General features: G+C 37.5%; 5 protein-coding genes across 7 annotated transcripts; 4 read left to right on the top strand and 1 right to left on the bottom strand.

The window, feature by feature from the left end:
* The first annotated feature begins 34,368 nt into the window (after nt 1-34,368).
* Nucleotides 34,369-38,261, top strand: LOC113338366. The gene is made up of 11 exons (XM_026583798.1): nt 34,369-34,668; nt 34,899-34,941; nt 35,359-35,412; nt 35,747-35,810; nt 36,231-36,287; nt 36,897-37,003; nt 37,083-37,121; nt 37,213-37,301; nt 37,417-37,495; nt 37,648-37,695; nt 37,873-38,261. Exons 1-11 carry the CDS (start codon nt 34,490-34,492, stop codon nt 37,951-37,953), a joined length of 840 nt encoding a protein of 279 aa, XP_026439583.1. The 5' UTR covers nt 34,369-34,489; the 3' UTR covers nt 37,954-38,261.
* Nucleotides 38,262-41,372: 3,111 nt separating this feature from the next.
* Nucleotides 41,373-42,830, top strand: LOC113338913 (protein FAR1-RELATED SEQUENCE 5-like). Its single transcript, XM_026584308.1, has one exon. It carries the CDS (start codon nt 41,373-41,375, stop codon nt 42,828-42,830), a length of 1,458 nt encoding a protein of 485 aa, XP_026440093.1.
* A 717-nt stretch (nt 42,831-43,547) lies between these two features.
* On the top strand, nt 43,548-46,336 carry LOC113338708 (scarecrow-like protein 14). The gene has a single exon (XM_026584081.1). It carries the CDS (start codon nt 43,842-43,844, stop codon nt 46,110-46,112), a length of 2,271 nt encoding a protein of 756 aa, XP_026439866.1. The 5' UTR covers nt 43,548-43,841; the 3' UTR covers nt 46,113-46,336.
* Nucleotides 46,337-51,025: 4,689 nt separating this feature from the next.
* Nucleotides 51,026-53,630, top strand: LOC113338861 (mitoferrin-like). Its single transcript, XM_026584258.1, has 2 exons — nt 51,026-52,121; nt 53,077-53,630. The coding sequence occupies exons 1-2, from the start codon at nt 51,309-51,311 to the stop codon at nt 53,272-53,274; spliced, it is 1,011 nt and encodes a 336-aa protein (XP_026440043.1). The 5' UTR covers nt 51,026-51,308; the 3' UTR covers nt 53,275-53,630.
* Nucleotides 53,631-53,883: 253 nt separating this feature from the next.
* LOC113338972 (probable protein phosphatase 2C 26) lies at nt 53,884-56,449 on the bottom strand. 3 transcript variants are annotated; one of them, XM_026584369.1, is made up of 11 exons: nt 56,271-56,449; nt 56,052-56,103; nt 55,878-55,957; nt 55,550-55,631; nt 55,324-55,394; nt 55,145-55,224; nt 54,940-55,037; nt 54,685-54,808; nt 54,526-54,608; nt 54,386-54,434; nt 53,884-54,289 (listed from the first exon to the last, which is right to left on the bottom strand). In XM_026584369.1, the coding sequence occupies exons 1-11, from the start codon at nt 56,414-56,416 to the stop codon at nt 54,237-54,239; spliced, it is 918 nt and encodes a 305-aa protein (XP_026440154.1). In that variant the 5' UTR covers nt 56,417-56,449; the 3' UTR covers nt 53,884-54,236. The 3 variants fall into 3 exon arrangements, with proteins under 3 accessions (XP_026440154.1, XP_026440155.1, XP_026440156.1); XM_026584370.1 differs by having other exon boundaries at nt 55,878-55,987; nt 56,097-56,103; XM_026584371.1 differs by lacking the exons at nt 55,878-55,957; nt 56,052-56,103; nt 56,271-56,449 and having other exon boundaries at nt 55,320-55,394; nt 55,550-55,608.
* Between the last annotated feature and the right edge of the window lie 15,447 nt (nt 56,450-71,896).

The raw sequence follows: 71,896 nt of genomic DNA, 5'->3' as shown, positions 1-71,896 counted from the left end.
ATGATTCGGATCCCACCTATGAAGAAACGCAACCAATGAAAATATTTTATTTAGACCCTTTCTTAGAACCTGAACCTGAACCACAATTAGATATAAATATCTTAATCAGGAAACTAGATAAGGGCATGCTATCCTTGTTCACTTTCTTGGGTTATTGTAGTTTTCTTTGGTCAGCTCTTTTTGGTTTTGAAGACCCACAGTTATTTCGGCTGTTACTTTTTGATTCTATGAGGTGACTAATTACTTCCGATGTCTGGCTGAAGACTTTAAACTTAGCACTTCTTGGGAGGTAACCCAATCTCATGCGACACGGTAATATCTTTCCTTAACTCTTTTGCTTCAAATGGTAACAGTTTCTCCTTGTTCATATGCTTTTAATTTTATCTTTAGAACATTAAGGACAATGTTAGATTTAAGTTTGGGGGTATGGGAGAAACTTTTTAGTTGCACTTTTGAAACTTCTAGCGTCACATGGTATCCGGTTAGCTAAGTTTACATACTGTTTCTCACCGAAAATATAGAAATTGGAATGCTAGAGATAACAACTTATTGAGACATTAGAGAAAAAGACATTGAGATCCTTGAAATTCAGGAGAGAACTTGTTCCTTTTATAGGGTAACCGTGATGGACCTATCCATACATGATGGAAAGGCAAGTAGGTCAGGGAAATGCCAGAAAGACAAAGCAACCTCACAATGTAGTCTTAGTTACTGGATTGCGACTCTCTCTCAGTAGAAACTTATCATCATCAACAAGCGGAGCGACATCAAAATCTATGAAGAAAGTTGAAGACGTTTTAGGTTTAGAAGCAACAATAGAAGAGAATAATTCAAAAATCAAAGTTGAAGTTATAAGAGCAAATGATATAAGTTGTTAGAATCCATGATACCAAGACATCACAAGTTGCGAAGATCCAAGTTTTGAAAGTCCTTCTCTCATGGTCATGTAAATTTTTGTCTTGTAATTTTTTGTTATCAAAAAAAAAAATGAAAAATGAAAAATAAAAATAAAAAAAATGAATCATCATTACGTTCTTTTTGTTCAATAAGGCCATAGGGAAGAAGAAATTTATAAGTCAAGCAAGAAATCGAAGAGAAGAGTTAATTGTCAAGGTTCTATGAGGTTCGAGAGTTTATCATCAACAGTTGAAGACCGAAGAAGGCGTTGTTTCTACTGAGCACTGTGAGAGAGTCGAAGAAAGATGCATTTTGGTTGCTTTGTTAGTCTGAATATGGCACAAAATCTTTCTAGCACTGGATTAACTCATCACACGTAATTAGTCCAGCTGTGTAGCAGATGTCCCTCTCATTTTTATCTCTCTCCTAATCTTATCCAGCTGTAAAGCAGCTGACGCATCTTACAATGTTTATCTAGCTGTGTAGCGGATATCTCTTTATCTAGCAGTGGTGTGGATGTGTCTCCTCTTTTCTTTAGTTAGCTTTAGGGCTGATACCTTTAATTTCTCTGGCATTCTACTTACTTGGAGATAGGTTGAGAATATGTATGTCCTCATAGCTCTTTGGATCTTGTGACCAATTAGGAGTAAAGGTTTTGTGGGTACACCTTTGGTAAACCCTCCGGAGACAACACTCCGCCTCTAGGGCCACCTAGCGGTTTAACGGCCTGCTGCACGTGCTAAGTGTAGTCTTTTTATCTTTTCAAAAATAAATTTTGCTCGAGGACTAGCAAATAATAAGTTTGGGGGTATTTGATAGACACATTTTTGTGTTTAATTTGATCTCAATACTATATATTGTTGGCACTCGAGTTTGTACTAATTTTGGTGTTTTATGTGTTTGTAGGCACCTTTGGAAAATAAACATTTTTTGGAAAATTCGGCTCGAAAAGTTGTAAAAGCCCCGGAGGACACGTGTTATTCGGACTCTCACCGTTGGATAAGGGGCACCTCAATTACTAAGGGGCACCCCAGGTCACCCCAAAAGGCATCTGCTATTCGCACCCCAGTACAGGATTCGGGGGAGAATCTTCTCCATTTGAATTTTGTTTTTGGCGGGAAAATGGAGAACACTTCTGCAGATTTTTGATCGAATTGTTGAACGTGTTCTAGGGAGATTCAATGGCTGATTTTTGGTAGATAGTTGTGATATGGCCTATTAAATACACTGTGGGCGTTTGGTTCGACCAGAATTGGCTAGAATCAGCTAAACAATTCACGGGTTGAAAACAGGGCAGTTCGTGTATATCACGGGTTTCACGTGATTTGGAGAAGATTCAACGTGTTTTGTGCATGCATGGAAGACCCTCACAGCCTGTTGGAGCGTGAAGGAGTTAAATATGGTAATTTGGAGGCTTGAAAACGTGTGAGAAGATGAAACAGGAAAGAAAATATTCCCAGAAATATTTTCTTTACTGCCGAGTTAAAGAGAATTATATGGAGTGAATGAGCGAGATTCGATGGGTCTGTTGGCTATAAATAGGTTGTTGGGGTTGAATATAAAGGGGTGTCGAGAGTTTGGGGTCGATAGGAGAGCTCAGGAGCGAGAAATCAAGAGTTGATGAAACTTTATTTCTTCTGCTGATGATGATGAAGAACACCAAGAACACGAAGAACAGACTCGCAGGGACAGTCGTTTATCAACAGTGAAACAGACTCACAGGCGTGGGTCGTAGGGGTGGGTCTTAGAACCACAACGATAATAGCACTTCTCTTTTATCGTTCTTTTGTGATGCTTCCTGTGGGTCGCACATTAGCTGTTTACACCATTTTCTCTTCTTCTCTTCATTGTAAACACCATTTGAGCAATAAATAAATATTTTGAGCGTGTTTTTATCATGATGAGCTAAACCCAACACTGGGACAACGGAGGAGGGTGAATTTCATACACGGGTAAATTTATTTTATTCTTTTTTATGACTTTTGCATTAATTTAAAATTGAAATATGATTTGAATTAATTGGTTGTTATTTAATTTGATGATGTATGCTTAGCTTAGGTGTTTTGATACATCATGCTTAGGACTTAGAATCGATGTTTTGAGAATCTATCTTGGCAAAATCGGAGTCCATGTTAATTTTATTGAGTTTTAAATTGTCAAAGAATATATGAATGAACCATGTGTAGTGAATTCGGCCAAATCCTTAGTCCCAGTACCTCTCGCCCATTGTTAATATTTTTGTATATATATATATTTTTTTTAAATCTAAAAATTCCTTTTCCTTCACAAGTATGAAATGAATCTTTTTACCACTATCACTACAACAACTTTTGGAAAACCATCAGGGACATCTAGCAAATCTGCAAAACTAATCCCCACACCTTACGTGTGATACTAGTTTGCGTGCTAGAGGCGATTCTCATTTAACCTTTGCTTTTCTTCTTCTAAAACCATGTTAACGACTTAAAGACTTTATTGCAATTGTAAAGCCAGACCGATACTACTTTTATCGTAGTTGTGTGATCTGATCTTGCATTTTCTATCGTACGAGTACAATCAGATTGATTGGCTTGAGATTGATATCTCCGATAGGCAAGATATAAAAAGTAATCACAAACATCTTCATCTCGTTGTTTGTAATTCCGCAACATCTTGTTTCGCTACCATACGATTAAGATTGTTGTGAGGTGATTGATAACTCTAGGCTGTTCTTCGAGAATATAAGACCGGATTATCAATTGGCTCCTGTTCACCTTGATTATTATCAAAAGACGGAACAAAACCTTTAGGGTTTATCTGTGGGTAGCAGATTGATCCTTTGATAGACTTTTCTGTGGGAGACAGATTTGTTTATTGTCAAACCCTGTGATTTTGGGTCGTAGAAACTCTTAGTTGTGGGTGAGATTATCTAAGGGAATCAAGTGCGCAGTATCCTGCTGGGATCAGAGGCGTAGGGAGTACAACTGTACCTTGGATCAGTGGGAGACTGATTGGGATTCAACTACAATCCAGTACGAAGTTAGCTTGGAGTAGGCTAGTGTCTGTAGCGGCTTAATACAGTGTGTGTTCAATCTGGACTAGGTCCCGAGGTTTTTCTGCATTTGCGGTTTCCTCGTTAACAAAATTCTGGTGTATGTGTTATTTCTATTTCCGCACTATATTGTTTTATCTTTATAATTGAAATAATACAGGTTCTGCGTTTAGATCATCAATTCGAGTAATCCAACCTTTGGTTGTTGATTACCATTCATTGATCCTTGGATATTGGTCTTTGGTACCATCCAAGTTATTCCTTATGTTTGATTAAAGACTCGCTGATTTCTATTAGCTAAAACAAGAGAGAGATATTAACTCCTTGAGATATTTTTACCTAGATTGAGTCTGACTGTCTAGTTGATTCTCTAGAAAGTATTTCGGAGTTAGTCCATACAGATTGCTAAGCGAAATATTGGGTGGTGTTGTTAGACCCCCGCTTTTTTAATTGGTATCAGATCAGGCAAACACGTTAAAGACCTTATAAGTCTGTGTTTGTAGTGATCTGATTATGGATGAGTTTATCTCTAATAACGTACCAGTTCAGAAATTACCAGATGATTCTAAAAGCTTGGATTCACCTGAGAGAACTATCACATCTAAGTCAATATCTAAACATTCTCTTGATGTAAAAACTGTTGATTGGGAAACTCTCCTAAAAGAACAGTTGGATGAACTTTCTGATGAAGGTGATTCAGATATTGATAGAGATGTTGATGAGGAAGTCTCATAGTATGTTAAGTTTTTGGATTCGTGGAAGATGAAGAAGATTAAAAATTCTCATGTCTCACCTCTTCTGACACCTCTCTGTCGAGAAAACAAGAAATTGAGAAGATGTTACGAGGTGTTTATTTTTCGAATCGTTCTAACGAATCGATCCTCAAGAATTCTGAGGAAAACCTACGTATGAAGTCACTTGAATGTGATAATGTTTATCAAAAGTACTTTTTGTTGGAAGAGAAACTTGAAGAATCTGAAGCAAGGTTTAACTCTCAACAAATTAGTTTTGATGACAGAGAAAGTGCTTGTCTCGCTCGAGAAAAACGCCTTAAGGCTGATTTAGCTGCTACTCTTGATAAAATCAAGATGTTGGAAGATGACTTGAAAAAGTTCAATACTAGTTCAAGCAAATTAACCACTATGCTAGGAGCAAGTAAAAATCATCGTGATACACGAGGATTGGGCTATAAGGGAATAGATGCTCCAAGTATTAGCAAAGAGGTAAAATTTGTCAAGGCTGGTGATCCTTCTCAACAAAAGATTTCCATTTATGGCAAAAGTGAAATACCTTCACCGACAATTAAGGTTCGAAAAAGAAAAGAATATCAACCTCCAAAGTCAGCACATACGGATCGAGGTAAGAACATTCTTATGTTTTCCACTATTGCGAAAATAAAGGTCACCTGGAAAGGAGATGTTGTTTTCGTATAAGGAATAAGAAACTTCATGATGTTCTTGTTTGGGGATCACAAGAATTTGTGAAACCAAGATCATATGCTAAGGCTAATCCCCTTAACATTACAGGTTGTAACTTTCCAACCTTTAGGCAAAGGAATCGTTGATGTGATAAACCTAGATTTGCCTATAAACGTTATACGGAGCCTTTTAACAATCGTAATGGTTATCAAAAGGATAACTTCGTAAACATGAACAAGATTCGATGCTCCCAATTGGATAAAGACTAACTTGCAAAAGAATAGTCAATCCAATTCTCTTCCGAGAAATCTTGAAGAGAGTAATGGGAAGAAGGTTCCGGTTGTTCCTAAACGCACTCAGAAGTGGGTACCAAAGAAAGCTAATGATGCTTTGAGTGTGAAAAAGAATGATCTTCCAGAAAATTCCATGACTATGGAGAAGGCAGTATCCATGATGTTGGAACTTAACAAGTTTTTTGGAAAAATAGAATTGGATGTGAAAGGCTCTAAAAGTGATCCCTTTCATGATCATCCAAAGGTCAATTGTGGTGAACAAGACACTGTTCACCCCAACACAACTTGATTGTGTTGTAAGTGCATCCTCACCAAGGAATGCCCTGCTATGTATACGGTGAGGGAAGCACGAAAATTGGGGCGCACAGATTATGTTCGGTAAGGCTGTAGAATTCAATTGGATTCATCTAAAAAGGTATGTCTATAAACTTGAGCAAGATTTTTGCTTTTATTTGTTTAGAGAAATTATAATGATTCACGTACCTTTCTTATCGTTCTTTTCTATCTAACTTGATCTGTGTTTAAGGTTCTTAAACGTTTAGGTTTGAAAATAATAGTTCGGGATGTTTGGGCTTCATGGTACACCTACCAGGTATGCATAACATCTTTTAAAATCAAAATCTAGGGTTTTAAGTTTGCGGACTTGAAAATTCATTTGCAAACCCGTATGCATACCTTACGTCGATATTCGGTAAACTTGTTTTGGCCGTAACTTCTTCGTCCGAACTCGGAATGACCTCATTCTTTTTGCATTCTTTTACTATTTGAATTCTCTTCAAAATGAATATGATAATTATTGTATTTATATGAGTTAAGATTGGTATTTATCCTGTCTCTTTTTTTTGAGTGTTTTGCTCAGTTTCGTTGCACTTGTTCCACTTCTCTTGGACTTGGCATTTGTGTTCTTGGAGTACTACTCTTATAAGCTCATTGTAGCTTTTACAAGAATATTTTTGGTGCATCACAAAGAAGGAAGTTAAAAAACAGGCAGTAGTATGCATTACTATGGGATTCTTGAATGTTCACAATCATCTTATGTGAACTATAATGCATGGTCGTTAATGACTTTGTATGTTCTTATTTGTTAAGAAAATCTGTTTATACACCTTTGGTAGCTATTCTTGGTGTAAATCCGGGCGAAAAAGATTGATTCTACCCTCAAAGGACAAATCATCTTATATGTGCATTACGAGTTTGTCCTGATGCCTAAGAAACTTCTTATGAGAATTTATTCTTCTTTTGAGAAGGATTATTAGAGTTTGGAATAGCCATTATTGTGATTACACATAGCTATTTCCAAAGTTTTCATCTTCATGTTTTTAGGTTTAATTGGTTTAAATTCTAAAAATATTTGGAGGATGATGATTTTGCAGTATTAATCTTTATGGTTTGGTATATTGCAATGGATTATGGGATTGGTGTTTACGTCCGTGAACTATATTTGTCCCATACTTTGTCAAAAGTAAAGTCGTTCGTGTTCGGTATTCACGTACTGGTAAAAGAATGAATGGACTTTTGACAAATACAAAAGTTAAGCCTATATTGTCAATTATTTGATAGAAGATTGGTTAAAATCTTTTGTTTTCAAGGATTATGTCTATTATTGTCGTTATGCAAATAGTGATTAAAGATAGAATGAATCCTTGTGTATTCCGCAGTATTGATCATCCATAATACATATTTTATGTATTACTGTGAGGCTCCGTAATGTATCTTATGTTGAGCATTATACAACCAAGTTGATTTTCTTAGCTTAGTTGTTTTTCCGTGAGATACGTTATGTCGAGCGTATTGAACTAAATTAATAATCTTGTTTGGTTATTTAGTTATTGCTCCGTAAGTATTCTTATGTCGAGCAAAACAAGTGGCAATTAAATTGATTACTTTTGTAATTAGTTTGGTTGTGTATTCCAACTAGATTAATTATGGGTTCTCTTGTAATTAATCTAGTTGAGTATTTTCGTGACTCCATAAGGTTTTCCTGTGTTGAGTATATGAACGGTTAAGCTAATCATTTTCTCATGGTTAACTTATTCGTAGATCTGTAAGGTTATCTTATATTGAGCACAATCAATTGAATTGATCACTTCTTGTGTTTAATTTGGTTGTGTATTCCGATTAAATTAATCATTGGTTTACTTGTGATTAATTTGATTGAGTTTTTGGATATAGAAAATCATTCTCATGGTTTTTGGTGTCCAATAAAAATCTTTTTTTTCTTTTGAAATTAAGGTCGCTCTTGTTGTTCTTTCGGGAATGACATCAAATGGGGGAGAGTTCTTTTGAACTTGTGCTTAATGGTCATATATTGAGGGGTGTGCGGCTGTGGAATTTTAAAGGGGTTATCTTGTATCTTTAAACTCCTTGATGAATGCTATTAGCTTCGGCTATATGATTGCATCTAAATTAGATGGTATGTATTTTCTTTTAGTCATGAAATGTCTCTTACGGAAATTTCATTATGATCCCGTTCTTGTACCTTTGTCAATTTTATTGACAAAAAGGGGGAGAATTAATATGTAGTTCACACTACAAATACATATGGTTTTCGGATCATTGTGTAAGGGGGAGTGGTTTCCATGTGAGATGGAGTATTTACTAAAGGGGAGTGATACATATCACCATAGTATTATTGTTGAAGTTGTGATACAATTGGACTTTGACACTGTGTAATAATACTATGACACTGTATAACAATGATTGAGAACTATGTTTTCTCATTGTTATAACTACGGATCTTCAACAACGGTGATGCTAAACTTACAACCTTTGGGATCATTGGAGTACTTGGAAGTGACGAAGATTTCGAGGAATGTTGAAGATTAGACATGTGGGATAGGATCTACTAAAGTTTCTTTATCTTTTTTGTATTTCATATGTATTGATAGTTTTGTCACTAAAATTGACAAAGGGGGAGATTGTTAGAGCATTGGTCGGTCGAACTCGCATGCATTGCTATCTCAAGCATGTTTGTCAATGTTAGTGATCAAAACTATAAGTCTTGATTTTCTAGTCTATTATAGCTAAGTCTCAGACTAGGATAGAAAGTGTAGTTGAGCTCAAGGACTTCATGGCGATTCATCATACAAGAAGAATAACTACTCAAGGAACCGGTGGAACTTCTCGACAAAAAGTTATGTGAAGACTTGAACTTATCTGTCACTCAAAATTCTATCTACTCTATCTCCTACTTCTAGAGACAAAATGTCGCACGCTATATATAGACTTAGATTATACACATTTGGTATTTCGAGCCGAGTATACCTTGCCTATCTATATCTCGAAATATGTGTTGGTAAGCGTTTCGCTTCGACCATGTTTATCTTTACCTAGTGACGTAAGTCATGATATGTTTCAATCACTTTGAAAATTGCTTTGACGAGAAATTGTGTAACAACTATATAACGTCCTCTAAGAATGTTTCAATGGTTGTAATGATATTTTAGATTACATTACCAATGATAGACATAAGTATTGTTGTGGAAACACATATGTGCATAAGTCCTATCCCTTGAATCAAAGTTTGCGAACTTTGTTGATCAAGAGAAACCGGAAGAATGGCTTGTTGCCAAGTCCGCAAACTGCCGAACTTCTCATCCCGAGAAATTCTGCTGGAGTTGACAAACTTGTTGCTGAGTACCAGAGCGAACCCAGTCTGCGAACCGATGGAAAGTTTTTGCCAAGATTTTCTGCTGGAGTTTGTAAAATCTGCCCGGTTTCTTAAGTCCGAGAACCTAGTGTGCGAACTTAAGAAGGTTATATATCTGAAGATGATTTCTGAACTTAAACTTATAAAGACGAAGGAATGCAATTTTCAAACCGTGGCTATAAAGTTCATGAACCGATTCGAGTGAATCAAATCATCTTTGCTTCAATTGTGTCTTGTGTAGTATATAAGATTTCCTTGTAATTGAACAACTCTCTAACTAGTTCATTTGAGTCATTTGAACTAGTTATGGTGAAGAAGAATATGGTTGGTATGAAATGCTCATATGGCTAACATTTTGGTTGACTATTGTTGAACCAACAATGTACACGTTTGGGTACGGTTAACAAACCTAGAAGTGTGCATTTCATTTGTGTATAACAAGCTAAGTTTTCGATCTAACGGTTGAGAAATATTAGCTTGAATCTCAATCAGGTTTTCATCTAACGGTGGATATTGTTTGCTTTGTGACCAAGGCGAAACCCTGATTTGAAAGACTATATAAGGAGACATCTAGCAACTCTGCAAAAATAATCCCCACACCTTACGTGTGATACTAGTTTGCGTGCTAGAGTCTATTCTCCTTTAACCTTTGGTTTTCTTCTTCTAAAACCAGGTTAACGACTTAAAGACTTCATTGGGATTGTGAAGCCAGACCGATACTACTTTTATCATAATTATGTGATCTGATCTTGCCTCTTCTATCGTACGAGTACAATCATATTGATTGGCTTGAGATTGATATCTCCGATAGGCAAGATATAAAAAGTAATCACAAACATCTTCGTCTCATTGTTTGTGATTCCGCAACATCTTGTTTCGCTACCATATGATTAAGATTGTTGTGAGGTGATTGATAACTCTAAGATGTTCTTTGGGAATATAAGACCGGATTATCAATTGGTTCCTGTTCACCTTGATTATTATCAAAAGACGGAACAAAACCTTTAGGGTTTATCTGTGGGAGACAGATTGATCCTTTGATAGACTTGTCTGTGGGTGACAGATTTGTTTATTGTCAAAGCCTGTGATTTTGGGTCGTAGCAACTCTTAGTTGTGGGTGAGATCATCTAAGGGAATCAAGTGCGCAGGATCCTGCTGGGATCAGAGGCGTGGGGAGTACAACTGTACCTTGGATCAGTAGGAGACTGATTGTGTTTCAACTACAGTCCAGTCCGAAGTTAGCTTGGAGTTGGCTAGTGTCTGTAGCGGCTTAATACAGTGTGTGTTCAATTTGGATTAGGTTCTGGGGGTTTTCTGCATTTTAGGTTTCCTCGTTAACAAAATTCTGGTGTCTGTGTTATTTCTATTTCCGCATTATATTGTTTTATCTTTATAATTGAAATAATACAGGTTGTGTAGATCATCAATCAGAGTAATCCATCCTTTGGTTGTTGATTTTCATTGATTGATCCTTGGATATTGGTCTTTGGTACCATCCAAGTTATTCCTTGTGTTTGATTAAAGACTCGCTGATTTCTATTAGCTCGAGTAAATCAAAACAAGAGAGAGATATTAACTCCTTGAGATACTTTTACCTAGATTGAGTCTTACTGTCTTGTTGATTCTCTAGAAGTATTTCGGAGTTAGTCCATACAGATTGCTAAGCGAAATATTGGGTGGTGTTGTTAGACCCCCGCTTTTTCACATAATTCATTAACGGTAGGACTAGCAACTGAATCTAACTTATGTTGCAAGTCCAAATTCAAGCAAAGCCTAGTATGTATAGGCCAATTGGTCTTTCACTTTTGTGCATCACTGATCTTTCCTTCGAAATACAGCATTATTGTGCATTACTGGTTTAGCAACGCATCAACAATGATGCTTAAGCATCATAAAGCTTTTTCGAATAAGCGACACGGTATAATGATGTTTTTGCATCATATATGCTTCACCAGCTAAGCTTTATAGATTAAGGATGCATCTCCTCTTAATGCTCCTTCAACAAACACCTCTTCCCTATATACAATCTAAACTCCATATATTAATAAAATTCATAGTCCCAACTCAGGCTAGTTACAAATAGTAATAACCTCCAAATTTTAATACTAATAGATTTTTTCGGGACTTTATAAGAAAATTTACATCCATATGTTAATTATCAAGATTATATCAAAATAATTATAGATCTTGTTACATCAAAATTTAAGAAGAATATTATATATGTATAAAGTTGTCTGAGGAAAAGTATGTAATATTTTAGGTTAATAACTGTAGGTAAAAATCGGTGAGAGGCTAGAGATGGGATTCTAGGGTTTTTGAAAGTGAGTTACGGGAGGTCGAGCACAAACAGTCTTCCCCTAAACCACGTACAGTGACCGTTAAAAGGCTGCTTCAGTCACAAGGAAGAAGGATTAGGGCTGGTCTTAGGGAGGGAAGCAGATAAAGAGAGAGATCAGAGAACAAGTTATTGCTCTGAGAGGTTATCAGAAAGATGATCGTAGCTTGGAAAATAGATGACCTATTTATAGCTGGATTCTCTAATCTCAAGTCAGTGAAGATAAGGATTGCTTCTCGTGCCGTGCAGAACAATTTTCCCGTCTCTTCAAGAATAAGGCTAAACTAGGTTGAGTTTATCTCATTATTCCACCGCCTTTATTCTCTTCTACGGTGAGAAATGAGCCGGATATTTCTCACACGTGCCGTATACCGCAAGACCAAAACCATAATTGATATCCCCCCATTTGTGTGAAGCTGAATCAGCCTTTATGATGACGTACTTGAGAGAGAAATATTCTCTTTAGCCGAGTTGGCCAAGATAGAGAGATATTCTCTGATTTGTGAGGATGATTAGGATGAGTCACGTGAAAAGGAATGAAATTCATTAGGAATCGTGTGCAGAGTATGAGAGGAGCTGAGGTTGATCCCCTTCTCTCCGTGTCCGGTCACACATGTCATGTGAAAACCATATTATTGTTTATAGGTCCCTTTGTTAAGCATGCGGTGCTCAAGAGATGCTATCCACGTTTTTGGATAGCCATATATAATTCAAGCTCAATTTACTAGCCGTGAGCGTATTTGAGAGGCTGAGAAATAGGCTTTGAGCGCTAGGGAAGGCGTGCGCCTCTCAAAATATCTCTCTGTAATTTTTGCAGAGAGATTTTGAATCTCCCAGAGGTTTTTGCGGAAAGCTCAAAAATCTCTCTGTGATTTTTGCAGAGAGATTTTGAATCTCTCAGAGATTTTTGCTGACAGCTCAAAAATCCCTCTGTGATTTTTGCAAGGAGATTTGAATCTCTTTGAGATTTTTGCGGACGGCTCAAAAATCCATCAAAATATTTTCTTAATGGATCCGTATCTCTTTGCGGTCAGCTGGCACTCGGCCTAGAGAGAGAAAAAGCTTTGTACGCCCGATTTAATGTCTCTGCGAGACTTTGGCTCACTCGTCTTTGACCATCGTATCTTGCAGAAATGTGCTAGGAATCAACTGTGTTTCCATATGATGAGCCAACAAGACCATTGTATCTCGAAAGGATGTTCTAGGAGTCTGTCAAAAAGGCTCACAGGTAGAATAACCAGCGTATCTCGCGGGGATGTCCTAGGAGTTATCCGGAAACCTCAGTAAGTCGAGTTAGAGACTAGAGCAGACATGACCAGTGTATCTCGCGATGATGTACTAGGAATCAGTCTTTGATCTCAAATAGGGTGAGTCGTGCTTACAGAAGATATGCAAATCTCCGCTCTGGGTCATAAGTCCATCGGGGACGTATTTACGCATCTACAGAGCCTACATGACCAGCATCATCTCGTTGAGGACGTATACTAGGAATCATGGCATCACAATCAGCTGCATCTCGCAAAAACATGCTGGAATTGTGGCTGTTCTGGTTCATAAGTCTGTCGGGGACGTTTTACGCTCTACAGAACCTACGTGACCAGCAGTTTCTCATTGAGGATATGCGCTAGGAATCACGACATCACGACCAGCAGTGTCTCGCGAGGACGTATATTAGAAATTGTGGCTAAGGATGCCTTGAGGACCAAGGGCTTAATATCTCACGTGAGAGTTGAATTCTATCTATAGGGTTGAAATGATACTTTTGCCCTTTATCCAAATTTCACCATCTACAATAACATTTTTCAATTTTTGGATGGGTAAGACCTTCCGCACCATGGACACCCTCTTATTTAAGTCAAAGTATTTCCAACTTGTCGAGCATGTTTAAGCTTTTTTGGAATGAAACTTTTGGTGTCTCCGTACAAGTTCATAGATATATACATATATTTGTGTATTGGAACTTTTGAAGTATAAATATTATGCATATTTATTCAATAACATTTATAGACATTGAACTAGTACAAAGATTATTTTTTTTCTATCTATGTTAATAATTTTGTGAGTTCCCCGAGCTATTAATATATGGAGTTTTTAGTGCACGTCTTATTGACATTTATTCTACATTTGATAAAACAAAGATGGTTATCATAGGCCAAGTCCACATACTTCTGCGACAACGAATTATGAATGATGCATCATATATTTGGGCAATTTTCCAACTTTGTATGCACCATGTGATGCATTTTAGCTCTTGGTCAGATCCCCACTAGCGTGATACACCATGATGGTGCAATGTGAGTCCTAGGCTAACATGTACCTCAAGCACAACACGAGTTTGATATGAAACTTCATCTCATTCAAATAGCCCATCTTTGAGGAAACCTAGAGATTTCAATAATCACGTGAATGAGGCCTTTTTAATGATTATATGAGATCTTGGTTGGTCTCTAGCTGCGTTAAAACTTCCTCCTTTGAAAATACTCAAAACTACAATATAAGGGTATTTTGGTCAAAATCCCTTATGAGCTCATTTTTGTTGAAGAGAAATGAACTAAAAAGGATTGATATAGGCTTATAGAATTGTCTAAAATAATTGGAGAGGCTCGGTATCCTCTCTTTTAGAATAAATCCCTTTTTTCACAAAATTCTTGAAATTAGGGCTTTTCGTCAAAACCCTAATTCTCTTCGACTTTCGATCCCTCTGAAAATTTCCGAGAGAATAAATCACGTCCCACTGGACTAGGATATCCTATTCTCACGCATAGGGAGGGATTGTACACTGCTTGGAGGAATTTTGGAAGGAGAAAAGACCCTGATTTCCTCTTTTAACTCTAATTGCTTTTCTCTTTTGCTTCAAGGCTCCCATTTTTGGAATCAAATTGAAAAGAGGAGTATTTTGGACGTGTTCTAGGGTTAGACACTGGTCCAGTATATTCCACGAATTTTATTCATAGTAGAATTCCTTGTTTAAGTTGAATTCCTTTGTCTTTTCTTAAAACTCCTTTCCTTGCTTGGCTTGAAATATAGTTGGACACATTGGAAGCTGAGGTAACTTGAAAACTGTGTGCATGGGTCTGGTTCCACGATTGGATAAGAACTTGATCACTTATCTTGGCCAAATCCCCTTTTCTTCAAAATAGCCAAAATATCGAACTAGGAGCACTTCTATGTTTACTTCTGCCTTTTTTCTTGATAAGTCTGCGTTCAAGGATGTGGATAAACTTCAACATGAATTGTGATTTACTTTGGTAAGTATAGAAACAAGTAGAACACGTCCTGGGCTCTTTTGATAAAATCCTCCTTTTAGGAATATTAAGAAAAGTCTCAAATCAGGATTATGTTTGTCAAAACCCTAATTCTGTCTGCTCTTGTGCTCATGAGGGAGAGAAAAGATCCGAGTGGAACCATCATGTGAGGCTGACCACACATGAAGAGAGAGTAAAAAACGTTTTTGGCTTAATTTGGACAACTAGATGGCTTGGGTTTCTTTGTTGGAGTCATATTCCTCTTTCTGCTTGAAGTAGAACTAGTTTTACAAGAAACACGCTCGTTATACTTAATGCTTGCAATTAATTCTTGATCCCAAAATTCCAAACATGACATGAATATTTCCGAATGATCACATCTTCTTTTTTGCTTCGATGGTAGGTTTGTTCTTCTTTCAAAACGATATTGCTCTTCAAACTGATGACATAAAAGTTAACATGAGTACTTATCATCTTGAGTTTGCTCATGTAGATACCCATCCTTCGTTCCCCATTGAGTCATATTCGGTAAGTCTTGATATTTATACCTCCTTGATAATATATTCATATTCCTTTGACCATTGAATGAATATAAGTAGTCTTATTTGTCAAGGATTCTCTTCGTTTAGGTGTTCGTCATAAAACTTCAGATTTGAGACACTTAGAGAGAATTGATGTAAAATATTTATATGGACTTCGATTTGAGTCCCCAAACCCAACTTTGAAATAGAATGATATATGCTTTCTAACACAAAAAGAATGGCTCGATTCCGAGTTCGTTTGGCCAATCAAATCCATGCATACTTTTGACTTCAGAAATCTCGTATAAAAAATTCAGGAGTTTTCAGATTGCACTTACTTCGGTGTTGGGACCACATATCCTAGATCGTTTGTCGGTTTGAAGCGCCCTTTTGGTATGTTGTTGGGAAGATATAGAGGAACACATTTGCTTCAGAAAGTAACCCAAAATTCCTTATGAATTGTCATCAGTTTTCAAGTCTTTGCGCTGGAACGTGCGGATATCTGCTTTCGAAAGGAATCCTTGTTGCGTTTGAACTCTTGATGTATTGAGACTCTTAGGAAATGGACTCTTGGAGTTTATGACCTAATTAACCTTCCCTAGCTTGTTATAGGTCGTGAATTTGATCCCCTTGAGCCAAAACGCGTATGTGGCGTGCTTATACGTTTTTACCCTTAGCTACGAAAAAGCATGTTTTCTCTTGATTCTTCATGGAAAGTGTGGACCCAAACAAGTATGTGAGCATCCCATGAGATGTGAGATGGATTCCTTGATAAGTATAAGACTCTAGGTATGAGGTTAGGGTTGAAGGGATTAGGAGAATACAATGCTTGAAGAGATTAGGAGAGGAAAAGGTTTGAAGGGATTGGATGAACAAAACTTGAAGGGATTGTATGAGGACAAGGTTTTAGGCGGGAAGGCTGGTTCTTATATAAAGAAACTCCTAGTCATGTGTTGTTGTTTCCTTAGTTTACTTCTTATAATTCCTCTCTCGTTTGTAGCGCACTCTTCATGATGAGAACGAGTTCGACCTTGGTAGAGTGGGGATAAGCGGCCTTCAACAACTTCATAGGACCTTCAGAAAGAGAATAATGGTATAGAGAGACAACTGACCGGCCTGAGTTGATTTCAAGGGACTCATGTCTTCTATAACTTCAGATGAGACACTTGTTTGAACATACTTTCTTCTGAAGATCTTGTAAATATTTATGACCATCGTGAGAATCTTCGCTTCAATATGAGGTGGTCGCGAGAATGACCCAATTCTGTCAGGGTCTGTCGGGGTGAGTTGAGTTCAGAGAGGTTCTTAATCTGGAGATGCATATGGTAGATGAAGAGCTGGGACATGCCAAGAAAGTATCTTGAGATGAAGAGGCCAAAGTGAAGCAGCATAACATGAAGAAAGAGATTTTCTCTCGGGGGTTCTGTCGGATGATTTTCTTCGGGGTTGATATTTTCTCTCTCTGAACCTTACCAATATGCATCTGGTAAAGGAGTCGGACCCTTATGAGTTCGAACTTGATGCAAACCCTAGATTGCTCTTGTCGGGTATGCGAGTAGGTGAAAACCCAAAGTTAAATTCGTAATAGAAGTTCCTCCCTTGTGCGGCCTTCACTCTAGAGGCTGTAGAAACTTCGTTTGACGTCCGATTACAGTGGTTAACCCTAACTATCGAATAGAACATACTTTCCTTTCATCTATTGTAGTTAATTTAGGATTTGGAGCTTGTTTTCCGGTGATATATCCATACGAAGTTGAACTCGTAATCCAGATCTATTTAGCAACAATTACTTTAAGTGTTTTGATGATATCTCTTGGATCGTGCATTGAACCATCATGCACTTTTAACACATGGTAGGAGAGACATGGAAGGATAATTTTATCAATGGTGAGTTTTCAAATTTTCTGCCCATTTTTTTTAGTTCTTCGAGTTATGTGACTAAAGTATGAGTCGCATCTGAGTAGACTGTAAACTGTATATTTATATTCAAACCGATTGCAAACCCTAGTTCGTCTCCTGCATGCATTCATTTTTGAAAAATAATTTGAATGCTTATTTTACTTGATATAGTCATGTTGCACGCATATAAAACCCTAAAACATCTTATAGGGACGAAACTATCCAGATTTGAACCGTCACATCTTCAGTGAGGACCCGAGACATAGTTGTGATTGTTGAATATAAAGAAGATGTTGGGGAAGGAGAATTCGATGATACTAAAGAGAGGTGCAATATTTATCGAGTCACGGATGATTTCCTTTCACGATTTTGAAGGCCGAACTCTAGTCTCATAGTCCCCAAGTAATAACATGTTGTAATGTGGGTTTGAGGAGTTGAATGGTCTCGATATGTCCCAATCTTTAGAGACTCTTGCATTGATTGTTTATAAATATTCAGTCTGGAAACTGGATGTCAGGGTCACCTTTTGTTGTCATGCAAAGGTGTATAGCACGGTTTTCCGTTAGTCCCCAGTTTGATATATGACTACGAGATTCTTATCGACTCGAGACGCTTGGAAAAATGAAGTAAAACCCTCATAGCATAATAGATTGAGTCTTAAAGGAGAGAAAGCGATACTTTGCGGGTTGGAGATGTCTGTGGAGAGTCGTATAGAGTGTCTGGCCGCATGAGACTTCTTGGACAAGATGAATTTGTTTTTCCGACTCTACTAGGTGTCTTGACAGGGATTCATGTGAACTTGTTTAGTGAAATCATATACCGAGATCTATCTTTCCTTTGGGAGATGGTAAACCAAAATTGAGAACAGTGTACGCCTTCTAGGACTAGCAGAACTATGGAAGTAGCTGAATAATCAATTTGTGGTGACTTATGGGATAGTTCTTTGGAAATCTTCTAGGAATTTTCACGCGGTAGAATTGTGTTTTCACCTGAGAAAGTTGTAAGTGATCATCTTATCTTGTCCTTCGCTCATCACGTATGACTTTGACTTATGGGATAGCCTGCCGAGCATATATATTTAAGAGAGGAGGCTTTTACTGACAGCACTTTGATCAGCGTGTGGGTTGGATCTACGGTCTATGGTCCATACCATGTTTACTTCAGTGATAATAGTTGGTTACAGATGTATGTCGATTAATGAAGTTCTATTTGAATTATTGTCACTTCATATTTCTTTTCCCTTGGTAGGTTCAGGTGCGAAGATATTCTCCTTCTTGGATGAACTCAGGTTCCATCGGAAAATGATACTGGATAATCGTTGGTGTAGCCGAGATGGAGGCTCATCGAGACTTAGTCGTACAATCGCTAGGACTCCTTTTCTTTCCGACGAGACGAGTGTTGAGATAGCATATCAATCAGCGGCTTTCAATATTCAGATAAGTATGATCATTGGTCGAGCAATGTTTTGGAATCTAGTCTCATCTTATACTTTGTCGCGTTCTGGTCATGATCCTCTAAAACACGAAAACGACAAGATGCATCTCGGCTGGTGATTTATGACCTTATACGGATCTGCAAAGCTTTTGTCTAGGTCACGAAATTTTCCAACCTTTCCAAGTTTTCGCGAAGTTTATCATGTAAGCGATGAAAAGACAAATCCAACAGAAAAAGAACTAGGTCAATCTGATACAGAATGAAAGAGTTATAAGTAAAATAGTAAAGCGAAGTAAACTTCCTGAGTCCCCTGTGATCAGGTTGAGGGACCTTGACCTAAACGAATTTTAGAGCAAATATTCGCCAGAATCTCCAAGTTTAGAGCGTCATCTGGTCCTTGAGGTCTTTGAGAGTGATAAGGTCGGCTGGATGGTTGCTCCTTTGCTATGTCGCGTTCGTAATGAGCTTTATCTTCTCCAGTGAGGTCGAGTGCAGTCAAGATACCGTCAGTGCTATTCCCAGCAGTTTTAGTACTCCTTCTTTAGGAAACGTGTACTCGATCTAGATTTTTTGGATCTATCCCTACTGGTAACTCTAAAGGAATTTTCAGATAAGTCTGGATGTCGATCTGAGATTTTGCAAGATTCTGTAGAGTCTCCGGGAGTTTTCCTTGGCGTGTGTCTAACGTTTTCAGGGATTAACAATAGATTTTTATGAAAATAGGATACTAGGGCGTTTTGTTATGCAGGAAGAGATACATGTGATTCGGGACGCACTAACCTATTCATTAAGGTCAAACTCGAAAGAGAGAGAAAATGCTGGTAGAGATAACTCTCTCGGTTAAGTATGTAATGGATTTACAAAGATTGAATCAATAGAACGTTTTTGTGTTTGGATTGGTGGAATCTTCTTCCTTCCTAAGAAATCATGATTGATATCTGTAACTGAGTGACAACCTCCCACCGTGGTCGCCAAAATGTAGTTACCTAAAATCGGTGAGAGGCTAGAGATGGGATTCTAGGGTTTTTTAAAGTGAGTTACGGGAGGTTGAGCGCGAACAGTCTTCGCCTAAACCATGCACAGTGGCCTTTCAAAAGCTGCTTCAGTCACAGGGAAGAAGGATTATGGCTGGTCTTAGGGAGGAAATCAGATGAAAAGAGATATCAGAGAACAAGTTATTGCTCTGAGAGGTTATCATAAATATGATCATAGCTTGGAAAATAGATGACCTATTTATAGATGGATTCTCTAATCTCAAGTCGGTGAAGATAAGGATTGCTTTCCGTGCCGTGCGGAACAATTCTCCCATCTCTTCAGGAACAAGGATAAACTAGGTTGAGTTTATCTCATTATTCTACCGCCTTTATTCTCTTCTGTGGTGAGAAATAAGCCGGATATTTCTCACACGTGTCGTAGACTGCCAGACCAAAACCCTAATTGATGTCCCCCCATTTGTGTGAAGCTGAATCAGCCTTTGGGATGACGTATTTGAGAGAGAAATATTATCTTTAGCCGATTTGGCCAAGATAGAGAGATATTCTCTGATTTGTGAGGATGACTAGGATGAGTCACGTGAAAAGGAATGAAATTCCTTAGGAATCGTGTGCAGAGTGTGAGAGGAGATGAGGCTGATCCCCCTCTCTCCGTGGCCGGTCACACATGTCATCTGAAAACCATATTATTGTTTATAGGTCCCTTTGTTAAGCATGCGGTGCTCAAGAGATGCTATCCACGTTTTTGGATAGCCATATATAATTCAGGCTCAATTTACTAGCCGTGAGCGTATTTGAGAGGCTGAGAAATAGGCTTTGAGCGCTAGGGAAGGCGTGCGCCTCTCAAAATATCTCTCTGTAATTTTTGCAGAGAGATTTTGAATCTCCCAGAGGTTTTTGCGGAAAGCTCAAAAATCTCTCTGTGATTTTTGCAGAGAGATTTTGAATCTCTCAGAGATTTTTGCTGACAGCTCAAAAATCCCTCTGTGATTTTTGCAAGGAGATTTGAATCTCTTTGAGATTTTTGCGGACGGCTCAAAAATCCATCAAAATATTTTCTTAATGGATCCGTATCTCTTTGCGGTCAGCTGGCACTCGGCCTAGAGAGAGAAAAAGCTTTGTACGCCCGATTTAATGTCTCTGCGAGACTTTGGCTCACTCGTCTTTGACCATCGTATCTTGCAGAAATGTGCTAGGAATCAACTGTGTTTCCATATGATGAGCCAACAAGACCATTGTATCTCGAAAGGATGTTCTAGGAGTCTGTCAAAAAGGCTCACAGGTAGAATAACCAGCGTATCTCGCGGGGATGTCCTAGGAGTTATCCGGAAACCTCAGTAAGTCGAGTTAGAGACTAGAGCAGACATGACCAGTGTATCTCGCGATGATGTACTAGGAATCAGTCTTTGATCTCAAATAGGGTGAGTCGTGCTTACAGAAGATATGCAAATCTCCGCTCTGGGTCATAAGTCCATCGGGGACGTATTTACGCATCTACAGAGCCTACATGACCAGCATCATCTCGTTGAGGACGTATACTAGGAATCATGGCATCACAATCAGCTGCATCTCGCAAAAACATGCTGGAATTGTGGCTGTTCTGGTTCATAAGTCTGTCGGGGACGTTTTACGCTCTACAGAACCTACGTGACCAGCAGTTTCTCATTGAGGATATGCGCTAGGAATCACGACATCACGACCAGCAGTGTCTCGCGAGGACGTATATTAGAAATCGTGGCTAAGGATGCCTTGAGGACCAAGGGCTTAATATCTCACGTGAGAGTTGAATTCTATCTATAGGGTTGAAATGATACTTTTGCCCTTTATCCAAATTTCACCATCTACAATAACATTTTTCAATTTTTGGATGGGTAAGACCTTCCGCACCATGGACACCCTCTTATTTAAGTCAAAGTATTTCCAACTTGTCGAGCATGTTTAAGCTTTTTTGGAATGAAACTTTTGGTGTCTCCGTACAAGTTCATAGATATATACATATATTTGTGTATTGGAACTTTTGAAGTATAAATATTATGCATATTTATTCAATAACATTTATAGACATTGAACTAGTACAAAGATTATTTTTTTTCTATCTATGTTAATAATTTTGTGAGTTCCCCGAGCTATTAATATATGGAGTTTTTAGTGCACGTCTTATTGACATTTATTCTACATTTGATAAAACAAAGATGGTTATCATAGGCCAAGTCCACATACTTCTGCGACAACGAATTATGAATGATGCATCATATATTTGGGCAATTTTCCAACTTTGTATGCACCATGTGATGCATTTTAGCTCTTGGTCAGATCCCCACTAGCGTGATACACCATGATGGTGCAATGTGAGTCCTAGGCTAACATGTACCTCAAGCACAACACGAGTTTGATATGAAACTTCATCTCATTCAAATAGCCCATCTTTGAGCATGCGTCATGCGAAAAGTGTGGTTGTTACATTATTGCTTTCTTTAAAGAATTTCGTCCCGAAAATTTATTGTTGACAAGTTTTATCAGTTGGTTTTCTTGAGCACATGTCCCTTACCACATATTCAGAAGTTGAACAAGGTTTCTTAAGTTTGTCGTGAACAATAATTAGGACCTTTTTAACATATGTTTCATATACTACATACCCATGCCAGGAATCCCAAAAGATAACACAACACTACAGAGAATATCGATTTGGATTCTCGAAGCATATGTCCTATACCACATACTCGGGATTACCAAAAGGATATCTCAATAAAGGATTTTAAGTCCATGTTACATACAGTAACACTCAGGAGTCCCCAAAGTTCACAGTTCATAAAAGATCATCTAATATGATAAGAAACTCTTAGTGCGGTATTGTGAGGATCAAACTCTAATACCAGAGCGACCATTACATATAACGGTCTTCCTTGTTACCACTCGTACATGAGAGCTAGCCGAATTGACAATGAACAATGTTTCAAATGGGTAAGGATGATCATTATTACTGTCTACCTACCATTTTAAACGGTCTCACAGGTCACCAACTATTTCGTGGGTCACCATTTAAGACTTGGAAAACTCACAACACTCGACTAAGTCCAACACGATTCACAAAGTAACTGGCATAGCAGTTGTGAATTCTCTTCCAACGCAATATTTGGCTTACTCTTCCAACTGAATCCTTTACCTTTCAAGAAAAATTATGTAGTCTCATTACAAACGAACGCGGACAAGTACAAAAAGTACAATCCTTAGTGTTATATCGGAATTTGCTCTGATACCAACTGTGACTGACCAAAAAATTACTCCCTTGGCACCAAGTCATAAAGGTCAAAACTCCCTGATCGTCATTCATAAGTAAGTGACCGGGTCGTAAAGCTTCAAAGATCACTAGGAAAATGCATGTTTATTTTCCTTTACAAGCGTGCTCTTCAAGCATGACGCCTTAAACGTAGCTTATACATCTTCCTAGCTTACTTTTGTTCTGCGAAATATGCAAGGCCATAAAGGCTAATGTTGATGCATTTTGCATGCATCAGTGACTTCCGAGTCCAATCCAGGAGTAGGGCATGCATTGGACTTGCACGTAAGCCATCACAAGCCTCTATTTTCAGCTTCTACGATTCAACATTGAGTTGAAAGCATGCACTGATCGTAATAATGTCAAGGGTGCATCATCCAATCTCATGCCATTCTTTTCTTGCATCATCCTTTTGATTCAAGTGCCTTATGCAAGCTCCCCTAACTTGCATACGGGTTAGCTTTCTTTTCAGTCCATACCCAATTCGCAATTGGTACATGCCTACATCGAATAGCTTGACATATAGAATGAGCATCCAAGGAAATACTTTATCGTTTAAAGCATTGGTATTTATAGTCAAATCATATTCCTTTTGAATAGGTGAATAATCATTAATATTATGAGGATTTGAACTAGAAATAACATCATCTTCATGAAGCTCAATTATATTGGAGTAATAAATTCCCGATCACTATGCCTAAATATTTCAGATTCTTCATTAGCACTATCTTCATCATCATAATAACATGAAGATGGTCGAACCTTATGAAAACAAGTAGTGTTACCAATTCTAACCTCGTCATCTTGATTATGTAAATAATTATCCTCATTTTCAAGGGTAATATTGAAAATACCATATTGGCAATCAAGATTATTTTGAGCAATATACATCATTGCACTATCGGCATCGCATTTAACTATAACAGATAAACCTATTTGATGTCTCTTTAGATCGAATAAATCAAGGCTTGAAAATATGTTTGCAATAGAAAAAGCTAGCAAACCTCACAAATCCGGAACACTTATACTTGTTAGTTGAGAAGCCTGGATTCTTAACCACATCTCAAAAACAATCATGAACTAATCAATTAAGAGTAGTTTTCATATACATACCTTGAGGAATCACAAAGTCTGAGGCGAAGAGAACTTTGCGATTTCTATCTATCTCGTTCTTGAAAGAGATTACTAAAACTGTTAGAAAATTTCTCGATCGAACTAGCATGCGTTTCTATCTCAAGCATGTTTGTCAATGTTAGTGATCAAAACTATAAGTCTTGATTTCTAGCCTATTTATACATGTCTCGGACTAGGACATATATAGTGTACTTGAGCTTAGATATCTCAGCGTTCATCATTTGAAGACGAAGAACTACTAAGGGGAGATTTTGAAACTTCATCAACAAAAGGAATGTGGAGACTTAAAATCATCTATCACTTGGAAAGTCTATTTCTTCTCTATCTCTTATATTGAGACATAAGTCGTGTTACGATATAATTTTCTATTATACACATTTGAGATTTCGAGCTGAGTTTATCTCGCTTACATATTTCTCAGAATATGTGTTCGCAAGCTTTCTCTTTAGCCATGGTCATCTTACATTCGTGATGAAAGTCCGAATAAGATCATATGAAAATTACCGAGTTACATCTAACATGGTTTGTGTGATATAATCATTTGGTGTTGTCTTGGAATGTTTCATTATGATAATCTCAATAACTTGAAAATCGCTTTGACGAAAAATAGTTTGTGAAAAACAACTATATAACGTCCTCTAAGAAAGTTTCAATGATTGAAACTAAGAGTTGATGAGATAACCATCTTTGGATATAAGCATATATAGTGTGTTTGAACATATAAATCCATAAACCGGGAACCAAGTGTATGCATAAGTGTGTATACAAAATTGGTGAAGGAGACAACATAAGTATGCGTACCCATACGCATACTGGTAGAGGTTTTCGAACCAAAAATATCTGTTGGGTTTGGGAATTACAAACTCCTAAACTAGTCACCTTAAGTATGCGTACCCGTACGCATACTGGCGGAAGTTTTCGAACCGAGAATTTCTGCTGAGTTTGGAAACTTAACAAAATCAAATCCGGTTGCTTAAGTACCTATACCCGTACGCATACTTAAGATGATTATTTTGTCAAATCGGTCTGTTCATGAACTTAAACATTTAAATCTTAAGGAATGAAATCTTTGCAAACCGTGGCTATAATGTTCATGATTGATTCGAGTGAATTGAACCGATTTGATTTCAGTTGTGTTCTTTTATACAATTGAATAACTCTTTAACTAGTTTCATTTGAGTCATTTGAACTAGTTATGGATAAGATGAATAAGGTTAATATGAGAGTAAACATATGGCTAACCTCGGTTAACTAATTGTTGAGCCAACATGAGTGTACACGTTTGGGTACGGTTACATAAACCTTAATGAGGGTACATTTCATTTGTGTGTAAAAAGTTAAGTTCGATATAACAATTGAAAGATATTAGCTTGGTTGAATCAGGTTTTTCATATAACGGTGATTATTGAATGCTTTGTTACCAAGGTAATTTGGATTGAAAACCCTGATTTGAAAACTTTATAAAGGAGAACTCTAACAACTGGAAAAACTAATCCCTGCACCTTCTGTGTGATACTAGTTGTATATCTAGAGTCGCTTCTCCTTTAACCTTAGGTTTGTTCTCGAGACCCTATAGGTTAACGACTTGAAGACTTCATTGGGATTGTGAAGCCAGACCGATACTACTTCTCTTGTAGTTGTGTGATCTGATCTTGATGTTTCTATCGTACGAGTACAATTGTAAAATTGGATTGAGATTAATTTCTCCGATAGGCAAGATAGAAAAGTTTACAAACAATCTTCGTCTCATCGGTTGTGATTCCACAATATCTTGTTTCGCTAGTCGGTTAAGATTATTGTGAGGTGAGTGATAATACTGATCTATTCTTCGGAAATATAAGTCTGGTTTATCAATTGGTATATGTTCACCTTGATTTTTCAAAAGACGGAACAAAAACTCTTGGGTATTTCTGTGGGAGACAGAATTATTCAATCCTATAGACTTTTCTGTGTGAGCCAGATTTTTTTATCAAGTCTTCGACTTTGGGTCGTAGAAACTCTTGGTTGTGGGTGAGATCAACTAACGGAATCAAGTGCGTAGTATCCTGCTGGGATCAGAGACGTAAGGAGCGCAACTGTACCTTGAATTTATGTGAGATTGATTAGGGTTCAACTACATTCCAGTCCGAAGTTAATTGGTAAGTAGGCCAGTGTCTGTAGCGGCTTAATACAGTGTGGTGTTCAAACTGTACTAGGTCCCGGGGTTTTTCTGCATTTACGGTTTTCTCGTTAACAAAATTCCGGTGTTTGTGTTATTTATTTTCCCCATTATATTTTTTTATATAATTGAAATATCACAGCTTGTGCGTTAAGATCAATCAATTAGAATATCCAACCTTTGGTTATCGATTTACATTGATTGACACTTTAACATTGGTCTTTGGTATCGTGCAAATTCCTCTTATTCAATCTGGCTCGCAGATTTCTATTTGCTGATTTCAGATTGAATTAAGAGTTAGAGATATTAAAACTCTTTGATATACTTTATTTTAGATTGAGTCTGACTGTCTAGTTGATTCTCTAGAAAGTGTATTGGAGTAAGTCCTCTCAGATTGCCAAACTAATTGTTGGGTGTGGTTGTTAGACCCCCACATTTTCAATTGATATCAGAGCAGGCAAATACTATAAACCTAATAAGTTTGTGTTTGGTTGATCCTTAAAAATTTGCCATATGGGAAATTTCTTTGGAAAACTTGCTCTTGGCATCTGTAACGCACGCCATAACTCCTTAAAGATTGTTCGAAGATTATTATGGACTGAACATCTGGTTTCTCATAATAATCTCTGTTCGTCTAAGACCCTGGAAAACTTAGATGGTGAGAAACAATCTAAAGGAAAACTTAAAAAAGAAAGGAAGGTTTGTAAAATGTTCGTTACGCTCAAAGATATGGAATCTCACTAGATTAACTCTTAATCTTTTTGACGAATACTTTCATGATGGATCAATTGACAAAGATCTATTTAGAGCGTTTGAAAGCGTTTTTATATTCTTAGAAAAACTTAATTCCGATAAGTCTAAGAATCGATCCGATAAAGGTTCGGTACATGTAAAACCATGCAATCATGTTGTACGAACTAAACTCGCTGTCAACACTAGTAGATCCAATAAGATGAATTCTTATATTGTTGACACAATTTCAAGATGTCGGAAAGATCTTCCTTCTGGTCGAATGAAAAGGAAGTTAGAAAGCCCTAGTAACCCTGATTATCATCATTACTATGATTATATCACTGGGACTGCCCACAAATATCAATCAGGAATTGTGCAAGAAAATCTCTCTGCACATAATGCCCCTTGGTAACAAGTCTGGCTCTACCCCAGTTGTATATATTTATTGAGATGGGGCAAGTAATGGTTCGATTTGTGTACAATTGGGTTAAAAGTTGTTATTCTTCTAGTATTTTCGAATAAGCTTTCTATTGCATCCGTCTTGGGTTTTCACGGGATGCACTATCTTGATGTGCAAACATCAAAGAAAATCCCACATTCCTTTTGTGGGTCGCGGTTCATAAAGTGATCCAAGCCCATTAGTGGGTATATAAAGAAGAAAGTACACGTACCTTCCTCTTCATCCCATCAGTCCACGTACGTGAACTTTCTAGGGTTCATGAATTTCCTCCATTAAAATCCTAGGAGGAAAATAATACAAAGGGGTGTTCAAAGTTCATCTTCTAGCATGAATCCTCCTATAGATCAAGATTCTCTTAGGATTATATTTGTCAATGATTCTTGTTCTAGAGTTTTTGAAAGAATTTCATCTAATGAATTTATTCTAGAAAAGAAATTGGATTTTTCTGGTGGTTATAAAGAGGAATTAATTTGTTTTGAAAAGTTTAAGCTTGGAAACATCTTTGATGGTCTTGGTGAAGGATTTGATACTCTTACTAGAATCTTCGATGTCAACATTTATGATGTTGATCTTGAAGACAGGGAATTCAAGACCATGGTCAATAGAGAAAGGATTCATGTTAATAGATAAGATTACCGAAATTCCTTTGGGTAATTTTCGCCTTCCCAGGCCAAGCGATGATCGACCATCATATGAAACCATCTCAAATACCTTTGTGGTAAAAGTGTTGTGTGGAATGAAGGAAAATTTCCTACTAATGGTCTAGATTTTCCTTTGATTTCCTTTGGAAAACTTGGTATATCTAACCTTTGTCCCTCCACGGTTGAGAATTCTCGCTGCAGTCGTGAATTTGCGGAATTGGTCTATTTCCTTGTGATGGAAACCAAAGGTCTTGACATTTGTGGATTTATTATTTATCAAATGTTAGCTATGATATCTTCCAACAAGAAGTTAGGCTACCCATGCTTGATTGAGCGAATTTGTCGCAACCTCTCCATTGATCCTATTGGGAACCCCATTGGAACTCCCAAGCTTGTTCGGCCGTGTACCTTCAATCGGATGAAGGAGAATGCTTGCAAGAGACAAAAGTGTGACACAATTGATGGCTTGAGTGATCATTCTTTGAAGCTTCTTCTCCAAATTTACAAGGGTGTTCTTAAATTGAATACCAAAGTAAATTGTGTACAAGAACAATTACTTGTGATTGCTACCAAGTTTCCCGAAATCAAGGAGGGCATGGAAAAGGTTCGTTCCACTTTCATGGTCTCCGATGGTAAAGATGATGAGTAGTTTCTCTTGCCTCTTAATGTTGGTTTTAATGTGCTTTTCGTTTAGTATAACTAGTAAATCTTCTTATGAGAATTCTTATTTTTGTTTTTTTTTTAAAAGAATAACTAGGGTTTGGAATAGCCATTATTGTGATTACACATAGCTAGTTACAAACGTTTTTCATCTTCATGTTTTTAGATTTATTAATTTAAATTCTAAAGTTGTTTTGGAAGATGATGTTTGCAATTTTAATATTTATGGTTTTATATATGCAAATTGTTATGAGATATGTGTGTTTGCGTCCATGAACTATGATTGTCCCATACTTGTTCAAAAGTTATCTCTATTATGTTTATATGAATGTATTGATAAAAGATAGAATGAACTTTTGGCAAACAAAAGTTAAAGCCTTTTATGTCACTAGTTTGATAAGAGAAATGATAGAACTTTTGTTCACAAGGATTAAGTTTGTCATATGTCATTATGCGAATAGTGATGGAAGATAGAATGAATCCTTGTATATTCCGCAGTATTGGTCGATCTCCGATCCACATTTTTGTGCACATACTGTGTTGCTCCGTAAGGTTCCTTATGTTTGAGCATGACCAACTAAATTGATCATTCTCTAGTGGTTATTTTATTTGTTGCTCCGTAAGTTCTCTTATGTCGAGCATGACCAATTGAATTGATCACGTTGTGGTTAATTTGGTTGTGTAGTTCCGATTGAATTAATCATGGGTTTTCTTGTGGTTAATTTAATTATGCTTTTTCGATTGGGTTAGTCATGAATTCTTTTGTGGATAATTCAATTGAATACTTTGGATTTCAAATTCATGTTTTCGTGTGATTTGATTATGTCCAAAGAAATCCTTCTTTTCTTGTAAAAGAAAGGTCGCCTTTGTTGTTCCTTTAGGAATGATATTTTATAAGGGAGAGTTCTTTTGAACTTGTGCTTAATTGCCATATCTTTGTGGGGAGTGCGACTGTGGAATATTTTAGGGGTTATCTTGCATCTTTATAAAGTCCTTGATGAATGCATTTAGCTTCGGATTTATGATTGCATCTAAATTTGTTGGTATGTTAATACACCTTTGGTCATGAAGTATCTCCGTGGAAATTTCATTAGGATCCCACTAATTTTCGTACCTTTGCCAATTTTATTGACAAAAAGGGGGGTAATTAATGTGTAGTTCATACTAGAAATACATATGGTTTACGATCATTATGTAAGGGGGAGTGATTTTCATGTTGAGATAAAGTATTGACTAATGGGGAGTGATACATATCACCATAGTATTGTTGTCAAAGTTGTGATACAATTGAACTTTGATGTCGTGTAATGATACTATGACATTGTATAACAATGATTGAGAGCATTTGTTTTCTCGTTGTTATAGCTAAGGATCTTCAACAACTATGAGACTAAACTTACAACCTTTGGAATCATGGATTACTTGGAAGTGACGAAGATTTCGAGTCGAAGATTCCATGGAGATCAAGCATGTGGATGGAGCTTCATTTATTTATTTATTTATTTTGTAATCCATATGTATTGATAGTTTTGTCAGTAAAATTGACAAAGGGGGAGATTGTTAGACATTGCTCGGTCGAACTCGCATGCGTTGCTATCTCAAGCATGTTTGTCAATGTTAGTGATCAAAACTATAAGTCTTGATTTCTAGCCTATTTATAGATGTCCTGGACTAGGACATAAATATTGTAGTTGAGCTTAGATCTCTCGGCGTTCATTATTGGTAGATGAAGAACTACTAAGGGGATCTTTTGGAACTTCATCAACAACAGGTATGTGAAGACTTAAACTCATATATCACTCGGAAAGTCTATTTCTTCTCTATCTCCTATATTGAGACATAAATCGTGTTACGATATAGTTTTCTATTATACACATTTGAGATTTCGAGCTGAGTTTATCTCGCTTATATATTTCTCGGAATATGTGTTGGCAAGCTTTCGCTTTAGCCATGTTCATCTTACATTCGTGATGAAAGTACGAATAAGATCATATGAAAACTGCCGAGTTACATCTAACATGGTTTGTGTGATACAATCATTTGGTGTTGTCTTGGAATGTTTTATTATGATAATCTCAATAACTTGAAAATTGCTTTGACGAAAAATAGTTTGTGAACAACAACTATATAACGTCCTCTAAGAAAGTTTCAATGATTGAAATTAAGAGTTGATGAGATAACCATCTTTGGATATATGCATATATATTTTGTTCGCACATATAAATCCATAAACCGGGAACCAAGTGTATGCATATGTGTGTATACAAAATTGGTGAAGGAGACAACATAAGTATGCGTACCCATACGCATACTGGTAGAGGTTTTCGAACCAAAAATATCTGCTGGGTTTGGGAATTACAAACTCCTAAACTAGTCACCTTAAGTATGCGTACCCGTACGCATACTGGCGGAAGTTTTCGAATCGAGAATTTCTGCTGAGTTTGGAAACTTAACAAAATCAAATCTGGTTTCTTAAGTACGTATACCCGTACGCATACTTAAGCTGATTATTTTGTCAAATCGGTCTTTTCATGAACTTAAACATTTAAATCTTAAGGAATGCAATCTTTGCAAACCGCGGATATAATGTTCATGATTGATTCGAGTGAATTGAACTGATATGATTTGAATTTTGTTCTTCTATACAATTGAACAACTCTTTAACTAGTTTCAGTTGAGTCATTTGAACTAGTTATGGATAAGATGAATAAGGTTAATATGAGAGTAAACATATGGCTAACCTCGGTTAACTAATTGTTGAGCCAACATGAGTGTACACGTTTGAGTACGGTTACATAAACTTAAATGAGGGTACATTTCATTTGTATGTAACAAGCTAAGTTCAATCTAACGGTTGAAAGATATTAGCTTGGTTGAATCAGGTTTTTCATCTATTGGTGATTATTGAATGCTTTGTTACCAAGGTAACTTGGATTGGAAACCCTGATTTGAGACTATATAAAGGATAACTCTAACAACTGGGAAACCTAATCCCCACACCTTCTGTGTGATACTAGTTGTATAGCTAGAGTCGATTCTCCTTTAACCTTAGGCTTTTTCTCGAGACCCTGTAGGTTAACAACTTGAAGACTTCATTTGGATTGTGAAGCCATACCGATATTACTTCTCTTGTAGTTGTGTGATCTGATCTTTATGTTTCTATCGTACGAGTACATTTGTAAATTGGCTTGATATTAATTTCTCCGATAGGAAATATAGAAAAGTAGTCACAAACAATATTCGTCTCATCGTTTGTGATTCTACAATATCTTGTTTCGCTAGTCGATTAAGATTATTGTGAGGTGATTGATAATACTGAGATGTTCTTCGGGAATATAAGTCTGGTTTATCAATTGGTTCCTGTTCACCTTGATTTATCAAAAGACGGAACAAAAACTCTTGGGTATTTCTGTCGGAGATAGATTTATTCAATCCGATAGACTTTTTTTGTGTGAGACAGATTTGTTTATCAAGTCTTCGACTTTGGGTCGTAGAAACTCTTGGTTGTGGGTGAGATCAGCTAAGGGAATCAAGTGCGTAGTATCCTGCTGGGATCAGAGACGTAAGGAGCGAAATTGTACCTTGAATCAGTGTGAGATTGATTAGGGCTCAACTACAGTCAAGTCCGAAGTTAATTGGTAGTAGGCTAGTGTCTGTAACGGCTTAATACTGTGTGGTGTTCAAACTGGACTAGGTCCCGGGGTTTTTCTGCATTTGTGGTTTCCTCGTTAACAAAATTCTGGTGTCCGTGTTATTTCTTTTCCACATTATATTTTGTTATAAAATTGAAATATCACAGGTTGTGCGTTAAGATCAATCAATTAGAATATCCAACCTTTGGTTGTCGATTTACATTGATTGACACTTGAAGATTGGTCTTTGGTACCGTTCAAGTTATTCCTCTTATTCAATCGGGCTCGCAGATTTCTATTGGCTGATTGCCGATTGAATTAAGAGTTAGAGATATTAAAACTCTTTGATATACTTTATTCTAGATTGAGTCTGATTGTCTAGTTGATTCTCTAAAAAGTGTATTGGAGTGAGTCCTCTCAAATTGCCAAACGAATTTTTGGGTGTGGTTGTTAGACCCCCGCATTTTCAAAAACCTCGTTAACAGAAAGAACAAGATCTAGATGCACGAACTATCAAGGTAAAGATAGTCGAACTTGCTTTGTGAATCCATAAGTAAAGTCTTCCATTCATAGACATAATTATGTTTCTCAGAGGAAACCTAGTTCAATAGACGACGACTCTAGTAATTACCTAGGACACAAAAGTGTTAGGGATTAAATTTCCCAGTTGAATGAGTCTGTCTATTCATAGATTTTCAAGACTGAGGGTTGCTTAAAATTCAAGCTAAGATAACTTGAGACCAATAAAACACTTTCTCTGTGTAGATGAAACTCTAGTTAGGGTTTCAAGCAGCATGTGAGAAACTTATTTTGAAATCACATAGAAAAATATACAATGTAGTACGAGTTTCGGAACCGTGTATAATAATAGTTCGTGGATATGCCTTTTGAACTTGTAAACAATATTGTGTTCATTTAAACACTTAAGACTTGAATCATGATGCACATACACAAGGTGTTTTAGTAATCATAGTTTTCATAGAGGTGTTTATGAGAGTCATTTCAATGCTAAACATATTTATAAAAATAGTTCTGAGCATCTGCTAATACATATACTGGGAATGTTTGTCAAACGTCCAGTTTGTGAATTCACGGCGCTACTATTTGTGAAACGGGTTCGTGAACTGTTCAGCTATTCCCAAACTCAGATGTCGATGTTCGTGAACTGAGTTCATGAACCGTTGGTTATTTCACAAATTGAAATCACGACAGTTCGTGAACTAGGTTCAGGAGCTATCCCATTCAGAATTTTACGGTTTGCAAACTGGGTTCGTGAACCTACATATATTCTCGGTTTCAGATACCCGGGTTCGTGAACCTTACCAACACAACAACCAAATCCAAGATCCTCACATCTACGAATATCCTCTTCGTAAAACCCATAAGAAATTTCAAGAACCTTCTTCTCTTCAACAGTAACAGGAGGCGTAAACGGCAGGGGTTCATGAATCACCTATTCGTTCTGCTTAGACAACATCTGAGACCAATTCATATTAACATTCCTCTTGGAACTACTAACAAAATCAGAATCCAAACCTTCGATCGTCATGAGATGTGAACCTTAGAGAAATCACCGCTTACAGAAGCCATAAGAAAGTAAAACAATCGAGAGAGAAATACCAAAATCAACCAACACATATCATTGATCTTAGAAACCAACCCAAATTTTACAAAATCGATGAATAGAAGATAAATTCTTTTTGACCAAAGTCAACATGGTCAGAAAATCGCCTTTCCTCACCTTTGACTTTCCCTCTATTCTGTTACTACTGCTGATTATGATATTAGAGCGCATCCATAGCGCACTGGTTGTCATCATACGCCTTCTCCTGCTTCGCCACCTTGTTGCTGCCCGAGGGCCGCTTGTCCGGATCGACATACATATTGTCCACAATTACCCTTCCATCTGCGGGACAATCATCATAAAGCAGGAAGAAGTCCGAGGACAGAAATGGTAACGGAATTTTTCCGAAATTGATGCGGGGCTCTCAGTGTCTCTTTCTCTTTCCATTCGTTTCATTTCTCTCCCCGAGTCTTCGGACGATCTCTGCAACAGCTGAGGTCGTTCGAATTTTGAAGACATGGCGGTTCTAAACGATTTTCTGACATTTTTCCTCTTATTGTCAATTCTAAACCGAGTTGAGTCGAACCGGATCTCGAATGTTTGTGATTTCAGCTTTTTACAAGAAAACAAGCTTTACAACTATAGCTTGGATTCTCCTACTTCAAATTATCCTCACGGGATTCTCAGCGAAGATGGGTACTCTCTATTTCCTCTAATTTCGCCATTTAATTATCTGCATATTCCTTAATTTCTGTTTAGTCTGTTTTATTGATTGATTTTGCTCTGGATTTGCTTTGATTAAGTTCAAAAATGGAATTTATGAGTTAGACCTAGTTTCATTTGTTGGAAATTAAATAGTTAAAGGCTTCAGGATTTCCTTATTGATTAATTTCAATGTTAATTGGATTTCACTACTGTATTTGCAGATTTTACAAGGTGGCAGCGAATAAGACAGTTCTTTGGTTTCAGGTTGGCTTCATCAGGTCACACTTTTATGTCTTCTTTATATTTTAAGTTGCTTCTCTAGGTAGATTTTGTAGGATTACAGCCATTAAGGAAAGTGAAATATACTAATTGCCAGTTTCGTACATCATAGATTGGTGATTTACTTTGACAAGAATGCATAATGTGTGACCGCTAAGCTAAGCTGGTTTCACGCGTTATATGCCTCAATCCTGTATGCTCGATTGTCGAATCCAACTATTTTATGAATTACTTTCAACTCCGGTGGTTTCGGTTTTGTTTTCTACTTTTAGTTGCAAAAATTATTCTTAATAAATTGAATCTAAAGTTTTTGTTGTATATTGGTCTCTTAAATTGTACATGGACTATTTTGCTTTACATGAACTTCTTGCTGACTTTCTGTTCTTGGGTTATGTGGAACAGCTCTGTTATGGAATGATATTCAACCACAACCCACCTAGATGTGTTGGCTGCCTGGTAAAGTCTTTTTTTATTTTAATTCTTAAAAGCAATTGTATTAGTTTTTCGTTCTTTTTACTAGTTGATATGATTCTGCTAAAGGTGGCACATATGGTATGTTTTTGTCGTGAAAGATTGATGCATGTGGAAGCGTTTTGAGTATTATGATCTTGTGTCCCTTGTTAGCCCTTCTTTCCTGATTTTCTAGTTTTTCTTTAGTCTATTATTTTTTATAAGAAAAATTATTAGTGGTTTTTATTTCGTATGCTAGCTAATCCAAGTCAATGTTGTCATGGTCACCTTTTTGTTGTTGTTGGTGTTTCTGATTTGATTGTCTTGGCTTATATTGTAGGATTGTGGGGGGCCATCCCGCTGTGGAATGGAATGTAGTGCGCTCGTGTCTGAAAATTTAGGAGGTAGATGCTTTTTTTTAGGCAGTATTTAGCTATCTAGTAGATATTTCTTGTACTTCACCATTAGTGTAGTGTATGTTGAAGAATAGGGTGAAAATTGAGGATTTGGGTATGGCTTCTAGTCTGGACTCCGCTCATTTTTCAATTTTGCTCATTGTTTATAGAATTTCTTTCTTATCCAATCACTCATCTTCTCATGTCATTGGTCCTTGTTGGACATATCCAAACCGTGTCATTTGACTTTCTATAGTTCTTCCTTCGATGAGTTGGAGCTATTTCTGTTTCCCCTCAGCTGTACTGTTTCTTTATCCCAGTTTATTATGGGCATTATGAAGTTTTTTGCAGGTGTAGTCACTTTAAGGTGTTACATTCCTTCTGTCTCGAATCACTGTCGTACTCATAATATATTGTTGATACGTGCAGGATATGATGTTTGCACAACTATTGGGCGAGCCTCGAGCATTCAAATAAGTCTAATTGGTACATAACTTTGTGGATGAACTTTTCTGTGGAAAACTGATTTTAGCTTGCTCTTCTTATTCCATCTAGTATGGTTTTGAAAGAAGATTATTCTGGATTTGAATTTTGTTTAATTATGTCAGTAGTCAAGCCATAGAAAACATTAGGGGCTTTCACATGAAAAAAAAACAATATGCATGCTAGAATTGTTGAGACATGCAGGATATGATGTTTGCACAACCATTGGACGAGCCTCGAGCACTCAAATAAGTCTAATTGGTACATAACTTTGTGGATGAACGTTCTTGTGGAAAACTGATTTTAATTTGCTCTTCTTATTCCATCTAGTATGGTTTGAAAGAAGATTATTCTGGATTTGAATTCTGTTTAATTATGTCAGTAGGCAAGCCATCCATCCCTTGTCAACATAGAAAACATTAGGGGCTTTCACATGAAAAAAACAATACACATGCTAGAAATTTCTGGACAACCTGAAAGCTCTAGGGAGGAAATCTTTTATTCACATAAACTTACCTTGAAAATAACTATCGGCCTTACTTCCTTCCGTTGTGCATACCAATTGTCATATCCTCTCTCTTAGACCTATCCATTTTTTGCGTTGGCTGACAGATAAAGCGAAGCCTCACACAGGTGTTGTTGTTAAAATGTCAAGTGGTGGTCTCAGGGTTAACTGTTCACTATCTGTATCTGTTTACTGTGATGCAAATGGAGTTAAAGTGAGTATTTTACTCTCTCATAATTTTTGATGATCTACTTGTGGAATGTGACTTTCCTAAATCTTTTTCGTTATTTCAGGGACCAAATGCATTGAAACATATAGGAGATTGTGAATATGTGAGTGCATGAAAGGATTATATTCTTTCTTGTTTTTGTCATTTCATTCCTAATTGCTGGATGGAAAACTAAAACAAATTCTTTCCTGCAGACTACAGAGTTAAGACACCCTAATGGTTGTGCAAAGATCATATCTGTTCATCGAAGCGGATGGAGCTGGTTGGGTACTCTTTTTATCATGTAAGTGTTAGAACTGTTTTTTTTTTTCCTTTTTCAAGAATAATATTACTTGCATTAAGTTAGTTGCTGTTTTGGAGAGAACCTTCCATAATTAAGCTGTTGCTCTCATTTTCAGTATTTTGTGCCTTTTGGGAGGGTATCTGGTTGCTGGTACAGCTTATCGTTTTTTCGCCCTCGGCATTCGTGGTATAGAAGTATGTTTTCTTTCTCTGATCTTGTTTGTTCTTAGTTATACGGTGTGTATTATTTCTTTATCCTTCAATTGTTTTGTAGTGTACTATCAAATTTGGTGCAGATTATCCTTTGGTCATATCTTTAAACTGCTCTCTTCTATTTCTCTGTGCAGCTTATCCCAAATTTGGAGTTTTGGCTCAGTTTACCACATAGAACTCAGGTATACCTGCATTTCTTTTTCTAATGTTTGCACCACTTGTGTGACCCTCAAAACGATCCAACTATTGATTTCTTCCGAAGAATGATCAGTTGTTTGCATGTTTCAAACCATATGAACTCCATGTTTGACCTGTATGTTACCCTTTTTCTCTTCTCTATTAACGTTCATCTCTACCAGGTTTTCTTTGGATCACTCATACGAAGGTTTAGAGGACCCACTGAAGGGCATCGAAGTTCTTATTCTCCTGTCAACTTCTGAGCGGCTGCATGTCTTCTGTATAAAAAAAGTGGAGCTATGCGACGAGCAGCATGGCTCATCTAAGTGCCAACTCCCAAGAGCAATGTTTTTGTATTCTTTTTGTGTTAGTAAGATTGAATTCATTCTCCCTGACGCCTGTTGTTCATTTGGTTATTATTCTTTTGATTTCTTTCTCTCCTTCAATTTTGAAAGATGGCCAATTTCGTAACCAATTTTTGAAGGTTATAGAGTCTTAGCAAATGTGTAATACTCAAATGTGTAATGGTTATTGTTTTAGAGAGAGAAGTTGTAGCAGTTAAGCGCTTGCATGAAGTTATCATCATATTGCAGGTAACAAGAGAGGTCTTTATTATCTCAAATCTGATTTATGCTATAAATGCTTGCTTTTGCGCAGTTATAGATGTACTTGCATTGCATCTTCTCCTAGCGCTTTTCTATAATCATGTACATACGTATTCAGTATAGTATGCTGCTGAAAATGTGAGTGTCATACCAGTCCATAGCCATCAGAAGAAGTACGGGAAGACGGAGTGAATGAGATTGGCTCATTCATGTATGGGTACTCATAAATGCTATTGTCTTGATAGACCGAGACATTATTGTTTCCTGAAAGACATTGTGTTACCTCAGTTGCTATTAAGAAATTGATGCTCGGGTTAGGGTACACTAAAAGGTGAAACTGAATTATGAAAATGATTGTGCAAAATAATGGCAAGCCAAATACAACTTGCACATTCCGTACGCGACTTCTTCGGCAATCTTCTAGAAGCCTCATAAATATTCACGTGATTTCTAGGTTGTAGGTACTGAAGATTGTACGACAAAAGCAATACCAATGTGAATGGAGGAACATAACGAATCTCAACTCAAAGATGTAACAAATTTCAGAGTTGAGACAAACAAATACTTAGGGGTTCATGCCTCATGGTGCTTTCTCCGTTGTGCACGTTTAAAGAATTGTAGCCTGTTTGGAAACCGTGAGATTTTCAAAAGTCAGAAAACGCAACATTGTTAATAGGGTTTCCACTTATCAGTTACAGTTTACTGGGGAGGTTATCAGCCATGAGAAAATATATTAGTTTCACAAAAAGTAAACCTATTTATTTTTAGAAATCATTTTGTTCTCAAGTTCATATCTTCATATTTTTTTAATTTGTTTGGGTATACATTCAAAAATAATTTTTTTGGCTTCTAAAAATCAAAAACAAAAGTTAATTTGGACATCCGCCTTCAGAACAATTTAAAAGTAAAAAAGTCAGTTTATTGCGAAGTAAAAAGTCAGTTTATTGTGAAGTGAATATTTTTGTCCGTGACTTTTTGGAGAAACATAAACACTTCTGCATTTGGTATCCAAACCCTACAACTCTACTTAATTAACAGGGGTGTATTGGATTAGGATTTATCTAGACGAATCTAGTGGATTTATAATGTTTCTTAACGAATCTTTAAGATTCTTATAGATATATGATTATGGATTATAATGGATTTCTTTAAGAGTAATTAGATTTTTAAAAATTGAAGTATATTAACAATTAGTAATATATTTGAAAAAATCAAGATCATCATGATTTCCTTAAAAAAAAAAATCAAAAGTTGAGGTGGTGGGTGGATGTGGTGGTGGGCGGTTGTAGTTAGTGTGTGTGGTGAGGTGGTGGCGGTGATGGATGGTGGTGGTGGGCATGGGCGGTGGTGGTTGGTGTGTAGCGGTGATGGTTGGTGGTGGTGGCGGTGGTCGACGGTGGTGGTTGTGCTGGTGTTGGTTTGTGGTGGTAGAAAACATAGCATTTTGTTATAAAAAAAATTATCCATAAGAATTCACGAAACTCTTGTGGTTTGAGTTAAGATTGATATGAGATAACAACACACATATTTTGCTTACAAATATCCATAAGAATCCATATATATCTTGTCCCTTAACTATGCTAAGAAATCTTAAATAAATTGAATACCTAAAATATTTGTGGAATGTGAAACAATCTTAATTGAATACCATGAATATTTAATGATTTATTACATATCCTAATTGAATACCGAGTAAATTTTTTTTTTTTTTAATACGAACATAAATTCTAATTCAATACACCCCTATAAGTTGACAAATTACTCCATATCACGTAGATATGCAGTTTAAGTCACGAACCACTGACCTGAGCACAAGTTTCAGTGTTGGCCAGTCAAACTAGGCAGTTACTTATGGTCCCATATGCCAAGGTGACTATCGGAAGAAAACATTTCGTTTGACTATACAGCTTGTACTAAAAATGAGAGGAGTTTAAAGGGGAAATTTTTTGATGTGGGAGAATATTGGATGTGGGCGTGTGGGACTAATGAGGTGCTGCCACTTGTATACTTTTTTAACCGTTTTTTTTACCAAATAAGTATCAGTCTTTCTACTCCAACTATGCCCTTCCCAAAATCTCTCTAGTCAATTAAGAGAATAATACATTTCCTAAATTAATGTGAATGTAGTTTCCTAATCAATAAAAAGTCTTGCATCCTTAATTAACGTTGACTACTTACAAGCTAAAAATAAGAAAATAAAGAACAAGATCTTATTCGGTTGTAACTTTTTTTGTGTGTGTTTACAGAATGGGAGAGCAAGAGAAGTTGTATCCATTTGATTTGAATGAATCTAGTTATCTAGATGAGGTTGTTCGGGATGGAGCGCAAGAGAAGCATTATTCAGTTGATTCGAATGAAATTGGTTGTCCAAGCGAAGTTATGGTGACATAAAATGGCTATGATGTGGTTGTTCGGACTAATCCCGAAGACATTACAGTTATTGAGGAGGCTACGGGAGATGATATCACTATGATTGGGAAAATATTTAAGTCGGAAGATGATGCATATGAATTTTATAATGTTTATGCAAGAAGTTTCGGTTTTAGCGTGAGGAAACATTGGGCTTCGAAAAGAAAAGTAGACAAAAAAATTATTGGAAGGACATTTTGTTGCTCATGTGAAGGCCAGCGGGAAAAACATACAAGAGGAATACCAACTAAACCTCGGGGAGTGACGAGAACAGGTTGTATGGCAAGAATGCAAATTAAAATCAATGACAATGAAAACTATTATGTTGTGGAATTTCTGGAGGATCATAACCATGAGCTTGCATCTTCAGATAAGGTGCATTTGTTGCGATCACAAAGAAAGATACTACCTGCTCAAGCTACTTTAATAAACAATATGATTTCCAGCGGATTTGGAGCAACTAGGATTTTCTCGTATATGAGCGAAGAAGCAGGAGGGCCACAAAATCTTAATTTTACTCAAGAAGACTGTAATAATTTGGTGCAAGGAAAATGCATTGAATGGATGAAAGCGGGAGATGCAAAACTTCTTTTAGACTACTTCCAAGCGAAGCAAAAAGAAAATAAGTCTTTTTTTACACTATTCAACCTGACGAAGAAGACCGTATTATGAATAATTTCTGGTGCGATGCAAAATCTAGGCTAGATTATAGTGCATATGGAGATGTTGTGTGTTTTGACACTACATTCAAAACCAATGGTTATGACTTGCCATTTGCACCAATCGTTGGGGTGAACAATCATGGTCAGACTATATTATTTGGAAGTGCTTTATTAAAGGATGAGAGTACACGTTCATTCATATGGTTGTTTGAAACATTCCTCACAGTAATGGAAGGAAAAGAGATGAAAACTATATTTACTGATCAGGCCAGCCAGATTGCCAACGCAATTAAACAGGTATTCCCTAATGCTCATCATCGTCTCTGCTTATGGCATATTTTCCAAAATGCTGCGAAACACTTATCACATATTTTTGGCATTCATGAATCATTTTTAAGTGATTTTAAAAAATGTATTTATGATTATGAGACTGAATATGAGTTTCTATCAAGCTGGGAACAACTGCTTGAAAAATATGAGTTAAAGGATAACAAATGGTTGAACAAGTTATTCAAGTTACGTGAAAAATGGGCACAAGTATATGGCAGGGAGCATTTTTGCGCTGGTATGACAACCACTCAAAGAAGTGAGAGCATAAATAATTACTTCAAAAAATATTTCAAGAAGAAACAAATTCTTCGAGAGTTTGTGGGTCAATTTGATAAAGCAGTTGCTGCTCGGCGCGAAAAAGCCAAAAAAGCAGATTACAAATCTATGGCAACGAAGCCAAACTTGACGTCAGTATGGGAAGTAGAAGAAAAATCATCTAAAATATATACTAGTAAGATTTTCAATGAATTCCAGATGCAAGTTAAGAGGCTCATTGACCTTGAATTCAAACTTGATAGTGATGATGGAACAACTAGCATATACAAAGTATCATCCTATATTGGAAAACGAGCACCTCGCACGGTACATATCACTTCCTCTACCCTTACATTCCAGTGTAGCTGCAAAAAGTTTGACTTCTTTGGCATATTATGTGCGCATATTTTGAAAGTACTGCGCCATTTGAAGATTTCCGATCTTCCATCAGAATACTACTTGAAAAGGTGGACGAAAGATGCATCAAATAGTATAGTTATTGATTCTCAAGGAAATAGTTTAATGGTTGATTGTGATCCATCTTTATCAGCACGTTATAGTGAGTTGTCACACTTAGCGTTATCTATAGCTACAACAGTTTGTATAAATGAGGAAGCAAGTATATTTGTAAAACAGGCGTTGTTGCGGGTTCTTGAAGAGAAAAAATCTCTTTCGACAGCCCAGCCTAATAACGTTGGAGTTGATCGCGAAAAGAATTTGCTTCAAATAAGCGATGAAGATGAAGATCTTCCACAGGGGAACACAACACTAAAAGATCTCATTCGAAAGAAAACAATAGGGGAGTCTTCTGCGAGACATAAAGATCCTATGGAGGTGGGGAAAAGGGGAAAGAAGGGGAAAAAAAGGATAAATGACTAAGAACAAAAAATGATTAGTTGTTTCCAAAATTTACAGCATTTTTTACGTTTGATTGATACTTCCATTCATCTATATTTTTTTCGTAACGTTATTCATGGAGATGCTTTCTATTCACTTTATTACGTGGTGGATATCAAACTCTTTTTTTTACACATTGTTATGCTCGAGGGGACGATGTCATTTTATATCACTTGTTTTTATTTAAATTTATAGCAGACTCTTGTTTATAAGTTTCTTGTTTCACACCCAAGCTAATACTCAATGTCCATCGAGCAATAGGTGGTCCTGATGATTGGGATACCTCCAAAGTATGAATAAGCTCAATGCTGTTATTGGAACTAGCAGCCGTAAACGCTCTCAGTCAGCACGTTCGTCGTCACCGCCTGTGACACAATGGGGTGAACAAAGGCCTCAAAAGATATCCCGTGTTGCTCTCCCATTCTGTAAATACAAAAAAAAAAGTTACAACTGAATAATATCTCGTTCTTTATTTTCTTACTTTTAGTTTGCAAGTAATCAACGTTAATTAAGGATGTAAGATTTTTTATTGATTAGGAAACTACATTCACATTAATTTAGGAAATGTATTATTCTCTTAATTGACTAGAGAGATTTTGGAAAGGGTATAGTTGGAGTAGAAAGACTAATACTTATTTGGTAAAAAACGGTTAAAAAAGTATTCAAATGGGAGCACCTCATTAGTCCCACACGCCCACATCCAATATTCTCCCACATCAAAAATTTTCCCCTCTGTGTCTGCTTTTCTTTTCTAGGGTTCCATTTTCCATATCTTGAGGTACGCCTTTTCTCTGTGTATCCACCAAATTTCACTGTAACCTACTGTAATCAATTACTAGTACTGTACTGCTGCTTCTCATCACTCACTTCGTACCCGTAATCATCAATTTGGTCATTTCTTGTGAGTTAATCAGTTTTTTACTGTGGAAATTGGTGTTTAATCTGAAGTTAAGATTTTCTATTTTTTTTCTCTTTTTTTTCTAGAGATTAATAATGGATATGGATTCACGTTTAAGAGGTTTACTTGATTCAATTAATGGAAATACTGAGTCGGTTTCTGATATGAATTTCTTTAGGTCAGAAGAGAATCATAATAACAATAGCCTTGATCAAAATTCAATAGATCAGAATCCTAATTTTAGTGGTAGTAGCAATAGTTTTGCTGACTCTAGTATGACTGCTTCATCCTCAAATTTTAGTCTTCAAGAAGATATTTCTCCGGGGGAAGAATATGATTTCTCAGATGTAGTTCTTAAGTACATAACCCAAATGCTTATGGAAGAAGACATTGAAGAAAAGAACTGTATGCTTCAAGATTGTTCAGCTCTCCTGGCAACAGAGAAACCCTTTTATGAAATTCTAGGCGAGAAGTATTACCCCCCTTCTCCTCATCATTACAATCCAGAAAGCCAACGCGACAACTCTGCTCGCTACCATGGTGGTAACAATAGCAGTAGCAGTGGTACTAGTAGTAACAATGCAGCTGAAACTAGTTGGGCTGGTGCACTCGGTGAGTACCAACCTTTGTCTCATACCCGAAGTGTTCCGAGTGATTATACTTTCCAGATGACTCCTCAATCATCTTTCAATCCTTCAAATGGTTCCAATTCTGTTATAGAAGGAAAAGTGGATTCGCCAGGGGATAAGGTTCAGGTTCATGATGTCTATTCTGAGAGTGATTTCATTTGGCAGTTCAGAAAAGGCGTCGAGGAAGCAAATAAGTTTCTTCCAGATGATACAAACCTGATTATTGACCTAGAAAGTAATAGTTTTCTTAATGACGAAAGAAACAAAGAAGCCGGTGATGTTGAGGTGAAGTTGGAGAAGAAGGATGAGAAAGAGAATTCGCCGACTGGTTCGAGAGGGAAGAAGAATCTGTACAGGGAAGATACAGGTTTGGAAGAAGGGAGGAGTAATAAGCAACCGGCAGTCTTCTCAGAAGAAACGGTACGATCAGCAATGTTCGATATGGTATTGCTCTGTGGGAATGAAGAAAAATGTGATAAAGAAGATTCAACTCCCCACAAATCCTTGAAGACTGAAGCAACCAAGAATTTGCAGCAGAATGGGCAATCAAAAGGGTCTAATGGTGGAAAGCCCCGTGGTAGGAAACAGAAGTCTAAAGGGGATGTCGTGGATTTGCGGACACTACTCATTCACTGTGCACAAGCTGTTTCCGCTGATGATCGTAGGACTGCTAGTGAGCTACTGAGGCAGATTAGACAACATTCTTCCCCCAATGGAGATGGTTCACAAAGGTTAGCCCATTGCTTTGCTAATGGACTTGAGGCACGTTTGGCTGGATCCGGGAGCGAGATTTACTCAACCCTCCTGCACAAGAGAACATCAGCAGCTGATATCTTGAAAGCTTATCATCTCTTTATGGGTACAGTCCCGTTCAAGAAGATATCAAATTTCTTTGCAAACCAAACAATTGATGATCTGGCTGATAAGGCTACTACCCTCCATATAGTAGATTTTGGTATCCTCTATGGTTTTCAATGGCCTTGCCTTATCCAGCGGCTTTCGAAAAGAAAAGGTGGCCCACCTAAAATTCGAATTACTGGGATAGAATTGCCCGAACCTGGTTTCCGCCCATCTGAATTGGTTGAAGAAACGGGTCGTCGGTTAAAATCTTATGCTGAGAAATTCCATGTCCCATTCGAGTACCATGCCATTGCTCAGAAATGGGAAACCATCCAACTCGAGGATCTTAATATTGCTAAAGATGAAGTTCTTGTTGTCAACTTCTTGTTTCGAGCTAGAAACTTGCTTGATGAAACTGTTATATTGGACAGTCCAAGAAATGCCGTTCTGAACCTCATAAGGAAGATGAATCCTGATGTTTTCATCCATGGGGTTTCGAATGGTGCCTACAGTTCCCCATTCTTTGTTACTCGGTTCCGGGAGGCTTTCTTTCACTTTTCATCTTTGTTTGATGTGCTTGATACAAATATTCCCCGTGAACATCCCGAGAGGATACTGATCGAGAGAGACATCCTCGGGAAGGAGGCTTTGAACATTATAGCATGTGAAGGATCACAGAGGGTTGAGAGGCCAGAGACTTATAAACAATGGCAGGCAAGGAATACGAGGGCTGGGTTCGTGCAACTCCCACTGCACAAAGATATAATGAAGAAGGCGAAAGAAAGAGTGAAATCAGACTACCACAAGGATTTTATTGTAGATGCAGATAGCCAGTGGATGCTGCTGGGATGGAAGGGGAGAATTCTCTTCGCCCTTTCTTCTTGGAGGCCCGCGTAAGATTCTTTTCTTTTGTTGCACTACTGTTCATGTGGAAGAGGTAATCTGTTTTTTGGTTTAAGTTACAGTCCCTCATAAATCTTATGTTCTGCTAATCTTCTTCCTTTATGGGATCTAGACGGCATAGTTTGATCAATCCGTAAATGAAAGATAAACTCACACGAGTTTAAAACACCCCAATATAAAAATGCAATGTAAAAAAATGAAAATTTGATTGCACTGAACCAAAAGCTTTTTCCAATTTTTAGCGGATTTTCTCTGTTAGTAAACGTAATTCTGCAGAAGAACCTGCAGAAATATGTTATACAGTTTCACTTATTAAAAAGATTTTTACAGAATTCGTAGTCAACGAAATGGCTTCTCTGTTTGACAGTGCTCTATGGGTTTACTTTGTGGACTTGCACTTTGTTTTATCAGCTTCTAACAATTTTATTTATTTTTTTGTGATCTATCAGTGTTAGTTTTTGTTGTATACACATCTCAATGTGTAATCAAATGTTATAACACTCACAACAGGCTGCAATTTACATTATATTAAGAAAAACCGATGGACAAAGTTCTAATGCAGAAAACAGAACCTAAAGGGAGAATGAAACAAAAGCGCAGCTGACGTTTTGTTTGCATCCCACTTTGCATAATTCAGTAACACTCTAAAACTCGGACTCTTTATGGGTGCTGTACGGCGTATTACTATTTTGAGAGTAGTAATAGTAATACGCCGTGGTGAACTACAAAGCCTTTGTAAAACCTATGTAATTGATATAACCAACTTCTACTGTAACCAATTATAAAGTGATCATTTCTTGCCCGCGTACCAGGCACGCGTTGCTCCTCTCTGTCTATTGAGGATGCAGGCAAGGTGCGGTAGTGATGCTCACTTGGTGGGAGTATTTGAGTTACCGTCTCGTACCCATAAAAACAATTAGGGCATTGCCATCGTTAGCTAATGAGTCACTTCTTATGAGTTCCTTGGGTGATTCAACTTGGGTATCATTATAACTGTCCTGAGGTGGGGCCGTGGGGGATATATCATTGGTACCTTCACACCTATGCCCTTTTGGATAGCTTATATGTTTAACTCAAACTCCAAGCTGCAGTAACTGGCTGCTTTTGTGGTTGTCATTATTGTTGCTCTTCTTCTTGTTGCTGCTGTTGTTACTGTTCTTCTTTTTGCTGCTGCTGGAGCCACTGTTGCTGTTGTTTTGGTGGTGTTCGGCTGTTGCTCTAGTGGCTGTTGGGAGGGTATTATCTTGATATTTTGGTTCCTTTCAAACTAGACCACGAATCTCCCGTATTGAGTCAATGATGGTTATTGCAAAATAGGTACGGGTATTGAGCTGGAATACACCTTGCTTCCAATCCAATGTAAAGTGGCCTCTTGGTTGGCCATTTGGGAGGATTCCCCGGTCCTCTGGTAATATTTTTGTTTCAATATTATTAACCAGTTTATTTCTGAGTCAGTAATATTTGTAATTTCTTTCTCAGGGGCCTTACTACTGTGCTGCTGGAGCTGACAAATCCGTTGGGTGAGACATTTCAGTTGCTCGCTACAAAGCTTGCTTATACGCTGGGATTAACAGTAGTGGCTCTATTGGAGAATGCCATGCCTGGCCAGGTTTTCTCTCTCCCTACTCTCTCATATTCTTTCTTACACACAACATCGCCCAACATACTTAAAATTCCATATTATTAATTTAGCTATTACAAGTACATGAAATCATTTAACTGTATATTAAAGTTGACAATTAGCAGTCTGGATCTGTAAGTTATGTTCTCTAGACCCATTTTTCATATTCTTCATCGATATTAACACACAAAATGATGCAGTGGGAGTATCAAGTGGGTCCGGGTGTGGCCATTGAAGCTGGAGATATTGTTTGGTGTTCAAGATATTCTTGAGATAATTCACTTATTTGGATTCTGAAGAAGTATTGAGAAACTTTAACTTTGTATGTTTTATTCTTATGTTATTTTTCCCTTCTTTAATAGAGAACTGTGGAACTAGCTGGTGTTGTTCTGTCTCTGTTTTATTCTTATGTTTTTTTCCCTCCTTTAACAGAGAACTACGAAACAAGCTGGTGTTGTTCTGTCTCTTGATTCAAAACCAGTTGAGGTAATTTGTCATACCCAATATGTGTTCTTGACTATACCCAACCACTTTAAATTATGATTGACATAAGCACGCGTTGTTGTTATCTTTTTACAGGGGGACTGGAATGGTCCAGGACGCCATACTACAGGTATTTATCTTTTATTCCATCCATTATTAATATTATGGATGTTGAGAATTTAGACGTTTTTTATGAAGAATTCCCTAACATTATGAATCAATTTTTTGTTAATATTGGGTTGTGATTGATGTGTCCGTAATTCTAAGAGCATGAGAGAGGAAAGAGTATTCAACGTGATAAAAAAGGCAATTCTGAATCTGTCCCTTCATCGCAAAGAGCATTTTAGCCCACGGAGAAGGAAATGAATGAAGGTTGATCTGAAAGCACAAGACAGCTGACATTAACTCCTAAACTATCAACTTTTAGGAGAACAGAAGTAAAAACTTTACAAATGTCTTTAAAAAGCCTTTATAATGTTAATTTCTAGGAAGTAAGCTAATCATGGTTGTTCTCTTAGTGTGGGGTGTGATAATGAGAAAGAAGGAAAAGGTGTTTATCAATTTCTTTGCTATAATACGTTTGATGTGTCCACTTACCTGTTTATCAGACGGGTAGTCAGGCTTGGCTTCTTGTAAGTTGGGCCGAGCTGATAACGGGTATTAACAATGCTCATTAGAATTGATTATGATCCTTAATTTTTAATTTTTTTCTCTAGGTTAGTTAGAAGCTCACTGCCCATGGATCCTTATGCCCTCAAACTTTACCCTTAATCATGTGCTATTTTTAGACAGGGTTGCTAGCAGAAAGTATTTTATTGTGGAACCAAAAGCTCTTGCTGCCCGAAAGATCAAAATGAAGGTGTTTAATAACTTCTGAAAAACATCGGTGCAAGGGTCTGCTTAAGAGTCGATCAATTGCAATATGGAGTAAATGCTTGATAAAACTGGAATTGAGTAAGTACCTTACTTTCATGGGCATCTAGAAGTGATGTATAGTGTCTTCATATGTTAAGGAATTTTTTTTGATGATGAGTTCAACCAGCTTAAGTAGAACCGACGTGTAGGTTTTTATTATGTTATTGCAGGTTGAGGAGATCTGCGATTGTTTCTTTGGTTGTATGTTTGTTGATTGTCTGATTCCCTCTCACATCACGAGTGCTCTTAATGAGTTTGCCACCAGCTTGGCCAATGTATTCATCGCAGGAAAGGTGCTAAGCCATGGGTTTCACTCCCTAAGGGCAAGGCTATCAAGTGATCTATCATTGAAAAGGCAAGGAAAAGGCTTGCTGCTCAAGGTGCTGCCACGGCTTAAGCTCACTGAAGTTTCGCCCATCATGACGAGGTATTCTGTTTTGCCGCTGGGAAATTAATCTTACTTTGAATAAAACATTTGCTGTATTAATTCGTTCCCACTTTCTGAACAAAATTTAGAAGCTCGTTTTTGTTAGCTCTTCCAACAATACAAGACGTTGCTTAATTTGTTGAGTTTCTTTGATATATCTACTCTTTCCCTGTATTTTTTTTTCTCCGTCAGTTCTACCTGATTCAGTTCATCTTGGCATGGACATCTCTGTTTGTTTTAGATCACTAATTCCTTTTACCCAAAGAAATCCCTATGCTTCACAGTGGAGGATTTCATTTGCAGAGAAGGAATTTTGTAATCTCTTAATACTTGCCCTATGTTCAATATTCGATTCACTGTTCTGCTTTTAGGTACATAGTGAGATAGTTCATAGTTGTGCGTTCACTCACTGTATAAACAAACTGCATGAAAAGGAAACCCCAATTTGACTCATGCATCAAAGATGAGAATCTTTTGGTTCAGATAGAAGGATAACTGAGAAACGCTGTTCAGTACAAAATGAACTTCTGAAATGTTTAAGCAGTAATTGAGTTTGGAGGTCTTGGTAGCACTGTAGCTGATAATTAACTGAAGGCACTTCCCAAGTGATTTCCACTGCTTCATGGCGTAAAACGGTATATATGCAGCTCTGGTATTCACATTAGAAGAGCTTGCATTTCTGGTCTGATGTAAAGCAAGAATACTTACTATCTACACATTTGTGACCTGAAATCTGCTCAAGGAAGGCGTCAAGGCGCAGAAAATGAAGGTGTCATTACCAGCCCATAGCAATAAAAAAAAAAGCGAGAAGACAAAGAGCGAATGAGACTGGTTCATGTATGGACACTGACAGACACTAGTGTTATTGTCTTGATGGACTGAGACATTACTGTTATCTGTGAAACTGAAAGAGAATTATCTCAGGGAAATGAAGAAGATTGATAGACGAATGGACAGGCAAATCAAGGGATACTATACAAGAGGGGGTTGTGGATAACACGCGTTTCTCCACCACGTTGTCCCTCCATTGTTTGTTTCCCATATATTTCATCTTTACTTCTCCTTTCGAGCCTTGTGTAAGTTGTGTTAAATAAATCAATAAATTTATTTTAAGCATCCTTCCTTTTTTGATCAGTACTGTATATTTTTGGACATAGAGAGTAGATTCCCTAGCCGTCCGACAAGAGAACCACAACTTCTTGAAACGTGGGGGCCCCTTAAGAGAGTTCCCAAATCCTGGAACTCCTCCTAAACCGTTAGATTGGAAAAATCTAGTGATCATTATCTGACATGTTTTGTAAGAACTCACAACGTGTCCAAACCTAAACACGGTTACATCAAATGTTTCCGATGTTACTGTAATTACCGACGTGGGGAAAAAAAGAAATTGAAGAAAAAAAAGGGTAAACAAGATCTAAAAGAGGAAGATTTCATTTTTCACCCCAAAAATAAAACAAAAAACGGTCAATTTTGTAAACCCTAACTTCTCTATATAACAAACAAAAATAACTAAACCTGTACCTTCCTTTGATCTATCTCCTTAAACCTTCCTTTTATCTATTTCCTGCAGTTTTGGTCAAGTTCTTCTCTTCTATTCTCAAGCACTCTACTTTCGAGGTCTTTTTTTAGAAATCGCCACCACCTATAAATTCATGAATTTGTGCATGGAGGCAACCAAATTGTAAGTTAAAAAATCAAAATCTCTGATTCAGTTTTGAATTTATTTATTTAGTTGTATTATTAAATGGCTACAACAGAAGCAGCAGCTTCAACGAAATTCAAGAACCCAGATTTCAGGTCACAGCTACCACAACAGCAGCCAATTGAGTTTCATAATAAGAATAGAGAAACAGAGACTGAGGATGTCAAATCATCACATGATGGTCTTGAATTTTGGCAATTTATGGTTGCTGGGTCAATTGCAGGTTGTGTAGAACATACAGCAATGTTTCCAGTTGATACATTAAAGACTCGTATGCAAGCATTAGTTTCATGCCCAAATCAAACTGTAGGGCTTAGACATGCTTTTACATCACTTATAAAGCAAGAAGGTCCGTTGGGATTTTATAGGGGTATTGGGGCTATGAGTCTTGGTGCTGGTCCTGCTCATGCTGCTTATTTCTCTGTCTATGAATTCTGTAAAGAGTATTTCTCTAAAGGAGACCCTAATAATTCTGCTGCACATGCTGTTTCGGGTGTATGTGCTACGGTTGCGAGTGATGCTGTTTTTACACCAATGGATGTGGTGAAACAAAGACTGCAATTGAGTAGTACTCATTATAAGGGTTTATGGGATTGTACAACTAGGGTTTTGAAAGAAGAAGGATTTGGGGCTTTTTATGCTTCTTACAGAACTACTGTTTTGATGAATGCTCCTTTCACTGCTGTTCATTTCGCTACTTATGAAGCCGCAAAAACTGGGTTAATGGAGATATCACCAGATACTGCTAGTGATGAAAGGTTAGTAGTTCATGCCACTGCTGGTGCTGCTGCTGGAGCTTTAGCTGCTGCAGTCACAACTCCACTTGATGTTGTCAAGACCCAATTGCAGTGCCAGGTAAAAGCTCTTTCTGAATATTTTGAATTCTCCTTTGTTATTAAGATTTAGTAAATTGGTAGTTTTAGTTATCGATTGAGATATGTATTTTCTGTATTTACTTCAAGGTGGTTCTTTGGCATGTTATTTTACTATCCGAAGTGTTGCTTTGCCTGCTCTCTTGGCTTTAGATTCAGAAAAACTTATGACTAGGGATAAATTTCCTATCTTGAATGAACCTTCAAAAGTCACTGATTATGAAACAGTTGGGGAAAGCTGGATGCAGTTACTGCCATATAAGTTGTGTGTATAGCTGTTCAAGCATTTAAACAGACTCTTGATAGAAATGAGAAGGTTGAGAGTTTCGTTTATTTTAGTATTATGTGAGAAGAAGTTGATCTAGAATGATGTTCTAAAATCTTTTGACGAGTGACCACATGGACAGAACTCTGATGTGGAGGCTTTAAAAGAGTTCTCGTACCTTGGAATCTTTCCTGTATTTCATCTTTTGTGATTTTGAAGTGTTTTTAGCCCTGGATTTCAATGTTATTCCATCCTGTTCTCGTAAAGGGGCTGAGTTTGCAGCTATCTGGTAGAATTGCACATTAGTTAGATGAAACCTTTTGTGTAGCTAGTGCATACTCTCACCCGGTTATCATCTGCCATTAGCCTTTTTTAGAAGCGTAATAGTTAATTTTTTTCAGCTTCCTTTGCACTTAAGGTGTCATTATAATGATTCTTTCATGCCATGATTTCGGATTTTTTTACTCTCTTATGACCTGCACACATAAAAGTTTGCAATGGTAAATTCATTGCATATTAATTTCTTTTCCAATCACTGACCTTGATAGCTAAGTTGTTTAGGTAAATGGTCAGCTAAGTTACTACATGGTCTTTGACATTCATGATCATCCTTATACTTTTCTTTCCTCGTGTACAACTTCATACAAGCTGATAAATATTCTGTTCTGTACAGGGTGTTTGTGGATGCGACAGATTTACTAATAGTTCTATTAGGGGTGTTATTCGAAGCATAGTTCAGAAGGATGGATATCGAGGATTGATGAGAGGGTGGAAGCCCAGGATACTCTTCCATGCCCCTGCAGCTGCTATCTGCTGGTCTACATATGAAGCAGGAAAAACATTTTTCCACGGAATGAATGCCAATAAGTAAGCAAGTAATCCTCTTTTAAAAGGTGAATGTATTGTGGACTTAAGTGTAACCAAAAGACAACACGGGATTACTTTGCCCTTGGGAGAGCCACAGAATTACTTTGTCCGGAGTGATATAAAGCAAACAACACGTCTTGGAAGCATCTCTTTGAAGCTGATATTTTTTATTTAGTGGGTGATAAATTGATTGGTAGGGTAGATATTAATTTGTATTATTGTATAATAACTATCTTTGAGTTCAATAATGTTGATGAGAAATCTTTTGAGGTGATTGAATACCTCTTTCTTCTCTTCTCTGTATTGGGTTATGAATTACGAAGTTTTTTCAGTGAGATTCTCTACATTGAAGTTTCTTTATGTTGATGCAAGTTTTCTTTCTTTTTATGGTTGTACTGATATGTGTACGAGGCACACACCTGTGATAACAGTATGGGGGTGGTGCCACTTTGTTTCAAGAACAACAATTGAAACACGATTTTCTGCTGTAACACTATTTCAAGAACTTGTTATCAGACAACTATATTTTACTCAGAAAATACTTCCATTTTTCTAAACCTTATGTTAAAGTTCTTCCCACTGAGTGTACTTCCTATACATTTTCAGTGAGCTTAGAGTTTAACAAAAACTGTAAAAGAAATTTTGTGGGTTTTTCGGTTTATATCTTAACAAGCGTACTCGCAAGAAGAAAATTTGTAATTATTGTTGCTCCAGGTTGCAGGCTGCTGCCATCCCTGAATACATAATTCAAGAGAAACTTTACAGGAGTGTACATTTGTTCAATGGCGATGTGATGTAATGTATGTGTTCCTCAGAGAAGTCCCCAAGTTGTTCAAGGGTTGATAATCTTATAAGCTGCTTCACGTTGTCATCAGGAAAAGAATAAATCGTCAATATCACAGATTCACATACTAATTCTGCAACATGTATTTGTCATGTTCTCTTCAGACTGAAGAAAAACTATTTTCATGAACTTACGACTTCCCCAACAATCACAGTGATGTTGTCCAACTTCCCACCTGCAGCAAAAAGCGACAATGAGAATTAGGATTGAGAGGATACACAACAGGAAATTGTGGAAACCATAGTACTATTAGTTTAAGGCAATATCATGCCTACTAGCTTCCTTCCAATAACTTTCTTCCACCAGGGAACATCAAAACCCTGCAAAAAATGGAAAACACACAAAAATAAATTTAAACCATTACACTCATCATAAGTAACAAAAGTACGTAAAATGTTTCAGCTGACATACTCGGTCTCTAGCCTCCAATGAATAAGGAGAATCAAAATTGGCATCCCTTGAATGCTCATTCGCTAGAATAGCCAATGCCTTGGCTACAATTAAGATGAGAAGACCGAGTTGGAGAGCAAAACTGAACACCAAAAGCAATTCAATGAGCAAGTTGTATACCAGCTTCGGCAACATTGTTGATTCGGGAGATTGTTGAAACAATTTCATGGTCATAAACATTATCGAATAACCCATCTGAACCCATAATGATTTTATCTCCCTCCATTACATCTATGTTGCTAACCTGTACTCAAAAGGATAAATCTTGGTCACCAGCAGAAACTAATTTGGTTGACGCAGTTCATTCTGAAAAAGTTCATTTGAGAGTATCAAAGAATTTTGAAAACCAAATCTCAATTTCCCATATTGCTGTACCGTGGCATCTAGGTATGTCTGACTAATTGCCTCGGAGCTCAATTGGTATGGACAATCAAAATAGTGTTCTTGTGGAGTTGTAGCAAAAATAAGCCGTCCTGTTGAAAAGAAAAAGATAAAACACAACCAAATCCAAACCAACATAACTCAGTAGATGAAAAACCTTAGAGAAATTAGACTGAGCAATACAGTTTATACGCGATACCTTTTCTAAGAACCCTTAAGCCACAATCCCCAACATTGGCAATTTTCAAGACCCCAGTTTTCTCCAACATCGCAACAATTCTAGTTAACATAAACAAGGAGAAATAAGCAATGATGTGAGAAAGTATCCTCTTATGTAGCTTAAGCTAAACAGCTAGAGGTAAGATAAATAAAACCTACACAGTAGCTGAACCTCTAGACGAGGTTGCAGCATGCGCCCTACCCAAAAGGATTTGCGGTTCATATTCTACCTGTCAAACGGAATACTCCACTGTTAACACACTAAAAATCCATCCCCTTAAAGTATGAATAAGAAAGTTTGAACAGTTGTCCCTTCAAAACAATCACAAACAAGATTTTGAATTATTTCCAATACAAGTTGTGAAGTTTTAATATAGACATATACCTCCTCTTTATCAATTAGATATGAAGCATTAGCCATCAGCTCTTTTGGAAAGAATGAAGGGTCTACGTTTTTTTCAGCCCACCTGAAATTTAATCTTAAGCTCAGCCTAAACAGTTGAAGCATGAATCATCGAAATCAACATTTTTATGCTGCATTAATCAAGTTGAGATAATTTTCTCCAAATTCAGGTACTAATGTTCATTCAGAATGTATCAAATGGATGTCCATATAGGAAACTAAGCACAGTTCCATTGCAGATGCTGTAAAAGACCCTCATTAAAATAAGGGAAAAGTTATAATGTGAAATGAATGCATCTGAGATTTTTACCCCGAAACCCCATCTGCAATGGCAAGGACACCACCATTGAAATTGCTCACAAGAAAAGCATCCTCCCCACCTTTCTCAACCTTGTGGATACCAACACCAGCAACTTTGAGCTGATGGCGAACAAATTTCCAAATTGTTTCACCCTAATAAGTGTTAAAACAAATGAAATCCTACCTTACTCGGATGTGGTATGAGATGAGTTCCAACAGAGAAACATACCTCCAACCTGTATGACATGAAAATGTAAACCCCCAGATTAACTTTGTACCTTCTACTTATCTCAAAAATTACCCTAATTCAGCACAAAGGCAACTCAAGTTATGAAGAACAGTGAAAAAGTTGAAAATTTTCAATGAAGTAGTAAATTATTAAGAGTGAAATGATTAACTTTACCTAACTGGATTCAATTCTGAAGAAGAGGAAGAACAACAAATAGATTTCCTACTCTTTGAATTGGAAATGAAGTCAACTGAATTCGAAGTGAAAGAAAGAAAAACCCGTTGAGATTGAGCAGTACTCCAAGAACTGAAAACAGCCATTCTCAACTTTAGTTTCTTTCTCAGACTCTTTGAGTCTCGAACTGGAACTAGCATAAAGAGTAAAAGGATTTGAATTCGGTGTTGACGAAGAGTACCACGTCAGCCTAATGTTTGTTCCCGCGTCCAACCGGAAATTACATACTAATAACCACCGGGCCGTAGCCTGACTTCACTGCCAACTTTGAAGCAAGCTAGGGTTCAATTGAAATTTCACTTTTGTGCAAGAGATTAGAGGTTCGAACCTGCGTAGAAATAAAACCTTGTGGGGGTAAAATAAAAACAAAACTCCATATATATATATATTTTTTTTGCCTATCGGGTTTTCTGTCCACACGGAATTGCGGAAATGTCCATCTGTGAGCACAATAGCACATGCATAAATATTTCATTCTCATGTCTTGCTCGGATGCCTTGGTCACTGCGAATTGTAGGATTGCACGACTGCTTGGGAGATGGGTGTGGGAATAGTGGCAAGCCCAGAAACAGTGAGAAAGATTGAATTCCACATGAATTTCTATTATTCAATTTGTTTTCCTGCCACTAAGAAAATTCCTAGTTGTTAACAATTATAATAGATATTTAAAACTCGACTAAGCGGTCAGCATACACAACCATATAAGTATAACATTGTGTCTTTAAATGAACCCAAATCTTTGCCTAGACCAAGAACGTTGCATAGGCTCTCCTTCTATTCATGTTCGCGACTAGCTTCTTAATTTCTTCAACCCGGACATGCATGAAACCCACATTCATGGCAAACTGTTTATATGCTCTCAGACTGTTCTCCCATTCTTCATGCTCTGCAACAACATTTATGATGGTGGAACTTCTTATAGCATCACATAAACTTACTACTTCAGAAATCATTAACGCAACAAACTGAGGACTTAACCCTGGCACAATATCTTCACGAAGAAAAGAATGTTGTCCATGGCAGATTGAATAGTATTTAGGATGAACATGCTCAGGTGTCGCAGCATTTATTGTCAGATCGTTTGCTGTCACGGTGAAATTCTCTAAATCGTTTATTTTTATTAGGAGATATATACATTTATTGTATATAATGTATATATGGTTACATATTTGATTAGTTAGGAAAAAGATTAATTACACATAGATTTTGTTTTGTATCTCTCGCTATTTAGTCACACGGAAACCATTTTGAAATCCAAGCTTTTCAATAAGAAAACTTCGATTAATATTCTCAACCTTGTCGTTTCATGGCATCTGAGCCTGAATCGAAATAAACTTAAATTCCTTATATTCTTCGAATTATATGGGTATGATGATTTTCCTGGTAAAATTGATTGGTGATAATTGTCAACAAGATGAACACGTTGTTGTTAATACCGCGTTTATGAATACTGATGCAAATTCAGTTGGAAGATATCTTTCATCACAAGATCTAGTACCACTCTCTAATACTCTCAATGATGCACAATGGGAAGCTATGTTGAATCTGCTTAATTCTTCTAATAAGGAGGGTTTGAAGGAAAACCTTTCTAGTAAATGGATACTTGATACAGGGGCTTCAAGGCATATGACAGGAAGTAAAGAGTTTTTGTATGAAACATATCAAATAAGTTTTTCTTCCGTAAAACTTCCGAACGGTACATATACAATTGCTCCATGTGAAGGCACTGTGGCGTTTGGAGACAATATGAGATTATATCATGTTTTATATGTTCCTGATCTTCAATGCAATTAGATTTCCTTAGCATGCTTAATTAAAGATCTTAAATGTATTATCACTTTGACTGATAAGTTGTGTGTGATACATGATCGCACTACGAGGACGTTGATTGGTGTGGGTGAGGAACGAGATGGGGTCTATATCTTCCACAGTGAAGCAAAAATTACTGCAAATCGAGTATCTGCTGGAGAAGATTATTGTTTGTGGCATAGACGTTTAGGTCACGCGTCTAATAAGGTTGTTTCTTTACTTACGGGTATGAATAAAGTTGATTGCCGGAAATTTATTAACGAACCATGTGATATTTGCTTTAAAGCTAAACAAACTCGGACTACTTTTCCGGTCAGTGGGAATAAAGCGGATGACTTCTTCAATTTAGTTCATTGTGATGTATGGGGTCCTTATCGTACTCCATCTTCTTTTGGTGCACATTATTTTCTTACCATTGTAGACGATTACTCTCGTTGTGTTTGGGTTTATTTGATGGCACATAAAACTGAGGTGGTGCAAAATTTTCGGAACTTTTGTGCTATCGCGAAGACACAATTTGATAGACAAGTTAAGAAGGTGTGCAGTGATAATGGTACAAGATTTCTTCCATTAATTCCTTTCTTTATTGAACAGGGTATAGAATTTCAAACTTCATGTGTGGATACACCACAACAAAATGGGAGATTTGAACGCAAACATCGTCATATATTGAACGTGGCGCGTGCTTTACAATTTCAAGCCAAGTTACCTCTTCGGTTTTGGGGTGAGTGTATTTTAAATGCTGCTCATATTATTAATCGCATGCCTACTCCCTTACTCAATGGGAGAACTCCATATGAATTGTTACATAAGAAGCCTTCTATTTATACTCATATTAGAGTATTTGGATGTTTGTGCTATGCTAGTCTTGTCCCTCGTGATCGTAATAAGTTTAATTCACGAAATCGAAGATGTATTTTTATTGGTTATCCTAGTGGAGAAAAGGGTTGGCGGTTATTTGATTTGGAAACGAAAAAATTCTTTGATTTTCTTTGAAAATAAATTTCCTTACGCTAATGTTTCTTCGGATGATTTTTTTCGAATGCTAATAATGATGAAGAATGCCGAGTTGAGTTGGAGCTCCCTACGAAACAGACAGATTTCGTAGATAGGGGAGTAACATATTACATACGGATTTGCAGACAGTGTCAGATAGTATTCTTATGCCTGCAGTTAATTTAAAGAAATGGACAGATGGTACTCTTGTAATCGGTACACAGGAAATGTCAAACAGTTTTGTCTCATCATATGTTAACAGTCAAGAGTGTTCCAGGAGAGATAACCAGAACTGGTGTTGGACAGGAAGTCAGCAGGTGTCCCGTGCAGTGTGTTCCAGACACTGCTGTGCATATCTTGTCCTGTATTGATAGCAGTACTGCTCCAGGAAGTGATGTAGGTGATTCTAGTAGTGACAGAAGTCAAGTGAGCAATGATGTACAGATTTTATCCAGTAGTGACAAGACTACTGCTCCAGGCAGTAATTCACGTGATATGTTTCATAGTGATAGAAGTCGAACAGTCACAGGAAGTGACAGAAGTCGAAAAGTCACTGGATCATCTTTAGTTTTAAGAGAAAGTGATGATTTTATCTCCTCTGGGCTCCAACAGAATACGCCATCTGTTAGGGAAAGAATTGGTTATACATCTGATGCAGCCTTATCACCTGTTATGGATCATCTACCGGGACCAGGTATGGATCATCTTGAAGATCATAACAGTGAGGAGGTTAGTAATTCTCGAAGTCCTAAGTATTTCATCTTTTATTGCCGAGTTTAAGAAAATTGAAACGACAAGGTTGAGAATATTAATGGAATTTTTCTTATTGAAAAGCTTGGATTATAAAATGGTTTCCCTGTGACTAAATAGGGAGAGATACAAAATAAATCTATGCGTAATTAATCTCTTTCCTAACTAATCAAATATGTAACCATATATACATTATATCCAATAAATGTATATATCTCCTAATACTCCCCTCAAGTTGGAGCATGGAGATCATGAATACTCAACTTGCGAAGAAGTAGCTCAAATTGAGAACGTCCAAGAGCTTTGGTGAAAATGTCTGCAAGCTGGGCGGTTGTGCGAACATAAGAAGTAGTAACAACGCCGGACTAAACTTGATCGCGTACATAATGACAATCAATCTCAATATGCTTGGTGCGCTCATGAAAAACGGGATTAGCAGCAATATGAAGCGCGGATTGACTATCACAATACAGACGCATAGGCTGAGAATGAAACACACCTAGATATTTCAACAATGCCTTTAGCCATGTGAGTTCACTACAAGTATGAGCCATGGAACGGTACTCGGCCTCAGCAGAAGAACGAGATACAATATGTTGCTTCTTTGTCTTCCAAGATATAGGTGAGCCTCCCAAAAAAAATAAACCAGTAAGCAAACGACGAGTAAGAGGGCATGAGGCCCAATCAGAGTCACAATAAGCAGTAAGCTGAAGAGCACTATCCTTGCGTAAAACAATCCTTTGACCCGAATGAACCTTTAGATAACGAAGAACTCGAATAGCAACTTCCCAGTGAGACACCCGAGGAGACTGCATAAATTGAGCCAAAACATGCACCGAGTAACACAATTCAGGACGAGTTATGGTCAAATATATCAAACGTCCAATAAGCCGACGATACTGGGATGAATCAGAATACAGAGGTCCATCATCTAGAGCTAAACGATGATGTTGATCAATGGGTGAAGAAGCTGTTTTGGCTCCAAGAAGTCCAGTCTCAGACAAAATACCTAAGGTGTATTTCCGTTGAGATAAAAACATACCATCAGTTCCTCGAGACATTTCAATACCAAGAAAATACTTGAGATGGCCCAGATCTTTCATAAGAAAGCAACGACTTAAGTATGCTTTAAAAGCAGTAATAGCAGCGGAATTGTTCCCAGCAATAATTAAATCATCCACGTAGAAAAGTACGTTAATAGAATTCTCACCTCGTCGCAGGGTAAATAAAGAATAATCATCATAAGATTGTACAAATCCAAAAATCTTAAGAGCACCTGCAAGCTTAGCAAACCAATTACGAGGAGCTTGACGAAGACCATACAGAGATTTATGGAGGAGACACACTTTACCAGGAGAATTAATCGAATATCCTGGAGGAAGTTGTATATATACTTCCTCATCAAGATCCCCACGTATAAAAGCATTGTGAACATCCATCTGATGTAACTCTCAATCACGAGCAACTACGACTGCTAAAAATGTTCTAACTGAAACCATTTTATCTACGGGAGAAAACGTTTCATGAGAATACCTTCAGAATTATATTTAATTTTGTAAACCCATTTACAACCAATAGCCTTCTTACCTGGGGGAATATCCGTAATAGATAACGTGCCATTCTTATCAAGAACACTAATCTCCTTAGACATAGCTACACGCCAAACGGGAAGACGAACATCTCCATCATAATTCGTAGGTTCTTTAAGAGTAGTAATCGCTGACAAAAAATGAGTATGATTAGCAGAAAAATTTGCATAAGACACATAATTATTTATGGGATAAGGCGTACCTAAGGACGTTGACGAGTGAGGAGTGGAGGAGGCGGATCTATTGCTTTGATAGTGTTACATATATAATCTTTTAACTGAGTATTAGGTGACCGAGTCCGAACACTTCGTCGAATTGCCTTCTCAGAACTATCAACTGAGCCAAACCAGCTTCTTCACCCATTGATCAACATCATTGTTTAGCTTTAGATGATGGACCTCTGTATTCTGATTCATCCCAGTATCGTCGTCTTATTGGACGTTTGATATATTTGACCATAACTCGTACTGAATTGTGTTACTCGGTGCATGTTTTGGCTCAATTTTTGCAGTCTCCTCGGGTGTCTCACTGGGAAGCTGCTATTCGAGTTCTTCGTTATCTAAAGGGTCATCCGGGTCAAGGGATTATTTTACGCAAGGATAGTGCTCTTCAGTTTGCCGCTTATTGTGACTCTGATTAGTCCTCATGCCCTCTTACTCGTCGTTTGCTTACTGGTTACTTTATTTTTTTGGGAGGCTCACCTATATCTTGGAAGAAAAAGAAGCAACATACCGTATCTCGTTCTTCTGCTGAGCCGAGTACCGTTCCATGGCTCATACTTGTAGTGAACTCACATGGCTAAAGGCATTGTTGAAATCTCTAGGTGTGTTTCATTCTCATCCTATGCGTCTGTATTGTGATAGTCAATCCGCGCTTCATATTGCTGGTAATCCCGTTTTTCACGAGCGCACCAAGCATATTGAGATTGATTGTCATTATGTACGCGATCAAGTTCAGTCCGGCGATGTTACTACTTCTTATGTTCGCACAACCGCCCAGCCTGCAGACATTTTCACCAAAGCTCTTGGACGTCCTCAGTTTGAGCTACTTCTTCGCAGGTTGGGCATTCGTGATCTCCATGCTCCAACTTGAGGGGGAGTATTAGGAGATATATACATTTATTGTATTAATGTATATTTGGTTACATATTTGATTAGTTAGGAAAGAAATTAACTACGCATAGATTTGTTTTGTATCTCTCCCTATTTAGTCACAGGGAAACCATTTTGTAATCCAAGCTTTTCATTAAGAAAACTTCGATTAATATTCTCAACCTTGTCGTTTCAATTTTCTTAAACTCGGCAATAAAAGATGAAATACTTGGGACTTCGAAAATTACTAACCTCCTCACTGTTATGATCTTCAAGATGATCCATACCTGGTCCCGGTAGATGTTCTCATTGTACCCTGCCAAGAAGAACAGTCGAAGGATGACATAGTTTACATTTTTTCATGTCCATGCCACCTTCAGCACATTCACATTTCAATATAAACTTAGGCGAATGCACTGTGAAAGGATTAATCAAGAACTAAACAATCATATAATAAGAAGTTCTAGAGAAAATACCATATGGGTCACTTCCTTCTGCATTATTTTACAAGTTCTAGAGGTCAAGATCATCATGATCACCAGCTTCAGCCGAAGTATGTGCCCTTACTATGTAAACCTATTCAATAAAGCGAGAAATCTATTAATTTTACTTCAAGCAGCAAAAGTGACTGGCAACAAAGCACAATTTGACAATGCACGCATGGATGCCACAAAGCTCTATCATGGAGTCAATGAACTGCAATACCGAGACTCCCGAAGCGCAACCTAGATTCTTAACCACCTCTCAAGAACAATCATCGAAAGATCAGATCAGTCTTTAGATATCTATCTTGAGGAATCACAAAGTCTGAGATGAAGAGAACTTTGTGATTACTATCTATCTTGCTTGAAAGAAATTACTAAAACCTCTATAACAGAAAAGCAAGATCATGTTCACAAACTATTAAGGTAAAGATAGTCGGACCTGGCTTCACGATTCCCCAAGTGAAGTCTTTTTAGTTGTAGACCTAAAAGGTCAATAGAGGCGATTTTAGAATCAACCAGGACACAAAGTGTCAGGGATTGATTTTCCCAGTTGACAGAGATGCTCTATTTATAGTTTCTAATGACGAGGGTTAGCTTAGAATTCAAGCTAAGATAACTTGAGAATCAAGTAAAAAAAAAATAGGTCTTCAAACTACAATAGAAGACTATACACATAGACTCGGTTAATGAACTGTGTATAATGACTGTTCGGTTTGGAAAGGTAGACAAAGAACTAAAATATACTTGATGTTCATTTAAACACCTAAGAAATTAATCATGATTCAAACATATAACTGTTTAAGCAATCAATGAAGTCGTAGAATTGTTTAAAAGAGATCTAGCAATGCTAAACACATTAAAATAATAAGTCTTTGAGCATCTGCTAAACATTGTCGGGACGGTTGGTATAAGGGTTCGCCAACCGTAAGGCTTGTTCACGAGTCAGGGGTCTACGGTTCGTGAACGGGGTTCGCCAACCCTACTAGAATACCGAACTTAGTTGACCTCGGTTCGTGAACCGGGTTCTCCAACTCCTAGCCAATTGATTCAACTTATTAAAATCAGTTTCACTACGGTTCGCCAACCGGGTTCATGAACTATTCCCAACTGAACATGTGGTTTGCGAACTAGTTCGCAACCTTCCTGTATTCTGAATCTCAGATATCTATGGTTTGCAAACTGAGTTCGCCAACCTACTCTGAGCAGAAATTCCAGTAAGTTCATATCTATTTTTTGATGTTTGAAGCATTCCCAAGTGATATAATCATTTGCATGGGAAATTTTCAACTGATCCACAAATTAAATCATATAACTAATATTGTTAAGGACCTTTGAACATCTAATTGCTAAATCATATTTCGAGATTGTCACAAGACAAGCTTAACTCGAAACATCTTCTTTATGAATCAATTATAAGTCATACGACGTAGTCTCAGTAGGTAGAATGATGGTACAATGAGTAAAATAGAATGGTTCAGTCTTAATATACCTGATATAGAAGGTCTCTAAATGTGTTCGTCGAGCTACAATCTTCAAAGGTGATCTCTGATACTCAACTACAATTTTAACCTTTCCGAAACTTGACTTAGTAGACTAGAAATCAAGATATTTTTTTGGTCACCTAACATTGACAACAAGCTTGAGATAGAAAAACTTATGGGTTCAATCGAGCAATGCTCTAACACTTACTGCAGAACATTACTGTCCAACCCTACGAAGATATTGATGGTGGATTTTTCATGAAGGCTACAATCGAAAAATTGTCTCTACACAGCTGTAGAAGAACGAAGATTTCATATGTCTATGACTCGCATCAGAAGTATGAAATTCATATTTTTCATTTCGCGAGAGAATTGAAATAAAAATCAATGTTACAAGCATGTCCAACTGATCATGTAACCTCTTTAAAGCATAAATATATACCGGCAATATTAGAGCCTCGCTCGACTGAGCTTTCAATATTCTATATATTTTATAATTCATACTGAATGACTCAGTATCCTCTTATATATCCAAAACTTACTCTGTTAAGACTTCAAAACATCACTGGTGCTTTCTTCCACACTTCCCAGGTGTTTCATCATTATACATAATTTGCATTTGGTATAATGATTCTACTATCCTGTACCTCGTTTTGAAGCAATACAATGCTCCTGGATAGATTTCTTATAGTATAGAGCGCTTAATTAATTAATTCTAGGGTTATATTTATCATTGAATTCCTAGAAAAAATTCCCTTTCCCCATAATATATTATTACTTCAATTTATGGTTTTTCTCAGTAAAATTCCATGAACTAATAATGAATATTCGCCTTGCGGACGCATGGACCACAACCAGTTATCCCCAAGAAAATGACGCGGGTGCTTATATCAATAATGCTCTAAAGATCAAATTTGGATCAAATGGAAAGAATAAGAGACCTAGGTTTTCTTTGAGAAACATAATTAGGTCTACAACTAAAAGATTTCGATTTGGGGATTCGTGAAGCCAGTTCCGAATATTTTCACCTTGATAATTCGTAAATCATGATTTTGTTTTTCTGTTATCGAGGTTCTCGTAATCTTTTTCAGGCAAGATAAATAAAAATCACAAAGTTCTCTTTGTCTTAGAATTTGTGGTTCCTCAAGATAGATACCTGAAAAATTGATCTTAGTTAAAAATCCCACACCCTTATTTTTATTATTTTTTTTAAATATAATAAAAATCAAACAGTTGGGCCGAAGCATTTTAGTTCCGTTTTCAAGTACCGACTTGGCATTCCATTCTTTGTCGAGGGAAGTAAGTGTTCCATTTGCAACAGGCCAATGGACATTTATGCGAACCATGCCCTTCATTGTGCTAGTTAGGTGGGTTTGAAATTCAGACATGACATGGTTCGAGATGCTATTGCGGACATGTGTTATAAGGCCGGGGTAAGTGCACGAAAAGAAGTCTCGTTGGGTTTTCTATCAACAACGCAAGTGGCTTAAATCCCGCTGATATTCTTGTATATAATTGGGAGGATCAGAAAGATGTATGCTTTCATGTTACGGGTGTCTCGCCATTCACAAGTGCTAGAACCCGCAACTTTACTGCTAGACAAGCTATCAATGCCGCAGTTACTCGCAAACACAACAAATATTTAGAACAATGCGTGACATATGGGTATGGTTTCAATTTTTTATCCTTTTATACCGTAGGTGAACTTGTATAAGGTACACTATTATTTCTCAAGAGACTGAGAAACTGCCTAGCTAGTCACGATGCCAACCATAAAATAGGCGGTTCTCTCTTTCATAGATTAAGCATTATTATTCAAAAAGGAGTTGGTGCCCAACTTGTTGCTCGGCTACCCTCCACCGACATGTAAAAAACTTTTTTGTGTTTTTAATTTTTAGTGCCCCGTGGTGGCTTTTTAAAAAATAAATAATATTATTTCATATCTTTTATTCCTTTACCTAGGGTTTCTTCTTTTTAGCAAACTTTGGTCTTTATTCCATATCTTATCAAATGTTGCTTCAAAGAGCATATAATACACTAATGAGGGGTCCCACTACCACATTAATATGTTTTTTATTTTAATAACTTCAAATTTTGGTCTTTCCACTGAAATCCCTACTTGCTTTGCTTAACAAAAAAAAAAGGTCTTTCAGTCAAGATCAAACTCTTCTAAAACACACCATGAAGACCAACAAACCACAAAAATGGTCCACACTACATGGACACCATGATGGTTGGTCCCACTACCACCTTGGTCAATCCTCTTTGATCCACTTTGGTCGGTCCTCTTCCACGGTCCTCCTCCTATCACATTTGCTCATTTTTATCATATTGACCTAATGCTCTCTGGAGGATAAAAATTGTATATTGGTCAGTTTATCAATATTTCATATGTGATTGCTCTATTTCTTCAACTAGCAATATTCATCCGAATTGGAATACTGCTTCAACTAGAAATATTCATCTGAATTGCAACAATGCCTCAATTTGCAATATTCACTTGAATTGCAATATTGTTCTAACTAGCAATATTCATATAATTATCAACATTGCTCTAACTAGCAATATTCATTAATTTAGAAATATTGCTTTGTCTAGCAATATTTATTTATTAGGCAACACTGCTCTGACTAGCAATATTCATTTCATTTGGCAATATTGACCTGACTAGCAATATTCATCTAATTAGCAATATTTCTCTGACTAGTAATATTTTTATAAATATTAAATATGGTAAGACTAGCTTCCAAGTCAAAACAATGCTAGCTAAGTTGGGATGGAGACTTCAACAAGATCCGGACTCCCTATGGGGATCGATCCTAAAAGCTGTCTACTATCCTAATTCTGACATAATGCACCTTGATCCTATACCAAAAAGAACTGATAGTTGGCTTTGGAAAGAAATTAAAAGCGGTATTGGCATAATGCAAACTAACTGATTCTGTTCTTTAGGAAACGGAAACAAAATCAATATATGGAATGACTTTTGGATACCAAATGTTAAACCTCCAATAGCTAAACCTAATATAGATACTGCCAATCAAAATTTTGTTAGCGATTTGATTACAAATGATAAAGTCTGGGATACCTATCAACTTGAAAGATGTTTCGACAACCACACTGTTAGCATAATAAAAAGCATCCCTATCCCTACCAGTAACATAGAAGATAAAGCTGTATGGAACTTAACCAGTAATAAACAATTTTCTGTAAAATCCTTGTATAACAAACTTAACAACAATGAAGTTTCCAGCACTGATTGGAGTAAAATCTGGAAACTCAAATCCTCCCCTTCTATAAAAATGTTCATGTGGAAAATATCCAACTCCATTCTTCCCACTAGTATGCGAGTTTTGGCCAAAGTTCCAAATATTAATACCACCTGCAAACTGTGTAACAACTTCAATGAATCGCTCTCTCATCTGTTTTTGGACTGTCAATTTGCCTCCCAAGTTTGGAACCATCTGTATTTTCAGATGGACTATGTTAAAAATGGAACCATTACTTGTCACAATTGGATTAATAGTTGGTTTAGAGATAAAAAGAGAGACAAAAGCTTCATAGGCTGGGCTGAATAATGTAGCACCATTAACTGTCACATATGGAAGGCTCGCTGTAATAGAGTTTTCAAAAATGAAGATCAGAATAGCTGGCAAACTGTCAACACCATAGTAAAATACCTAAATTCTTCTAACTATATACAGAATGTTAACTACAACATAAACCAAAGTCTATATTATAATCCACTAAATGACCCTAACCTTAAATTACTTCCCTAAATTGTTGTCACTTTCCAGGCTATTTTAGATATCGTATTAGTATAGATATCTCTATGTTACCAGAAAATTGTGACTCAGCTATTGGCTTAACACTAATTGATGATACATGCAACTGCAAGGAAGCCAGAGGAAACTCATCAGGATGGAACTCTAGAGAGGTGTTAGAACAAGAAGGATCTGAAGCTGCTTTTCAATGGGCAATGGATCTTTCAGGACACCACATTGAATTTCAAAGTGACTATGGACCGACATTAAAGATGCTTATTGATCTGTATTCGAAAGCCAGGGAGGACAGATTCAACAATAGCAATCAGTTTGAAAACCAGAACTTGCAATTATGCAACTTCAAAGCTTTATCTTTTTAATTCGGTTAATAGATCAGACAATTTCTTAGCGGCAAGCATCTCTAAAATGTGTAATCGAAATGTCATCAACTCCAGATGGACTGACGATAGTTTAAACTCTTTCATTCAGGAATTTTGTAATAATCCTGATTACAACTGGATTATGTATTTCCCTAGCTACACAAATGGTCCTAGGATGCTTAATCCTAGTGTTTGAGGGTGAAAACAGTTTCTGCTGGTTTCAGTAATTTCGTGTGTTGTGGGTGAGAAACGAGTCTAAACCCTAAAAAATGTACTGCAAGGGAGTACTTTAGATTCGAGAGATCAATCTGTACAAGTCCTGCCTAAACCAAGAAATGTCCGCTCCATACTTGCTTCGGTCACAAAGTGAAGGAGAGGGGTTGGTTTTGGGGAGGGAAGCGAAGAGAGTATTGAGACCAGAATAGTTGATTCTGGAAGAGTAGTTTTTTTGACTTGTATCATAAAGCGTAAGCTAACAGATGGGAAAGCTAACAGGTGATTTCTGAGTGTTGTATTCCCCTGACCAAAACTTGTTGTTCGGTGGTAATAGGTAAGACCTATTTATACAAGTCGAAGTGAAACGTGCTTCGATCTCGTAAGAAATGGAAAAAGATGAGTAAATGGGAGGAGGTGGTAACCGATAACGCCTGGAATTGATGTTCCATAATGAAGGAAAGCGTTTCACCATTACTCCTGGTATTTACTAACCGCCTCATTCTTATGACACTGACTTGTAGCGGCGTAGTGTACACCGCACGCTGTAAACCGCCAAACCAATACCCTAATGAGCATCCCCCAGTTTGTGACATGTGTTGATGTCTCGAGTGTTTTCATGAAAAACATATAGCAGGTTGCTGCTGTTTGGCAAGTTGAGCTTGGGAGACTTGCCGACTCGGTGGTGACTCTCGACGATCAAGATTTGCATCTTGAGAGGAAGGGTATCCGTTGATTATTGCAACCCTTCGTTTGGTAGCCTGCGGCATGAAAGCATGGAATGCATGGCTTTGACATGGTTAGGCGTGTCCAAGCTTGGATTTTGGCACAGCGGTGTGGCTGGCATGCCTTGGCGCGGAGATGTGGCTGGCATGGCATGCCATTGGCACATGTGGAGCGCTGGCATGGTTAGTATGCTTTGGGGGCGGAGATGTGGCGCGACATGCCACTGGAACATGCGGCATGGTTGGCATGCCTTGGCGCGGAAAGGTTGCACGGCATGCCATTGGCACATGTGGCATGGAGATGCGGCTGGCACGACATGCCATTGGCACATGTGTCACGGTTGGCATTCCTTAGCGCGAAAAGGTTGCACGGCATGCCATTGGAACATGTGGTGCGCCTGGCATGGTTTAGGCGTGGCCAAGCTAGGATTTTGGCATAGTTTAGGCGTGACCAAAAACTAGGGTTTTGGCATAGTTTGGGCCCTTCCAAAATTTTGGCCAAAGGATACCACGCGTTAGCTGGCAACCTTGGACGGCTAAGATTTGCATCTCAGATGGAAGGGTGGCCGTTGATTGTTGCAACCCTTCGTTTTGGCAGCCGTGAAGGAAAGGACGGTATGGCATGGTTTAGGCGTGGCCAAGATAGGATTTTGGCATAGTTTAGGCGCGACCAGAAACTAGGGTTTTGGCATAGTTTGGGAGCGGCAAAAATTGGGGCCAAAGGCTACCATGCGTTAGCTAGCGACCTTGGACGGCTAAGATTTGCATCTCAGATGGAAGGGTGGCCGTTGATTGTTGCAACTCTTCGTTTTGGCAGACGTGAAGGAAAGGACGGTATGGCATGGTTTAGGCGTGGCCAAGATAGAATTTCGGCATAGTTTAGGCGCGACCAGAAACTAGGGTTTTGGCATAGTTTGGACGCGGCCAAAATTCGGGCCAAAGGCTACCACGCGTTACCTGGCGACCTTGGACAACTAAGATTTGCATCTCAAATGGAAGGGTGTCCGTTGATTGTTGTAACCCTTCGTTTTGGAAATCGTGAAGGAAAGGCTGGTATGGCATGGTTTAGGCGTGGTCGAGCTAGGATTTTGGCATAGTTTAGGCGTGGGCAAAAACTAGGGTTTTGGCATAGTTTGGGCGTGGCCAAAATTTGGGCCAAAGGCTACCACGCGTTACCTGGCGACCTTGGACGGATAAGATTTGCATCTCAGATGGAAGGGTGGCCGTTAATTGTTGAAACCCTTCGTTTTGGCAGCCGTGAAGGAAAGTCCGGCATGGTTTAGGCACGCCTTGGCGTGGAGACGTGGCTGGCATGGTTTTCCATTGGCACGGTTGGCATGGTTGGTATGCCTTGGCGTGGAGACGTGGCTGGCATGGTTTTCCATTGGCACGATGGCGCGGTTGGCATGGTTGGCATGCCTTGGCACGGAGACGTGGCTGGCATGGTTTGGTATTGGCACGGTCGGGCGGCTGGCATGGTTGGCATGCCTTGGTGGTGAGGTTTTAAAAGAACCTACAATTACACCTGCAAGTATACAGGGTTGTTGTAGATAGGTGGAGTAAGAAAGGGTTTGTCCTCAGGGACAAGGTGGGTGCATCTTGGAAACTATGGTCTCACTACAACTGATTTCAGAACAAGAAGTAACACAAATAAGGGGTTTTGTTTGCCGATACGGCTAGATGTTGGTTATGTAACACAAAATAGAAAACAAGAATGCATATTAAAGGACACTAGGGCAGTCGAATCCACCACCTAATCTCAGCTAAGTCAGTTCAGTTTCAATAATGTTCTTGTCCCTTTTTATGGACACCGGACAAGATGCAAGTCTGCCGTTTATCCAGGGTCTAAATGGATGGATTAATATCAACTAAGCCAAATAACTAATCCCTAGTATTAGCTGTCTTCTCACACTACAACTAATCACAGATCAATTTGATAACTTAGATAATTAAACCTTTCCTAAGATGGATATTCTAATCGCAATTAGGGTATCTTTCCAAAGCACTAACTGTCTTTTCAGGGCACAATTAGTCAAGGGATCAATAACAGACAATGAAGCATGAATTGCAGCACATTCATCACAGAAGTATTCTAACTACAATGGATGCATGACATACACTGTGATAGTAAAATGATGAAGAGCTCAGATTATATTTATCCTAAACAAGTAAAGCACAACAAGAACAATATCAGAAACATGAATCAAACTTAGCAGTAAATTAATGGTTTCATCTCAACCCTAGCAAAAGTAATTAGAACATGATGAACACAATATACTACTA

This window comes from Papaver somniferum, unplaced genomic scaffold (genome assembly GCF_003573695.1).
Source record: "Papaver somniferum cultivar HN1 unplaced genomic scaffold, ASM357369v1 unplaced-scaffold_19, whole genome shotgun sequence".
In the NCBI taxonomy this organism is placed as follows: Eukaryota; Viridiplantae; Streptophyta; class Magnoliopsida; order Ranunculales; family Papaveraceae; genus Papaver; species Papaver somniferum.
Note: the sequence above shows the minus strand (reverse complement) of the source record. Positions and strands in the feature narration are given on the sequence as shown.

Coding starts and splice junctions, on each gene's coding strand:
- LOC113338366 (XM_026583798.1), top strand. CDS start 34,490: ATGGCGGTTCTAAACGATTTTCTGACATTTTTCCTCTTATTGTCAATT. Junction 35,413..35,746: donor CTAGATGTGTTGGCTGCCTG/GTAAAGTCTTTT, acceptor CTTATATTGTAG/GATTGTGGGGGGCCATCCCG. Junction 37,122..37,212: donor ATATAGGAGATTGTGAATAT/GTGAGTGCATGA, acceptor TCTTTCCTGCAG/ACTACAGAGTTAAGACACCC.
- LOC113338913 (XM_026584308.1), top strand. CDS start 41,373: ATGAATAATTTCTGGTGCGATGCAAAATCTAGGCTAGATTATAGTGCA.
- LOC113338708 (XM_026584081.1), top strand. CDS start 43,842: ATGGATATGGATTCACGTTTAAGAGGTTTACTTGATTCAATTAATGGA.
- LOC113338861 (XM_026584258.1), top strand. CDS start 51,309: ATGGCTACAACAGAAGCAGCAGCTTCAACGAAATTCAAGAACCCAGAT. Junction 52,122..53,076: donor AGACCCAATTGCAGTGCCAG/GTAAAAGCTCTT, acceptor TGTTCTGTACAG/GGTGTTTGTGGATGCGACAG.
- LOC113338972 (XM_026584369.1), bottom strand. CDS start 56,416: ATGGCTGTTTTCAGTTCTTGGAGTACTGCTCAATCTCAACGGGTTTTT. Junction 55,395..55,549: donor ATCTAATTGATAAAGAGGAG/GTATATGTCTAT, acceptor TCCGTTTGACAG/GTAGAATATGAACCGCAAAT. Junction 54,435..54,525: donor CATTGGAGGCTAGAGACCGA/GTATGTCAGCTG, acceptor CATTTTTTGCAG/GGTTTTGATGTTCCCTGGTG.